The following is a 60,948-nucleotide window of genomic DNA, read 5'->3' as shown; positions in this document are numbered from 1 at the left end:
AGTGAGAAGCCCGCGCACCGCAACAAAGTGTAGCCCCCGCTCGCCGCAACTAGAGAAAGCCCGCGCACAGCAACAAAGACCCAACGCAGCCAAAAATAAAATAAATAAATTTATTTTTAAAAAAAAGAGAGTTAAAATTAAGGATTTTCCTAAATCTCAGGAAGCCAGGTAAAAAATTTTTACATAATTTAGGATTTTATTTGGTACTTATTCTTCTGGACTAGATCTTTACCACCTAGTTCAGTGAATTGTTAATCCTTCAGCTGGAGAAAAATATTTAAAAGCAGCAGGGTAAGAAAGGAAAATTTTAAATAAGTCAGCTGTGTAAAATGGAAAAAAAAGTGTTTTTAGGGGGGCAAGAAAAAAAACAGAAAATACAGTACAAAAGGCAATTCCAGAAGCCTTTCTTTTAAAGATACAGTGGACAAAAATTCAAAATTATAAGTTAAAAATGAAAACAGACTTCAGGAAACTTTCAAAGAGCATTCTGGAGTAAACCCAACAGTAGTATTAACCCACTGCCTGGCAAGGAGCAGGTGTTCATTAAATATTTGTTGAATATAGAATAAATAAATGGATGAAGAAAGTAAACTTTTTGATGACCCATTGTTATCCGTGCCTTAGTCCAAAAGAATGGAAACCTCTGAATTGGGATGTGACCCTCCATCATTAGTTGGTGTGAATCAGGCTGGAATTACTGTCCCTACTTGTGGAGACCCTACCCCATGTGGATCTGTCTCCCCACTGCCGTCCACTCCACACCCCCCACTGATGTGATCACCGTAATGGTCTATAAGTCATCTCGATGATTCCTAAGGAGTTTATAACTAAGAAACATGTAGACACGCAGCCTCACAGAGTACATTAGATTGCTGGTCTCTCTTGGTGGGAAAGGAAAATCTGCCCAAACCCAGTCCTTGTTTTAATTATTTCCTTTGAGGCAAAGCCAGGAATCTGAGAGTGAGCGCTTGCTAAGGGTGGGACAGGGGTTCTGCCTGGTGTGCCTCTGGCATGTTCAGAGCTAGCAATAGTAATGGACAAGTCTCCAGGGCAACCAGGACCACTTCCAAGCATTCCCACCGTGGGCCGCTGCAGGGGCCCTCTATTCTTTGGGGAGCCCTGATGCCTGATGCCCAGGACTGGGCTCATGTCCCGGTGCCTCCTGACTGCAAGCTCAGTCCTAGCATGAGGGCTTTCTTCCCTGGCCCGGGTTTCACCTTCTTGTATCAGGTGGCAGACCAGCTGGTTCCAGTCCCGAATCAGATCTTCTGACTCCTCCCAGAAACCAACCAACTTCTGAGCAGGAAACCCTGCCCCTCCCCAAAGAGTGGGAAACCACAGAGGAAGAGAGAGATGAAACAGAAGGGAAGGCAGAGGAGGAGGGAGAGGGAGAAAAGAAGCAAAAGGAAAAACGAGATCAATAAAAAGAAGGCAAATCTGGTTGAAACCCCAAGGTAAGACTTTTTTAAATCACAATAATATGTAATAGCATCACCATTTGTGTCAGGGCCTAGTCCATAGTAGGTCCTCAAAAAACCGCTATTGAAATAATGCATCTATTTGGAATAAACTGGAGGGCTGGGCTGAAAGAGATTTCAATGTCAAATGCTGGTCAAAACAAGAAACAAAAAGAAATGTCCCGATGAGCTTCGCATTCTTTTTTTTTTTTTTTTTTTTTTGGAGCTTTGCATTCTGTAGGAGGGAAGATGTGATAAAACACAGATGGAACCAGATGTCTGTTACCGGCACTGAGCACATTCTGATCATTTTGGGACAGAAAGTTAAGTTGAAACAAAAAATTGCAAAATTAGTTTTAAAAGGGTCTGCATGTTCTTTTGAAATCATACAAAGATTGCAGGTCTTAAGCATTTTTATAAAGCGGCTTTAAAGTAATGACAGAGCACAAACACTATGCTGTATCTTGGGAATTGCTTAAAGTGCAGATATCTGTCTTTTGCATCCAATCATCAGCTAGTTTCATATTTTTAATATTGAGATCTAGAGCTTTGAAGAAGGCACGTTTTATCTCAAGGAGTCTTATTCAAAGGACCAAGGGAGACCTAAAGTTGTCATTCAAAATTCTTCCTGTGCTGTTCATCTATTCCTTAATCCCAATCCAGCCTGCTGCTCGGGATACTGACATTCTGAGCCTTAGAAGGGTCTAATCAGATTTCAAAGCCCCTGGTTTCAGGTCCATTAGAGGAAACCTAACAGGAGCAAGAAATAGCATTCCCCACTCTCCACACCCCCATTTACCCAAACCCTCCCTTGCCATCGATAGCTAGTACCATCCAGAAGGTTGCAGTTTACTGATCCAGTCACTTGGGGGAATTAAAATAGTTAAACTCACACTTTGGAAAATGCCTATAGACCATGATGGTGTGTTTTCACAACACTTGGCTTTGAAGAGTCCTGCTCTCCCAACTTTTCCAACAGAGCTTACCAATTCAAAGGGACACACTTGAAGTGTTTATTTTTCCTTTAGTGCCAGTATTTTCCTTTGGGTTTTCTGTGAGTGCATCACAGGCGGAAGCTGAAAGGAAGGCGGGAGAGGTAAGGAGAGATGGAAGAATCTCACTTCTGCTTGCTTGCCAAAATTTGAAAGGAATTGCCTTTCCCTCTTATGTATGATATGAAAATAAAATCCAAAAATCCTAGCTCTTTCTTGATACTAATTTCAGTACAGCTAAAAAGCTCCATGCATCCAATTTCTGAGCTGGAACAAATCTTAAAGGTAATCTAATTACTCTTGTTTGCCAGGTGAGGGAATTGAAGCCAAGACAGGGGCAGGGTCTTGCCCAAGGTCACATATATGTCAGTGGAGGAAGGGAGACTGGAACTCAATTATCTCGGTCCCACCCAGGGGCCTTGCAAGAAACTTTATACAAAAGTGCCCCAGATACCCAAGAACACATAAACATGGCAACTCCTGATTAAATAAAATAAAATATTCAGTTAAAGATGCTCAACTAATCCTTACTTGGCAGAAATGGAAAGTGGGAAAAGATTTTCCTAATAGTTAAGCTTTTCTAGATCCGTTTTGTAACTGTTAGGAAACTGGAGAGAGTAGAAGGATTCAAGACAGATTTGTCATGAAAGAGCCAGAATATTTTACATTCCTACCATTGATCCAGCATTTTACTTATCTTATCTCTTTATATAATCGCATAGTATCCTCCTTTTACAAGTAATATTTTTTTTAATTTGCTCAAATTCACAGAGAGAATAAGATGTTATTATTTCTACATCTTTCATTAGTAGGCCCAGCATCATGCTGTGGACTAACGTGAATATTTATAGTTCAGTGGCTGTTACATTCTTACTCAGGCCATTCCCCAACATGGACCCCTGCTCCAGCCACTTCAAACTAGTTGAGGTCACTCTGACGTATCAAGCTATTTCTAGACTCCTTACCTAAACACATATAGCTCCCTCTGCTTGATATGGCCTTCCCCCAATTTCTTCATCTCCATAACTTGTACTTATTCTTCAAAACTTAGCCCCAGGGTCACCTCCTCCCTGAAGGCTTTCCCACTGCCCTGGGATGACTTGGCTGCCCTACTCTGTACTCCGTTAGCACCCTATGCACATTATTATTACACTATTGTGAGCTTTGATTTACTTGCCTACCCTCCTTATAGTTAACTAGAATCTCCTTGAAGGAAAACATCAGATATTGATCAGCTTTTACAATATATTCCTGGCACCAAGCACAGTTTCGGACATTTATTAGTGCTCAATAAACATTTGGGGGAAATGGATGAATGAACAAATGAAAGATTTCCCCTCCTTTTCTTCCATTTAAATGATTTAATAAAAAGCCTCACTCCCACACTCTTGACTTTTGGGTATCTTGGGAGGAATAGAAGATGGCACTACTATAGGCTTCTTCTCCTTTCAAACCTGACAGGCTGCTCAAAAGCGCTCTCTAGGGTTATTATGCATGCCAGTTGAACAAACATTCATTTCTGCTCCCTTACAAAATGCACTGATCACAGTACAGTAGAAGAATGTGCATGCTATGAATCACAAGTACAGAGAACCAGAATGGAGGCAACAACAGATGAGAAATGTCAATACTCTTTCAGAAGATGGAAAGTGGATGGACGCGGGATAAGTGACTTAGCAAACTGGAGTCTGCTGAAGCCCAACAGCCCACGGAGGCCAAAAAGAAGCCACAAAGCCCAGGAGAGTCCCAGGGATCAGGCCGCCAGAAACCTCAACTCAGAGGGAGAGGTGGGAGCAAAAATAGGAAGAGACGCTCCAAATCCCCTTTCTTTCCCTCCAAGAAGAAGGAAAGTTTATTTTCTGGAGAAATCGGCCAAAGAGATGCCAGGCTCAGGGGACATCAGGCACAGCAAAGGGTGGCCTTAGGCAGGGAGCTAGAAACAGAGAATTAGAGGAAAACGCCATCCTGAAAGATGAGATTCCCCAGCCCCTATCCTGACTCAGATTCCAGAACACGCACAGCCCTCTGCATTCTCCTTATTCCAGACCACCCCAGGCAGAAGAATGAAGCATTCCTCCTTGTAGAGAGTATACAACTAAAGAAAAAATGATTACAGACACTGATATTTGGGGGTCCCCCAATGATACTGCCAACTTCCTTCTGGGTTATCCTGCAGTGTATTCCCGTAGTTGACAAGCCCTGCCCTCACACACAAAGCTTCCAACAGCCAAGGAATTGACTCCAAAGATCACCAAGCATAAAATGAAAGCCCCTGACATTGCCGATGGAGACCCCAACATAGGTAGTCCAGGGAGCAGAAGAAATCATTAACAACAGCCCTGGCAACGTCAATACCCCCCCAGAGATAAAGGAAGACAAAGATGTCAATGAAGATCAGGAAGTCAGTGTTTTTCAAAATAGTGGAGAACAGAAAGGAGCTTATTAAAATAAAAATACAACTAGAAATTTAAAAATTAAAAAGAAGTACTGGAAGATAAAATTGACAAAATCTCCCAGAAAGTAGGACAGATAGGTTAAGAGATGAAAAATAGGACAAAAACGATAAGAAACTTACAGGATCCATCCAGGATCTCTGACATCTTCTAATAAGAATTCCAAAAAAGAGAGCACAGAGAAAATGGAGGGGAATACATTAACCAAAAAGATAATTTCTCCAAAATTTTCCATACTGAATATTTGAATTTCCATATTGAAAGGATCCAGTGGGTGCCCAACACAATGAACAAAAAAAAAAAAAAACCTCTCCCCAAAGCACATAATTAGGAACATTAGAACACCAGGGAAAAAAGGATCCCAAAAGTTCTAGAGAGAAGAAAAACAGTTCACAAACCAAGGATCAGGAGTCCAGACAGAAATTGAACTTCTCAGTATCAATACTGGAAGCTAGAAACCGAAAGGCAATACAACAATGTCTTCCAATTCCAGGAGAAGATAATCTCCAATCTTGAAATCCTTACCCAGCCAAACAATTAATCAGGGAGAGGGTAAAGTAAGGACAAGCAGGCAGGGCTGACACACGGGGCTGTATGTGGCCAGGGTCTGACGGACTAAAGCCCATGTAAAGATGTTCAATGTAAAATAGCACTGCTGCATCCAAGGTCTCAAAAAAAGTTCCCTACCATCATGAAGAACTAAACCAAGAAAAAGTCGGGGTTGCCAGGTGGATGGCAAAGGGAGGTCCCATCTACCAGCCTATCAAGCTCCTAGTCCAGATTGGAACAGGAAGACCGGCGCTCCAAGATGGATGTCTCCAAGGGAAAAAATAGATAGCTTATCCAATTAATTTGACCAATTTATTTGAGTTGTATTGCTCTTACCGGAGGATTTGGAGAACATGACAACTGAGTAAGCAAACAAACAAAAATGAGGTGATTATTGACTCCCGGGTGGGGGCTGGGGAATAGAAGAAAAGAAATGTAATCATAGTACATTATATTGCTGAGCTGCAAAAAAACAGTCATAATAATATGAACACTGACTATTTAATGAAAATTGTAATTTAATAGTGTTAGGAATCTAGAAGGAAGGGAATGAGTATCTGTGTGTGCTGTTAAAAAAAAAAAGGAAAAGTCCTAATATTCCTTAGTGGAAAATCAATAAATAATCTCTAAAACTGCAAAATCAAGAAATAGCAGTAAATGTTTTTAAATATGCAGTTAATTCCCAGAGGAAAGAAATAAGATTTTAAAACGTGGTTGCCTCTGAATGGGACTAGGGCATGGGGAAGGGAGAAGCAAGGATTGCTGTTATCATCATAAGCCTTTTGATATCATGTGCCTTTGTAAAGCCTTTCATGCGTTATATTAATAAATACAAAAAGAAAGAAAGAAAGAAAGAAAGAAAGAAAGAAAGAAAGAAAGAGAAGAAAGAAAGAAAGAAAGAAAGAAAGAGAGGGAGGGAGGGAGGGAAGAAGAAAGAAAGAAAAGAAAGAGAGGAAATGGCTCAGTTATAACAGCATTCATGGATTACATTCTACCTACCACTCAACATGTTGATGGCTGGAGCCATTAAATTCAGTCTCAAACAAGCTATATTTAAAGTATTTACCTAATTACCCAGAAGAGTTCCCCAGTCTGTCTACCTAAAGGTTACTTCAGAATCACCTGGGGAGCTTTGCAAAAATACAGATTGCTGGGTCCCACCCTTGATGGTTCCGATTCAACAGGCCTTGGTGGGGCTTGGGGATCTGCCCTTAGTTCCCCCAGATGATTCAATTGCACAGCAAGTTTTAGGAATCACTGGACTAAAGCAGAAATTGTGAGTGTGTGTAGGGAGGAGTGAGGGAGGGGGGGTTTATGTGATTTGTGTGTGTGTAACTTTCTGTGTATATGTCGGTGTATTGCGAGTCTGTCTTCCTCCCTCCTTCCCTCTTTCATCTTCTTTTATCTTAACCCATAAACCCCTGTGGACTGCTGAAAACAATACCAGAAACAAAGACCCCATCCCCATGATTTTAAACCCCAGCAGTCTGTGCTTTCTCTCTCAGCCCTGGGGCTCCCTCTTCTGGCAGAAACCTGTTAAAACTCGTAGCATCCTAAACCTAGAAATTCTCCCTCCGTTCTTATAAAGCCATTTTCCCAGGTGGTTTCCAAGCCCTCAAACTTCGTGAACCTCCCATCAGACAGAAAAGGAAAAATTCAACCACCCTGGGAAAGACTTTCCTGCCTTACAGGTGTGAATGCACAAAGATCAGGAACGGCGCGGGATGAGGCAGATATGAGAATATTAGTTACATACTGTGGCCAAATCCAAGGAAAAGGAGACCTTAAGGAGTTCAACTCCCCACCTGCTTCCTCTCCCTCCTCCAACAGAGATGGACAGATGGGGAAGCCTTAGCCATCTGCCTCTCAAAAATCGAAGGAAGGAAACACGCTAGGCTAAAAAGCTCACGGAATTTAGAAGCAGACCACAGGAGTTCAATAGCCACCCTCACCTTCCTTCCTTGAGTCTCCTTTTCTGGAGCCACGTGCCAGATCGTCGGACCCTGTAAATCTTGCCTCTCCAGCGATTCCGTCTATGGACGCTGTTGGATCATTCCCATATGCTGAAAATCTGCTCAGCCCAGCACAGTGTCTGGCACAGAGAAAATGCTCAAAAACATTTGAATGAAACCTTAACTCACCGCTATCCTAAAAATCAGAACCCTCCTTCAGATCTGCGTGCCTCCCAAGCTCCTCGAATGTCCCCCTCCTCCACACTCACACTAAACATGTTCTTTCCTTCTGTACATCACTCCTCAACCCATAGCATCCTGGCTTTAGTGCCTTCACGACTCTGACAGGCCTCCAGCGATTCCTATTTCCAGACCCAATGTATTTCGGTCACTTCTCATCCTCCTTGACCTCTCAGAAGCTGTGACCTCTCACCTCTCGTAGAGACCACCCTCCGCCCACCCCCACCCTTCCTCCCCCAGGTTACCTGTTGCCTCAGGTCCTCCTGCTGCCTGTTTCTCCTTTGCTCCTCTCCACCAGTTCTCGTCTTCTGTGATATCCCACTGTGCCCTTCACCTTCTCCTTGGGGGTGTCATCTGTCTGCTTTTAACTTTAACTTATATGATTTCATTCTCCCAAATCAGTATCTCTAGCCTAGAGATTTCTCCTGACCTTCAAATACCTAGCAGACATATTTATTTGTATGTATAAGAGTCTGTTTCCATTAAGCACTCAGAAAATGATTTCTAGCACTTGCATCGTGTGCAAGCACCGTGCTAAGCACGGGAGATACACTGGTGAGACAGATCAAGCCTCTGTCCTCTCAGACCTGTGTGTAATGGGAAAAACAGACAAATGGGCAACTGTGAGTACAAAGCGATGGGAGCTATGATCAGAGAAATACCCAGTGTTTGGGGATACCTTACATGTCCAAGGGAGGGCAGGGAGGGTGACTTCAATGGATAGAACCTGAAGGATAAGAAGGAATGGGGGTAGAGTGGTGAGAGGTTCCTGGGAAAGTATTTCAAAGCTTATAAAGAGCTTGTTAAAGCTAAATAATGTGTTTGGACTTTCTTCTAAGAACAATAAGGAGTCATTGAAGAAGAATTGGGTGCACTGAAGCCCACAGGGCACTTCCAAACTGTTGACAACAGTCAGGTCTTAAGATGGTTGGTAGACCAGTAAGGCTTTTGCTTCATTCTCATGCCTCCTAAATTATTCATGGCTTCATCTATTGTTTTGTGCATATCAAATGTTTCACAATCTTTTTTTTTTTTTTTTAATTTAAGACAATCTTTATAGTATTTGGTTTGTAGTTGCTGATGAAAATGATACTTTTTTTTTGTTTTGTTTTGTTTTTACGTTTATTTATTTATTTATTTATTTATGGCTGTGTTAGGTCTTCGTTTCTGTGCGAGGGCTTTCTCTAATTGTGGCAAGTGGGGTCCACTCTTCATCACGGTGCGCGGGCCTCTCACTATCGCGGCCTCTCTTGTTGCGGAGCACAGGCTCCAGATGCGCTGGCTCAGTAGTTGTGGCTCACGGGCTTAGTTGCTCCGCGGCATGTGGGATCTTCCCAGACCAGGGCTCGAACCCGTGTCCCCTGCATTGGCAGGCAGATTCTCAACCACTGCGCCACCAGGGAAGTCCAATCTTTTTTTAAAAAATAAATCAATGAAATAAATAAAGCACACCTAGTATAATGTAATTTTTAAAAAATAAATAAATAAATAAATAAATGGATTGGAGAAGGTGGGATAGGCAGAGAGAAGAGTGATGAGGCTACTAAAGCAGAAAACAGCAGTGGCCTGAGTGAGGATAGTCATAGCGAGGGTGAGGATTGGGGCATGGCTCTAGAGATATCTAGGAGGTAGAATTGCCTGGGCTTAGTAAGTAATGGAAGGTGCGGAGATGGAGAAGGAGTAAAGAAGGACTTCCAAGGTTCTGGAGCTTTAACTGGATGGATGGTAAAGCCCTTGATTGAAATAAATCACAAAGTCATTGGAGAACAGTTTAGCAGTTTCTTTAAAAGTTAAATATAAATTTACCTCACAACCCTGCAATGCCACACAAAGACTTTCACACCAATGTCCATAGAAGCACTATTTGTAATAGACAAAAAGTGGGAAATTCTAAATGTTTGTGAATTAGTGAATTGATAAACAAAATGTAGTATATCCATACAACAGACTATGATTTGGCAATAAAAAGGAACAAATTACTGATACTTGCTACAATATGGATGAACCTCAATAACGTGATAAGTCAAAGAAATCAGGCTCAGAAGATCACATATTATGTGATGCCACTAAAATGAGAGACAGAAACTAGATTATTGGTTGCCCAAGCCTGGGGATGGGGACAGGGAGTAACTGTAAATGGGTAAGATGAATCTTTGAGGGGTGACGGAAATGTAAAATTGGATGGTGGTGATGGTTTCCCAACTCCACAAATTTATTAAAAACCATTGAACTGTACACTTACCACGAGATACTTTTCTGGTATAAAAACGGTGCTTCACAAAAGCTGTTAAAAAAAATAATCAGGGCAGTTTCAGCATGTTGAGTTTGAGGTGTTTAGGAGGCATTAAGAGGGAGAGGTGGAGTAAACAGCTGGTTATGCCGCCTGAAATTTAGGATACAATGCGGCACAGGAGATAGAGATTTTTTAATACTCATCAACTTAAAGATAGCAACTGGAACCATGAGAATGAGGGAAATCGCCCAGAGAAGATAGAAAGGAGGAAAGAGGGAGGACAGAATCTAAAGAACAGCAAGAGGGAGGAGTCTGAGGAGTAGGAAGAAAGCGCAGAGACTATATACAGACAGAATCCAAGGGAAGAAGGTGCTTGGGAGCAGGGGAGAGAGGCAAGAGCAGATAGGGCTCCTGAGACATCAGATAAGTAGACAGAACCAAAAAGCGGAAGACGTGGTAGGAAAATCTACCTGCGTATGGGTTGGGGAGCCCAGGAACATGGCTCAGCAAAGCTCCAGAGCTGCAAGCTGCCAGAGGACGAGGCCAGGCCCAGCGTGGCACTGGGGGAGTGAAGTGTTGATGGAGGGAGGGGGGCTGGATTGATGAGCCCGAGGTGGGCAGGGGATCCAGAATTTTCAGCATAAGGCTGTGAGGGATGCAAAAGGCCAGTGAACAGGCAGAGTTCTGGGAAGGGATGAGGGTGCAGAGGCTTCACGTCTGGCAGTAAATGCCAGAACAACAGATTCCAGCAGTAAATGTGTACGGCCCTCAAGGATGTGGTTCCTGCTCACTTCTCCTGGCTGATTTCACCCCACGTAACCCCACCCCTTGAAATTCAGTGATCCTGCCATGTGGAATTGTTTGCAGTTTCCCAAACACTCCATTCTCTTCCACACCTCCTTCTATTTTCTCACACAGCTTCCTCTGCATGGAATGTTCTACAAAGCAACCCTCCTCTCTCTCCCACACACTTCTGGAACCCTAGCAATGCTCCCTCCTACCCTTCTTCGTTTGCCTGGAGTATTCCTGCTCTTGCCCCAATATGGACCAGGGCTGACCTCTCCTCTGAAGCCTGCCCTACTTGCCCATCCCCCACTTTGAAAGGGCTATTTCCTTCTTTACTCCCCACTGTAGACTTCCATCACAGCACTGACAATACTTTACACATTTCGTTTATTGCCATGTCTAGCGCCTTCTAGGACTTGGAAGGCACTTGTTTTTTCATAGGTCATAGGATCTGATCGGTAGTACAACCTAAATAAATGAAGTCACTCAGCCAACATGTGGCACGTACTCTTTTCCTCCTTTGCTACTTATAGCCCTTTGGGAGCTGTCTGTGGCCAGGCAGCTGGATTCCATTGCAGGGAAGGTACACAAGGTGTTCTTGCCTCTGCTATCAGTAGCCATGGTCAAGGATGCTTTGTCCACACCTCAGGTACAATTTCCCAGCGTTCCCAAAGTTCTGTGCCAATTCCAGGGTTGCCAGATAAAACTCAGGGCACCCAGTTAAATCTGAATTGCAGATAAACAATGAATAATGTTTTAGTATTCGTATAATCCCATGCAATAGTTGAGATTATATAAATCCTCAAAAAGCATTTGTTGTTTATCTGCAATTCAAATTTAACTGGGTGTCCTGTCTTTCTATTTGCTGAATGTGGCAACCCTACTTCGCCCCAAAGGGAAGTGGCCTCCCTCTAATGCTGTAGTCACTGGCACCCTAAGAATCCCACCTGGCGGAGGCTGCTATGCCAACCTGATGTGCTTCCTGAAAGCTGGGCTGAACAACCAAGAAAAAGCACTGGGTGGCCGAAGCCGTGCGGTGGCTTTGCCAGAGTCAGTCCTCTCCCCCCCGCTGTGTGGGCCTCTCCCATGGAGCCCTGGTGCTGCTCCTGTTTCACCAGACTTTCTGGGGAGTAACTTTACAGTTACTGTGCATGGCTACTCGGAGCTCCAGGGCAAGTTCATGTGCCATAGACCAGAGGAAAATCTTGAAAAACTGCACGCAAGTACATATTTAGAATTGTCTCTGCCCTACCCACACTGAGGGGGCAGGGGTCGCACCAAACTCTGGGCCTCATTAGGGTACTTGCTCTTTCCCAGGAGGCTCTCGGCTCTCCCAGGCAAACAGATTCCAGGTAGTCTGCCTCACCAGTCCCGCTGCCAAGGACTACACGTGACTGGTAGGGACAGGACGGCAGACACAGGGCAGGTTATCCCGTCTCTAGTGCATTTTCCTGCATCTGAGTTTCCATTAGTTGGAAAAAATGAGTAAATCTGTGCATTAGGAGTAGGGTCCTACAGAAGGGTTGACAAATAGAACTTCCCCTCTTGTTAGGTATACAGGGGAGGGAGAAGAAGGGGATGGGGTAGGGGAGGCAGGGAATCCATGTTATTAGACAAAATGACATAAAATGGTAGTTGTGTCGACAAAAAATGAATCCGTTGATCTAAGAAAGAAAAGGAAAATTTTATTTGAGTCAAATTTGAGGATTACAACCCAGGAAGAGCATCTCAGAAAGTTCTGAGAATTGTTCTGCCCGTTAGAAGTCAAGCCACAGTTATATAAGTTTTTTGAGACAGAGGGCTGTATTATCGACGTATAATGACGGATTCCTGACAATTTACATAATCCACATCTAAGCACCATGAAGGACTGTTATCTTTTTTTTTTTTTTTAACTTTGGGTTTATTTATTTATTTATTTATGGCTATGTTGGGTCTTCGTTTCTGTGCGAGGGCTTTCTCTAGTTGCGGCAAGTGGGGGCCACTCTTCATCGCAGTGCGCGGGCCTCTCATCATCGCGGCCTCTCTTGTTGCGGAGCACAGGCTCCAGACGTGCAGGCTCAGTAGTTGTGGCTCACGGGCCTAGTTGCTCCGCGGCATGTGGGATCCTCCCAGACCAGGGCTCGAACCCGTGTCCCCTGCATTGGCAGGCAGATGCTCAACCACTGCGCCACCAGGGAAGCCCCGAAGGACTGTTATATTGAAGGAATTGTCTTATTGATGCTAGGAGAACATCGCTCTTATGGTTGAGCAGGTATTTCTGTCAATGTGGAAGGTTTGGGCCATGCATAATACAGATATACAATGCACAGTGGGAGGAGAAAGGAGGCCGAAGGGCAGAGAAGATTTTTTGTTTAAATTTTTCTTGTCTTGCCATAGAATGAATTTCATGAATTTCATTTTACAGCTGTTTCCATGGCTAGAAACAGATTTTGGCAGCCATGGCACAGACTGAGGAGTTCTTTAAAAAAATCGGACCAGAGGAACTGGATTGGGGTGGGGAACAGGGTGGGAGGATTGAGGAAAGGGGAGAATTTTATGCGTTCTAACATTATGCTAAGATCCTTTCCTGTCTCAACCTGTTGGTGCTATTTTCCCAGAGAAGGCAGAATCTCGGAACAGAGAGGGTTCACCCACCTTTTACTCCAAGGTCTGCCCGCTGTTCCACTGGCAGGATTAGTTTTCACAAGGAAGAGACCGCTTTCCTAACAAAGCTACCAAACAGTCCCAGAAGGCACTCCAGATGCTGCTGCCTCAGAAATGACAGGTGCTCCTTGCATGATCTACATTTTATGCCAAATGCACAGGAATTCCCCTGTGGCTGCTCCCCCCCACGAGTCTGCCACTTCCTGTGAGTCCTCCCAGATCTGGCCCGGCCCTCCGAGGCCCTTTCCCATTCAACAACCCCCGCACATCTTCTCACCGTCTCGCTTTTCTTGACCCTGTTTATTTAGGTGGGGCTGATCAAATCGGAGAGAATTCCTGGCTGGGCTCAGCCATGCACGTCCAGCTGAGAGTGACCCATGCTACGTGGGTTTTTGAAAATGACCAGGTCATGTTGAGGGCATTTCACTGAAACCCTGCTCGGAAATGTAGGTGGTCAATGCCTTACAAAGAAGGAGCCGCGTGAAGGAATGAACAGCTCAGTTCGTTGCTATGGCAGTGAAAGAAACTTTACTTGATTGGTGAAAATTTGTCCAAACAAATGCTAGGTGAAGTGTTCATATTTCCTTTGTCTTTTTTTCTTTGTTTTTTTTTTTTTCAATTTGTTGAGCACCACCAGAAGAGGATTAGGGGGCGGGGGTTGATCAGCTCTGGCCAGAATGCTAAATCTCAGTGACTTCCCCGGATTAAATCAGGCTCCAGAAAGACAGCAATTTTCTCATCGCTGCAGTGCCTCGGAAACACTAAAACAGCAAAGGTTCACTGAATGCCTATTTTGGAGCAAAGCTAGAGGGAGATGGAGAGAGATAAAGATGAAAAAGACATAGTCCGTGTCCGAGTCGACAAGCTAATGAGAGAACCAGACATGTAACTATAGACATACAGTGGATCCATGTGTATTACATAATGTGGTCCAGGTGTGGTCCCCTGGGTCCCTGAGACCCTCTTGGGAGTTTGAAAAGTCAAAACTGCTTTCATAATCATACTAAAACATTATTTGTCCTTTTTCCTTCTCCTTCTCTCATGAGTTTCCCCAGCCTACAGGATGTGTAATAATACAAAGCTTAATACATGGATGCTTATGTATTCTTGAGTTAAAAAAGAAATTCTCAGTCAATTTCTAATACATACATGTCAATAGGTAAAACCACATATGCAAAAATTCTTTGAGATCCTCGATGATTTTTAAGATTGTTAAAGGGATCCTGAGACCAAAACTTCTGAGAACCTCTAAGATTGAATGTCATCAACCATCACACAGTGTCCTCATTCTCATTGATGCATTTTATTGATTAAAAATTATGTCATCAGGGACTTCCCTGGCGGTCCAGTGTTTAAGACTCCGCACTTCCACCACAGGGTGCACCGATTCGGGTTCGATCCCTAGTCGGGGAACTAAGATCCCTCATGCCACGCAGCCAAAAAAAAAAAGATATAAAAAAAATTATTTCGGGCTTCCCTGGTGGTGCAGTGGTTGAGAATCTGCCTGCCAATGCAGGGGACACGGGTTCGAGCCCTGGTCTGGGAAGATCCCCCATGCCGCGGAGCGACTAGGCCCGTGAGCCACAACTACTGAGCCTGCGCATCTGGAGCCTGTGCTCCGCAAGAAGAGAGGCCGCGATAGTGAGAGGCCCGCGCATCGCGATGAAGAGTGGCCCCCCGCTTGCCGCAACTAGAGAAAGCCCTCACACAGAAACAAAGACCCAACACAGCCAAAAATTTCTTAAAAATAATAAATTAATTAAAAAAAAAAAAACAGACTGCTAGTTAGAGTATATATTTTTTTTAAATTATTTCATCAAAGTCCATGAAAATTATTTTCTTGGATGCTCTCTCTATACCCCTATTTTCCAACATGATGGCTCTTTGGCCATCTAACTATTAATCTGTTTGCAGGTTTTTTTATGTGTCTGCATTTAAATGTGTCTTTGGGGGCAGCACAACATTGGACTTCATTTTTTAATTCAGCCAACAATGAGCAATAGTTGTGTTTGTTTTATGTTCTGTCACCTACAGTTCCTCCTGCTCATTGTTATTTTTGCTTTCTTTAAATTTATATTTTCTGTAGTGCACTTTAAAATTCTTTTTTTGTGTGTGTCAGGCAATAAACTTCCCTAATCTGTTCATCTTTCTATCATTTTAGCATCATCAGATTTGAAAGTCATTTTTCATTGTTTCCTATATTTTTGCTATTAATAGTATAGTATTAAGAAAATAAAACTTAAATTCCTTTTCCTGTAGAGGTGAAAATGGAGTCTAGTGTATAACATATCTTGGTGGCATAAAGTCCTTTATAAAACTATGCATATAGATCTTGTAGTTCTGACACTATGTAATGTAATTTTCCACTTGATTTTTAAAAAGCATGTTTTCTATTTTGTCCTCCATGAACCTTGAGCTCTATCTAGCCCTCAACTGTTCTCAAATCTGCATTGTTTTCTGGAAGTGAACTTCACAGCTGTGGGCCTTTGTTGACAAATTATTTCATCTCCTCTGGGTCTTAACTTATTTTCCCTTGCTCTGAAGTGAAAATTCAGTGAGTGTTTCCAGATCCTGTACTTAGGGTCATAATTCAATTTCTCTTAATCTTGTGTGAATTCTCCAACCACCGCCCTCAACCCACATTCCTCCTCCAAAGCACAGGTACCTATTCTTATTGCTATATTTAAATGAGTTTCTTGGCTACACTGGTAACTTGCAGAATTCTGGATTTGCTCTGTGATAGGATAATGTGTATGGTTTGGTTAGTTGTTTTTAAGTTGAAAAACTTAACAATACTATATCTTAAATTCTTTCTTTGAAGATTGATCCTTAATGAATTCTTGCTACAGACATACCAAGGTGGTTATTTCTATATTTCTGTGATAAATTCTAAATTAGTAGGGGTTTCTCCCCCCTGGTCCTTTTACTGTTACTGGATCAATTTTTGGCTGGATGTGGGCTTTTCAGGCTAGCTTTGCTTCAACGATGCTCATTCTTTTTTCTTCTACATCAGATCCCCTCTTCCTACCATCCTCTTCACATTCTTGGTCCTCTGTCGCATTTATAAGACCTACTTTAACAGCTTAATGCCTTTTTTTCTTGGCACTCATTATTTCTTCTTTATTTGCTGTTAAAGTAATAAGTGTTCATTCCATTGCACTTGCCTGAGAGTCTTGACCGGTCAGGGGTTTCCCGCCATCTGGGTTCTGGCTGGCTTGCATTCCCCTTTGATGTTGTAATATTGTTCATTGAACTTAAGTGTGGGATTTATAAGGCTTCTTTGCTTTTTTTTTTCCTCCAAAATGTGCACTTTTTTTTTTTTAAACTAAGCTTATTTTTCTGTTTTGTGCTGTTGTTTTTAATTGCTTCTGACTAGGAGGTGGGGCTGAGAATGAGACTTGCTTGACTTTGGCTCTCTTTGCTATTACTCACACTTCCCCAGAAGCCCCGTGCACACTTTCTCTCTGCCTTTGATATATCACTTTTGAAAGTCCGTTGATTCCTGGAGTAAATGGCATTAAGAGGAAGACGAGCTCAGGGTAGGGATGCTCAGGAATCCAGTCCTGTACAATCATGAGCTTGGCCATCTGGAAGTCTCTTCTTGCTCAATGAAATGGAGTAAACATTGTCCATTATGAAATCCACCACACCGGCTGCCAGGGACAAATGGGATCCCACCCAAAGCCAATCGCTGCTCTGACAGGGAAATTGGCTAGGACTGCCTGAGACTAAACCAGCCTCCCCCATCCCTGATGTCACAATCCAGAGGCCGCTGCCTGCCTAGGAAGTTGTAGAAAGCTCTGTAGGTTCTCTCTGTGTGTCCTACAGGGCTCCTCGGGACAGGTCCCTGTCTGATGGCTTTTATGAAAAAATATCTCCTCCCCATTCTGGGGATCTTCTTGGCCTACTACTACTATTCTGCGAAGGAGGAATTCAGACCAGGTAAGTACCAATGTGTCTAATTTTGGAGGAATAGATTTAAAAACCCAGGGATGGCTAGAGTGTTTCTGAGGATAAAAAGGAGTTCTTGATCCCCAAAGTTGCTGGACAAGAGGGGACCCTGAGGTGAGACTGTGTTTCTACGTCTTCCAGCCACAGGCTGGGTAATAGGGGTGTAGGGAGGGGTAATCATGGCGTTAAAAGATTACCAAATAGTCCATGTTTTATTTGGCATCTTTGATCAAAAGCAGTTTCAGATCTCTTACCAAAAAAATGAGGGTAATTCCAAAATTCACAACTTAGCCAGATAATTGGGCTCTGTGGAGAGATGGATAAGTGGGAAACAAGAAAGAATTCTGGAGTTGATGACTAAATAGAAGTGAGAGAAAATATCTGGAATTTCTCTGAGCACATGTGTTTTGATGACTCTTTGAATTTTATTTCAATTGAGCAACTGGATGAATCCAGAAATGTCTGGAACTCCAGTGTTCTAGCTGAATCTCTTTCCATAGGGCTTTTCAAAAAAGGACAGCAGGAAGGCTTGGTTTTGAGCAACCAAAGCAAACTCCCATTTCAGAGAATGTTTACGGAAGAGTTGATCTGTTCCTTCATTGATTTATGCAATTTGAGATGAGTTGATCTGGGCTCATAACCTTTAGACACTGCGATAAGGCTGTCCACCTCTAAAGTGGGAGGAGGAATGTTGCTTCCAACTACGGTCCTCATTTTCTTTTGGGGTTTCCCAGAGATGCTTCGAGGAAAAAGAGTGATTGTCACAGGGGCCAGCAAGGGGATTGGAAGAGAGATGGCCTATCATCTGGCGAGAATGGGAGCCCATGTGGTAGTGACAGCGAGGTCAGAAGAAGCTCTAAAGAAGGTGAGGGTCCTGTGCCCACAGCCATAGGTACCCTCACGTGCCCAGATGTATTCCTATGTATGCTCACATATACATGCCAACACACAGAACTGGCACACTCAGACATAGATGCATATACACACACACACACGGAGGTTTCAAACACCCAAACATCCACAGGGATATAAAAATAGGCATTTAAGTATTCATTCTCATGCATACATATCTAGACACAAAGTTCTTGGACTCTGTCTCTATCTATGAGATAGACATGCCTATTCACACACATTGACACATGGAGTCACAGACATACATATATGTGCTCAGATACCAACATTCCAGTACCTACTCATGAATTCATACTCTGGTACCCATGCAGACACACGCTCTCTTATATACTCAGACTCACAAACCCAAGGATACACAAATAAATATTCACAAACCTAGGGCTACCCACACAGGAACTAGCATCCCTACCAATAATGTGTTCAGAGACATCTGTTTACAGAAACTCATGAGCACAGACTTAAACTCCAGCACAGTGATTTATCCATTTATACCCTATCTTGTTCCAGACAGTACTTCAAACAGGGGACTAATAGTGTGTCAGTTGCATTTAACAACACACACACACACACCCCTACCAAAACAGGGCTGTGAGCAACCTCTCATTTAAACCCCCATTATGTCAGAGACTGCCCCCCCAAAAGTCTGCAGCCAAGATTGACACCATGGCCGCTGTGCCTCTGCAGGTGGTATCCCACTGCCTGGAGCTCGGTGCATCCTCGGCGCACTACGTTGCTGGCACCATGGAGAACATGACCTTCGCAGAGGAATTTGTTGCCAAAGCTGGAAAACTCATGGGTGAGACAGCTTCTCCTCTCTCCTCTTCTGGACTTTGCCCTAGGGATCACCAGGGAGCTTTTGAGACGGGGAGGAGGGGGAGAAGGTATCAACCTCAGATGGCTTCCCTCAACACAGCCGTCTCTTACAGGGGGACTAGACATGCTCATTCTCAACCACATCACCAACACCAACAATCCTATGACTGTATTTATTGATGACATTGACCAAGTGCGCAAAAACATGGAGGTCAACTTCCTGAGTTATGTGGTCCTGAGCGGGGCCGCCATGCCCATGCTGAAGCAGAGCAATGGGAGCATTGTGGTTGTCTCCTCAATAGCTGGTGAGTGGGGCAGGGGCCAGTGTGGAAGGCGGGAGTGGCAGAAGTGCCGGGGATGGTGTTGGGGGCTCTGCAGTGAACATGCATTTCATCAGTTTCCATCCTGAGAAGTAACACAATAGAAACTGGAAGTTGAAATGCTCACAGTGATATTAAAGAAAAGCTGATTAACAGCTTGCCCATAGGCGTGGACAGGCAGATGTACGAATAAGAGCCTTGGGTATGGAAACTCACCGAGAAGCATGCATGCTGAGTAAAAGACACAGTGTTAGGAACAAGTGAGACCATAAAAATGAGGGCTTGTTCAGGGTGGATCTACTACAAGATTCCTGGAAGTAGCGGAGGAAGAGCAGCAGTTCAGAGTGCTTCCCTGAACTCGCCTGGTTGTTTGTGATCAACAAATGGGAGTCCAAAGGGTCATCGAGAGGCTGCTGGAGGGACAGCCTGTCCTGAGTTTCAGGGAGAGACCTGGTCATCATAGATAAACAAGATTTTGCTTCTTCCATGACAAAGAGCTGTAGCTTGGTAACGTTAGTTGATACAAAGGTAGAACTGAGAGGTGAAATGTTTTAACAACATACAGTTGTCTGATAAGTGGGTTGAGCCAAGGCAAAATGAAATGAACAACAAAAACAAACACACCATATTATAACAGACCTGCCTATATTGGGGTGTTCTCCAAAATCTGAACTTGCTACATCAAAAGTCCATTTTAATCCACCAACAGGGTAGGAAGAGAGTGTGTACAGAGAAATATTCATAAAGAGAACTCTGAGTGATCAAGAGAAGTCCCCTATGCTTTGGATGGTGACAGCATTCGAAGTTATCACCAGTGAAAAGCCAGAGAGTTTCCAGCTTGGGGAATTCCTAGGCCCATTTCATTATGGGGCCAGTAGAGAAGTTCCACACGTATTTGTCGATTAGTCAGTTAGAAGGATGTGCATGGAAGATGCAAACACCGGGATCAAAATTAGCCATCTACATGTGTTTCCTAGCAATGTAAAAGCAAATAACCTAGAAGACTTTGTAATTTCTTAAGTACTTCACAAACATTGGTTATTACTGTAACTCAGAACACCATCTATGTTGTAAAGAGTTCTACTTCCAGGACGGGAAAGGCCTGCATAGTGATCAGCGATCGGATAAAAGGGCAGTGTGTCTGTTCTACCCGCCAAACAGGGTGATTGATATGCATCCCTGTGCTTCCTGGACAACACAGACTCCCCCACGCCTCCCCAGACACAGCCTCTCTCTGGGCTGAAAGGAAGGGAGAGCTTCTGGATGCATACTGAGTGAGAGGGTGCTGGGCACATCCCCAAACCATCCTAGGGCATTGGCCAAAACCCTCACATCAGTCATGGTGTAGGTGGCTTTAATGATCTCAGTTGAATAAGTAATATATCCACTCTAGGCAAAGGGGGTTTTACAGCCTTACAACATTACAGCCTAAATGTCCTCAGAAGGAACAGAGTTACTATAGAAATCCAAGGGTGTGATGAAATTCTGATAACCTGTTTCCACACATCTTCTCCACCTACCAAATGTCACCTCATAATTTCTATGGACTCTGGGAGGTAGAAATCTAGCTGGACTACTAACCTTCCTGTCTGTTGTTTGTATAGCCAAAAGTTCAGCCTTTTTGCTTTGAAGCATGTCTGTGAATTGGCAAAGTACAAACACTTTGCTTTCTCTCCCTAACTGAAGAATTTCTCTGCTCTAGGCTCTATTCTTTTTTAAATTGAAGCATAGTTGATTTACATAAGCTATGTTCTTTTAGACAGTCAGCAAATATGTTCCTTAATCCTTCCTCCGTAAAATCTGAATTCCACAAACATGGGACGCTAAACCGCAGATTGATCCTAAGGTCAGCCAAAGAGTATTGGGATGGCTTTTTAATAATTATTTCCAGGGACCGCATTAAGTGGTTTATTGAATTGCAGTAATCAGCAATTGTTTTTATCCCCAGTGCATTTCTAGGTATTGTGTTACATGGAAATCCCATACTTTTAATACGTTCTTTAAAGCCTCAGCTATTTCTTTAGCATCATCAAAGACAGTATGGCTGCCTCTGGGAATTTCCTTACGGTCCACATCCATCCACCACTCAACACTGTTTCTGGCACCTACTGCTCAACTTTCTATGTATATGTTACATCAGTTAGTCTCCCCTCCTTCCTCCACATGCTAGTTTGGATATATTTTGAGCTACTATCACAAAAACCTAAATTTACAATGACTTAAACAAATAGAAATTAATTTTTCTATCATGAAACAGCCTGGGGTAAGCAGTTTAGAGCTGCAATGGGAGTTCTGCCCCATGAATCGTCTAGGAACCTTCTATCACAAAACACCATCCCTGGGTGTTATCCTCACCTGTATGTCCAAGGTGGCTCATTATCATGTCAGAATTCTAGCTAGAGAAAATGGAGAAAGAAGAATACAACTTGAATGTCATATACTTCTGCTACAGCTCATTGCAGTTGTGGACTTTATTCAAGGTGAACGTGTGTCCAGCTGAAAATCAGGGGTTCTATTTCTATAAAAGACACTGATGTTGACAATTAACAGTCGCCCCCATATCACCCATGCATATAAGACCAGAGGCAGTATTCCCTCTAGGCCACCCCCACATGTGTACCTCACACCATACACACACATCCCAGACCCAATCTCTCTCACATTCAAGGTCCATCATGAAAGCAAAACCCCTTGCACTGATGCAGGGGACAGTGGGGCAGGAGAAAGAATGGGAAGAAAATACCTAGATGGTATTTGTGAAACAAACTGAGACAGAGAGATTAATACTCCAATTTGCCTGAAAAAAAAAATCACTGGATTGGGCAGAGAACATTTGACAACATCTGGAAAAAGTTTATTTGCCATGAGTCAAAAAGGTTGTCTTAGGTTCAATTTTAGAAAAGGAAAAGTCATTCCATTTTTGAATTCCCTGGTTCTGTGAACCCCATAACTATGGTAGTTACACACATGACAGTTGGACCCAGCATCTAATACTGCTTCTCTGCCCCTTCTTTACTCCCCCTCAGGAGGAGTAAACAGGGACCAACCTGTCAACCCCACCAACAGCCCCACCTTTTTTCCTCTAAGGATCCATTTAACCTCACCTCCTTTGAAGACTTTTTCAGTCCTCACCAGATTCATTTATACGTTTCCTCTTACCTACTACATTTTCCTAAGTTACCTTAGAAACCCTACTTCCTCTCTATTTCTCTTTTTCGGCTTCATTGGTGATACAAATACTAGCAACAACAATTATAGTACAAATGCCAACCACACTGGGCTGGTACAAGTGTAAGGACGGTGATTCGTCTGTATGAAGAAAAGTCCAAGTCCTATTTTGAAGTGAAGCTAAACATAATAAAACACTGGGTTTCTTTAAATATTCAAAGTGAAAAACACATCAAAAGGAGTAAAAGAACCTTGCCAATAACCTCTAAATGCTCAGACCTCTCTTTGGAAGCTCCATTAAATGTCTCCAGTTACCTATTCATTTTTCTCCAAGTAAATCTTCTCTTAAAAAGATCAACTTTATATATATATATAATATATATATATTTATAGTTTATAGTTTATATTTTATAAATTATAGTTTACATTTATATATATATTTATATATAGTTTATATATATATAAACTTCATATATACTTTATATATAAAGAATATATAAATATATATAAACTTTATATATACTTTATATATATATATAGTTTAAGTCTTATTCAAATGTATTCCTTTCCTGGTTTACTCATTCCCAGCATTGTTTCATACTATTTTTTTATACAAATGTGTAGTATTTCAGGCTCATTATAAGCTGACTAGCCAGAGGAAAATACCTTGTAAGACAATGCTTTTGTGGGAAAACTCAAACCAATGCATGAAGTCACTTGTTGGACCTTAAACTGTTTGTCGGTTGAGGGGTGGCTGTGCAGTCCAAACCTATTTCAAGAATTCTACATTACAAAGAGGAAAAAAGAAACAGATTTCTCAACTACACAGATCAACTAACAGGATTTGGAATATGCAAAATGCTGCTCTGCATAAAGACAAGAATGTACAGGTGGGGCTTCCTGGTGGCACAGTGGTTGAGAATCTGCCTGCCAATGCAGGGGACACGGGTTCAAGCCCTGGTCTGGGAAGATCCCACATGCCGCGGAGCAACTAGGCCCGTGAGCCACAACTACTGAGCCTGCGCGTCTGGAACCTGTGCTCTGCAACAAGAGAGGCCGTGATAGGGAAAGGCCCGCGCACCGCGACGAAGAGTGGCCCCCGCTCGCCACAACTAGAGAAAGCCCTCGCACAGAAACGAAGACCCAACACAGCCAAAAATAAATAAATAATTAATAAATAAATAATTTTTTTTAAAAAGTCAAAAAGTGCTAGAGCAGGTCTCTGGGTCCTGCTAACAGAGTCACAGATTAAAAAAGAAAAAAAAGAATGTACAGGTGTTAATCTCATCCCCCACCTACACCTCTGGCACCCACTTTTTCCTAAAAGATAGACCAATGCTTAGTGTATGGAAATAACCTGAGTGGGGGAGAGAGGGTGGCAACCAAGGTCTAGGATGCAAAGGAGACTAAGAAATATAGTAGAATGGGGTAGTTTATCCCTCACCCAATTGTCCTAATATTTCTAAGAAAGATAAATCTTTACCCTTAAACCTGATTACCTCAGAAATAATTTTCAGGGACCACAATTTCCAAGGTAAGTGGAAGTGTATGCTTGTCGATACAGGTATTTACGTGATGGGGGAGTGCTGCAGATTTGGACTGTGTGGAGGGGCATGGGGAGAAACACAGGGAGATGAGGCATGTGTGTGTATAGATTTGGATTGAGATTACTATGTTTTGGTACATTCATTAATGGATGTTAATATATGTATTGCTGTATAAAAACACTCATTGCTATGGGAAAATATCTGTAATAGAAAAATCACGCTACAAAACAGTGTGCTATACTTTTATAAACAAAATATTTATGTATATAAAAAAAACTGGAAGGCAACTGGAGTTAAATGTATATTGGGTGATGGAATTATACAAATTTTCCTTTCTTAAAAATATTTTCCAAGTTGTCTGTACTAAGTATGTAATTAGAAACAAATCTAATAAAAAATGTTAAAACATAAAAAAAAAAAAAAAAGAAGATCAGAGTAAGAATCAACAGCCTGGACATAAAAATTTCAGGAGTCGTTATTACCTAAATTCAAGAGGCTGGGCTCAGGCAGAATCTGGAGGATTGAAACAACTTGATGCACTCGACATTGGAGTTCAGTGTTGTATCTGCCCCCCAGGAGGGGTGACTGGAGATTTTAAAGGGGAAAAGAAGACTCCCTGCTGATGACAGTGACAATTTAGTGCAGGTTGAGAACACTGTAATGCTATCCATGTGACCATTACTCCGTTTACTCCCTTGAAAGGGGTGGGTGGGAAGAGCTTAAGTAGTCATGGCTCCTTAACCCTGCTCGACGATTATTTTTGTTCAAGTACTTTTCTTGACAAAAATATCAGGGTTCTACCATCATCCATGCCTTTACGTTCACTCACCAAGGAGTTTCAAAGGCTTACAAAAAATACACTCTATTTGGAAACACCCAAATAAAAAACTAGGTCTTAAGAAAAGAATATAAAAACACCAAAATTAAACTCAACATAGAAGCTGTGCTTAAGTTTCTAATTTGGCTCTTGAGTTTCTTAACAAAAAGGAAAAAAAAATAGTATCAGTATATAGACAAGATTATATTCAAAAGAAGGAAGCACTGCAGGAAGCAAATAATTTCTGAAATAAACCTCTCATAAAAGATTATAAATTGAAGGCACAAAATAATGGAACTAGCAAGGCCCCTAACAACTTTTTAAAAATGTTTCTGTGATTATAAAAGCTACACATACACACACATTATGAAAATTGGAAAAATGAAGAGAAACACAAAGCTGAAAATAAAGATCATCCATATTCATGCCAATATTTTGGAGAATTTCCTTCTAGGTACATATAGATACAGAACAATTATTTTCCTACTGCCAGATATTTAGGTTACGTTACTGAACCAAACTCAGGTCTGCTCACCTGTCTCACAGCAAAGCCAATCTACTGACACCAGGTTGTGGTGAAGGAATGTACAGCGTTTACTGCAGGTCACCCATGCAAGGAGAACAGGCAGTCCGTGCTCAAAAGACTCAAACTCTTCACTGGCTTTTTTTTTTTTTTTGGCCAGCATGCAGGATCTTAGTTCCCCAACCAGGGATCAAACGTGTTCTTCATTGGCTTTTAGACAAGGGTTTTTAAAGACAGTGTTGGGGAGAGGGTCATAGGATCAGCTTCTTCTGATTGGTTGATTGTGAGGTAACAGGGTGATGTTTCTGAGATCTCAATCATCAGCCTTCTGGTTCCAACAGTCTGGGGTCCAGGAACTTGTGGTCAGCGTGTAGTCATCATCCTCCACCAGAGTGAGGGGCTTAGTTCCTGCAGAACAACTCAAAGATATGCATCAGATTGTTACTTATATCCCTTCAGGAGGAAATAGGAGTCCTGTGACTCTTGTCCTAATCATTAATGGCTTGAGTCTGCACTTTGGAACCTGGGGAAGGCCTAGGAGGTGAAAACCTTTTTTCCTACAAACAAGAAATGGGGGACACGGAAGGCCCCAGGAATGCCCCTCAGGGTCATTCTTGGTTTCAATCCCTCCTTTTCTTTGATGCTCCTCAATCTTGAGGGGAACAAGGGTGGGACAAGAAAGGGAATAAAGTTTTGGATAGAAAGATTGTTAACTCAGCAGGGGAACTCAGTTTAAGGGGGACTTGGTTTCAGTTACTCTCAATGTATTTTAAAAATTCTAAACAAGTATCTTGAACATAAATCTGTGGCCTGTTTGATGATTATTTCCTTGATAAGTTCTTAGTACTAGATTTACTGCGTGAAATGATGGAACCAATTCTAAGGTTGTTGGTACATATTTCTGAATTGCTTTATATAAAATGAAAAATAAAGGACCTGACTTTTAAAATATATAAAAATAAAAACCAGTTTAAATGAATATGAGCATCATGTCCCATTCCCACCCTGAGTATACATATGAGTGTTCATCTCACACCTGCTTTTCAGAGTTAACAAAGTTTTCAGCAATTGACAATTTTGTAAGTAAAGGAGAAAGGTGTTCAGTGGTTATAATTTGAATTTCTTTGTTTACTTATGAAATGGAATGTGAGGTCCCTGTCCCCTTGAGAGCAGTAGTGATCTCGGGTGGCCTCGTCCTGCAGCATCTTGAAGCAGGGTTTTGGTTCCCGGCCAATGATTGAGGTTGGGTCTCAGCGGTGAGAGCACTGATTCCTAGCCACTAGACCCGTGATCAGTGACAAGGCCCTGGCCCTACAGCTTTGCAGAAAAAGAATTCCCACAAAGACAGAAAGTAGTGAAACAAGTAAAGTATTTATTAAGAGGAAAAAAGAGTACGTGTGGATAGACACACGGGCAGGCTCAGAGAGAGAGTCATGCAGTTTGAATCACTTTTATGGGGCATTTATTCCAGTTTTCCTTTGGCCAGTCATTCTGATTTGCCTGGTTCAAAGTCCGTATTTGGTATAGCTCAGGATTTTCCCATGTGTGCACGCACATCTCTTAGCCAAGATGGATTCTACTGAAGAGGCCTATGGGTAGTGAGCATTAGTTGGCATCACTGCCTTTTTGCCCTCCAAGGAGCCTTTCTGCACATGTGTAGTCAGGGAGGTCTTCTGACTTCGAGAATGATGAATATGTGGTCTCATCTTCTATCTGGGCAGGTGCCAGCCTCCTCTCTCAATTTTCCTGTTATTCCCATCTCGGAGTATTTGTCCACAAGGAACGAACTCAAACCGTTTGCCCTGGGGGCCCATCTGTCTCTTGCCTTAGTAGTATTCTATTTTTGGTTATACTTATTTCCTTATTTCCTACAACAGCACCTGGCACGTGGTGGATATTTCATAAAAGTCAGGTAATTAATGAATGAATGAATTTTCATGTGTTTATAGGTTATTTATATTTTCTGTTCTGTGAGTTGTTTTTCTATGTCCTTGCCCATTGAGATGTTAGCAAAACTTTTCTAACAATAAGTACAGCAAATCAATGTCACATGCAGCTTCTTGTTGCAAACTTTGACAAAGGTATATTGTTGAGACACAGCTAAATTTAAAGTTAATAAAGTGAAAAGTGAATTTGACATGGTGTGACTATATAGCTTTAGGTGGTTGAGCTTGACCCAAGGACGATTCCTCTTGAAATAAGCATTGATTTCAATGAGGAGAAATCCACTTAAGCTACTTCAAAATGAGGACAGGGGATTTCCCCGGCGGTCCAGTGGTTAAGACTCCGCACTTCCACTGCAGGGGGTGTGGGTTCGATCCCTGGTTGGGGGACTAAGATCCCACATGCCACACAGCACAGCCAAAAAATAAAATAAATAATAATAAACATTAAAAAATAAAACCATCTAAAATGTTTAAAAATCTTTTTTAAAAAATGAGGACAGGCTGGGGAGAGAGAGCATCACTTTACACCTGAGAAATATATCCTACAGATAAACTTGCACAAATATTCCCCAAATACGTTCATTCATTTATTCAAAAGATATGAATGGAGGGTCCACTCTGAGCCAGGCACAGTTCCAGATGCCGGCGCTGTGACAAGGCAAGCCCCTGTCACCTTGGAGCCCACATTCCAGTGCAAACCGATTGCCACTGAAGTGTTCGTGGTCATAAAAACACTAAAAACAACCTACATATCCACCACTAGGGACAGGTTTCTAAATGGTTGTGAAATATTACATAAATTTTTATGCATACTGACTATAAAAATCATAAGTTCAAGGAAAAATAATTTAGAGAACAGTATATATAGTATGAGCTCAACTGTGTCTAAAGGAAGGGGCTTTTACCTTTCATTTTATACACTTTGGAACTGCTTATTGTACAACAATCTTGGTATGAATTTTGTTAGAATAACTTTGTTAAAGAAAAGTAAGAGATCAGGTTCTGTATGGTAACCAAAAGCAAAATATTTCACCTCTCAGGATGACTGACTTCAGGACGACAGAGATTGTACTCCATCTCACAAGTAAACAAATAAATTCAAATGACTGAAACTACTAAAACACCAAATTCAAACTATTAAATACCATGGAGCGGGTGGAGGTATTGTTTTTTCTTGTTTGGTTTGGTCTTTTGTTTGCCTACAACATTGTAAATTGTTGCAAACTTTGTTAACCCCACAAAGTAGGTGTGAGATGGTGGGAAAGGGTATAGTTCTTTTATTCATTTTAAGTGGTTTCACTATTGATTTTTAAAAGTCTAGTCCTTCATTTTTCATCTTACCTAAAGCAATCTAGCAATATGCATTCTATATGTAGAATATGAATATTCTATATTCAATATGTAGCCTTAAGTGTTCCCATCATTTTGTTACTGAACTCAGGTTCAGCTGCTCTCCACTCAAAAGCCAATAATTCAAGAGGCAAGTGTCAGTAGAAAGGAAAGTCACTTTACTCAGAAAAGCCAGCAATCTGGGGAGAAGGTGGACTCATGTCCTGAGACCAACTCCAAAGATTCTGCTCAGCCATGACAGTTTTTAAAGGGAAAAAGGGGAGGGGAAGAATCCCAGTGAATCATCGAGGCAGAAGGTTGGGTTCTGCATCATTCTCCATTGCGTGCATGCAGGCTGGCTGACTCTTCAGATGTTATCTTGCCCTCATCATCTGCCTGCAGGATTGCTAAGGGGGTTATTGGGGGTAGAGAGCTAGTCACTCTTTAACCACTTAATTCTCCATTCTTAATTCTTTTAATCTAGGAAAAGAATCAACAGCTTAGGCAAGGCATGGTGTGCATTCAGGAGCACATAAGTCAGAAGATAGTTTAAATTGTCTAGTGATCTCATTCTCATAATTAGGTTCTTTCAAGGTTAGAGGGGAACAGAAATGGGCAAACAGGAAAGAGGCAAAAGAGCTGCTTTCAATTCCCCACTGTGCAACATCATTCCATTTCTATGGGATTAGGAGCAAAGGTCCATCTTCTGTAACTTCTTCATGCTGACATAGGGTGCCGTATTTGCAGAGTTGAAGATGTCAGCATGGGTCTGTAGCATCTCTTTGCTGACAATTTTAATTGCCCACTTACATATACAGCCAGGGCAAGCTATAATTATTTTGATGACCACAAAGATATAGATCATTATAAACAGTAATGTTAATCCCATTCTCTTGGGGCCAGTTCTTGGAATTGTATTAGTCATAGATTTAGTACTGATCAAGATGGAGCAGCTTATGTCATGTCCTCTGGTGGCAGTTATAGTATCTGAAAAACAGCTCAGGAATGTGCATCAGACACTGAATCTGTGACTCTATTGTCCTAATCTTTGACTGCTCGAGCCTGTTCTTTTGTGACTGTAGGAGGCCTGGGAGACTTCAGGTTTCCTACAAACAAGAGGCAGGGGACATAGAGGGGCTCTTGTACTTGGGGTAGTGTGGAGTCTGCAGGGTTCTGCTCGGTTCCAACGTCACCCAGCAAATATAATGTTAAGAATCTGTCAAGGAATAATCATCAATCCAGTCATAGATATATGCACAAAAACATTTGTTGTAGGATTTTTTCCAATGTGTCTATGCACCTACAAGCAAAGCTACCGATGCTGAAAATAGGCTATGGACATGTGCCTGAAGTCAGATTCCAATTAACGTATGGCAGAGTTGAGTTGATTATATGGGTTTTAAATTATTTAACATTTTTCCATGAAGTTGTCTGGTTCAGGAACTTCCATGTAATAAGTGTATATAATAAATCCTTTACTTCTAGCGTTAGAAAATTAGTCTTTCCGTGTACTCACTAAATAATTAAATGTGAACAATGTTTAAAGAATATTATTTGAAGGGCTGCCAAATTACTGGCCCACACCTGTCTGTCTGTCCCTGGGGAGACAACTGGCCTTGGGGGAACTGCAGCTGGGATATCCCAGAGGTAGCATGGTTAGGTCATACCAGCTTCCCTCAGCACATCTGCTCCTCTTCCTTCTCTCCCTATTAAGCTCTGCTTCATTTGGGACAGAGTTCAATCTGGCTGTTACAGTCCTTTCTCAGCATGAGAGTTCTCAGTGCACTCTTGACTTCAACCCCATTGCCAACATTCTTGGTCTCTCAATTTTCCAACTCTAAACTTCCCCCCAAAGAAGGAGTGTCTAACTGGCTCAGCTGAATTTTATAAGTCAACCCCCCAAATTATTTATGAAGACCAGCCTAGAGAGGTACAGTCATTGACTCAGGTCTAATCAGCAAAGCCACGCTGAGGGAAGGCAGAGTTAGGCTAGAAGCAAGGTAGGCAATGGTAGATATGTCTGAGTTGCTTGCATAGCCTTTGGATAATCTGGCATGGGGTGTCAGAACTAAGAGAAGCAAAGAGGGTATGTGCAAGGGGGCTGCAATGGGGCAGCCCAATGTGGAGTGAAGAGGGCATCTGTGTAGCCTGGCATGGGGGTGTCAGAGCCCAGGTACACTGGAGAAGGCATCCACATAGAGGGCACAGAAGCAACTGAAGAATACTCACATACAGGATCATTAATCAAATAAGTAGTATATATTGAGGATAACAGAAGCTGGTTTCTCACTTTTGGAGTTATAAATATGAAAATAAGAAAATTAGAATGAATCCTGTGATGTTGGATTGGCATTGGAGGTGTTGGTATGAATCAATAGTTTTTAATATACATGGATAGATATGGAAATATAGATATATGTGTCTATATATGAGTGCATATATTCCCTAGTTCTGTCATCTGAGAGGCCCTGGGCCTCTTAGCACCGAGCACTTAGCACCCAGATCTTAGTTTCTAAATACCATTCTCCACTAAAAGAAACCAAGACTTTCTGGAGAAAAGGTTGATTCCAGGACAATGGCCAGAAAGATGAACCTGAAAATCTCGTTGTGGCTGTAAGTAAAAAAAAAAAGGTCATGAAGAACCTAGTGGTAAGACGGGAATAAAGACACAGACCTATTAGAGAATGGACTTGAGGATATGGGGAGGGGGAAGGGTAAGCTGTGACAAAGTGAGAGAGTGGCATGGACATATATACACTACCAAACGTAAAATAGATAGCTAGTGGGAAGCAATCGCATAGCACTGGGAGATCAGCTCGGTGCTTTGTGATCACCCAGAGGGGTGGGATAGGGAGGGTGGGAGGGAGGGAGATGCAAGAGGGAAGAGATATGGGAACATATGTATATGTATAACTGATTCACTTTGTTATAAAGCAGAAACTAACACACCATTGTAAAGCAATTATACTCCAATAAAAATGTTAAAAAAAAAAAAAAAAAGAACTGCTCAAAGAAAAAGAGGGACACGTTACTAGAACACAGAAACTTCTCATGGGCTCCCACTAGCCAAATCTGGGACCACTGGGACATTCAAATAAATAGTAAAGATAATAACAGATTATAAACCATTACATACAATAAGAATCCATAATGATATAAATAAATACATGACTAAATAAATGGGGAGAGAAGAAGGTTTTCCCATATAATAAAAAGCCAAGTGATAAATATAGAAGGAATAATGAAATTAGTAAAATCACCATATTATAACTGTCATAGTAATAATTTATCCAGGAAGCATAAATCGATGCTAAACCTAGTGGGTAAAAGTTTAATAAGAAACATAGTATTTACATACTCTCAAAGTACCACCCTACCCAACAACAAAAAAACAACCTGATTGGAAAATGGGCAAAGGACTTGAATAGGCACTTCTCCAGAGAAGACATACAAATGACCAACAGGTATATGAAAAATGCTCAACATCACTAATTATTGAAACCACAAGAAGATATCACCTCACAACTGTTAGGATGGCCTATATCAAAAACACAAACAAAAAATAACAACTGTTGACAAGGATGTGAAGAAATTGGAACTCTTGTGCACTGTTGGTGGGAATGTAGAATGGTGCAGCTGCTGCGGAAAATAGATGGAGGTTCCTCCAAAAATTAAAAATAGAATTGCCATATGATCCAGAAATTCCACTCCTGGGTATATACTCAAAAGAATTGAAAGCAGAGTCTTTTATTCTTTTTTCCTTCTTTTTTTAAGTTGAAGTATAGTTGCTTTACAATGTTATATTAGTTTCAGGTGTACAACACAGTGATTCAATATGTTTAGAAGCAGTCTTGAAGAGATATTTGTACCCATACATTCATGGCAGCATTATTCACAATAGCTAAAACATGGAAGCAACCCATTGTCCATCAACAGATAATAGATAAGCAAATTGAATTGTGGTACATATATACAATTCAGCCTTAAAAAGAAAGGAAATTTTGATATATGCTACAACATGGATAAACCCTGAGAACATTATTCTAAGTGAAGTCAGTCACAAAAAGACAAATACTGCATGATTAAACTTATATGAGGTACTGAGAGTAGTCAAGATCATGGAGAGAAAGTAAAATGGTGGTTGCCAGAGACTCAGGGGAGGGGGGAATGGGGAGTTATTGTTTAATAGGTACAGAGTTTCCGTTTTGCAAGATGAAAAGAGCTCTGGAGATAAAAAGTGGTGATAGTTGCACAACAATGTGAATGTCCTTAATGCCACTGAACTGTAGACTTAAAAATGGTTAAAATATTTTTTAAAAAACAAAAAAAAGTACCATCCTACAAAATACTTATTGATTACAGAAGAACAAAAGAGTAATTTTACAGTGGAGAGACCTGACAGACACCACCTGAATCAAATGATCAATGTTACTTAACATCGCCAGTAATGGAATAAATCGAAATCATGTATCATTTTATGGGATACAGTGTGAAAAGAAGATAATTATTTGTATGGTTCTGCCAAAAATATATGCCTGAATCAAATCATAGGAAACAGGGGAATCCAAACTGAGGGACATTCATCTGCAGTGAGCTGGTAAATGTTTACCAACTCGCTCTTTAGAAGAGGAACATTAAGAACTCTGCTTTGTAGCATTTCCATGGTGTAAATAATCTCTTGATAGCCATATCAAGATCAACCTGCTTGCAAAACTCATGAAAATTGCACAACCAGCTCTCATGATCCAGGATAAACCAACTCCAGTACAAAATGACTGGCATACTCTTCGACAGTGTCAAAAAGTCATGAAAGTCAAGGAAATACTAGAGAATGTTCCAGCTTGAAGGAAGCTAAAGAGTCATGACAACTATATGCAACATGTGATCCTCGATTGAATCCTTTGCTATAAAGAATATCATTGGGACATGTGACAAACTTGAATGGGGTCTTTGGACTAGATGAAATGGATACATCAATGTTGATGGAGTAGGTTGAATGGTGGCCTTCAGAAGATATGTCTACATCCAAACTCCCTGAACTTGTGTAGATGACCTTATTTGGAAAAAAAGCCCTTTGCAGGTGTGACTAAGTTAAGGATCTTGCAATATATCATCCAAGATTATCTGGGTGGACCCTAAAACCAATGACATGTGTCCTTATAAGAGACAGAGGAGAAGACAAAGACAGAAGGAAACAAGGAGAGGTCCACGTGAAGGTAGAGATAGAGTTTGTAGCTGTAAGGAATGCTGACAGCATTAGAAGCTGGAAGAGGCAAAGGAAGATTCTCCCTCCCCTAGAGCCTTTGGAAAGAGTGCAGCCTTGCCAACACCTTGATTTCAGACTTCTGGTCTTCAGAACTGTGAGAAAATACATTTCTGTTATCTTAAGTCATCCAGCTTATTGTAATGTATTACAGCAGTTCTAAGAAACTAATAAATTACTTTCTTCATTTGGATGGTTATGTAGGAGAATGTAGGGACATGTAGGAAATGCATGCTAACATATTCAGGAGCGATGGGATAGCAGGTCAGCAACTACCTAAATTATAGCAATTACTCTCAAATAGCTCAGGAAGAGGGATGGGTCATTTGTACTATTCTTGCAACTCCTCCATAGATCTGAAATTATTTCAAAAGGAAAAAAATCCCCATCTTAGGGCTCTATTGACTTGGAGGACATGAGGGTGGATTCTGTGGGGCTTTATCTTGGGTTCCTCAGAGATCCCCTGCAGGAGACCCCCTTGGCATGAACAGTGGTCCCTCTAGCTCACTCCTTTAAGTGTCCTCCTCAGCTCCAGGGCTACAATAAATCCAGCCTTCTTGACCCAGTCTACCCACCATCCCTGAGTAGGTGACCCCAAGCCAGTCCCCCTTCACCCTTCCCAGGTCTCTGGGAAGCCTGCTGTGTGTGGATATATTTGATCCCACAATGCACTCAGATTTAGTCTCAAGCTAGAGCAGTTCCAGCCCTGCCTCTTGCCTTTAGATGTCCAGGTGTGTGTCAAATACCAATCCCCAAACTCCAGGGAAACTTGTAAAGGTCTCCAAAAAATCCTCTTGAAGCCCCTCTCATGCTGATTAAGATGAAGGCAATGCAAATGCCTCCCCTGACCCTTGGTGGATGAACCTGACCCTTAGTGGATGAACTGACCTCTGGTAGATGAACACATAGGACACTGACAACTCTCCTCTCTCTAAGCACAACTATCTAGGCTGCATGTGGGAGATGTGGTGATGCTGGTGGAACTGGTTTTGGTCCACCCTTCAACTATGGGGGTTCTTAAAATCTATTCTTTTATTCTTGCCTTGGGAGATGTGCTAAGGCTCTAAGGAGGAGCTACATTTCCCAGGTCCCGTACCTGCACAGAAATGCTCTTGCCAAAGTTGCCTTGTGAAATTTTACAGGTTTTATCTCACCTCTGCAGGATTTTGTGCTGATTCTACACCATACACTCCCTTGTCTTCAGCCAAAATCCTTCCCTGGGTTTCCTCTAGCTGCTCTGACTGCCTGTCTCAGTTCTCTCTTGTTGGTTTCCTCAGGATTCTTTCCATTGTAAGCCCTTGTGTCTCTTTTCACCCGACATACTCTCCCTGGACAATCCCATCCATTCCCATTATTTCAATTATTATTGGATAATTGTGGGTTGTCTCAATACCTATGACGACACCTCAGGCTACCAAAGCTTGGAGTAAAGAGATGGATTTATCTTTAGCACCCAACTCAACCCAAACAACTAAAGAGTTTAGACCATGAGGGTCCTAGCTGAGAAAAAATATTCTAGGAAGAGCTAGAAAAAAATGGGCAGGACCCAGCCTTTGAGGCCTGATGAACCTCAAGCTGGGGCTTGCTCAATATAGGATGTGGCACATTTTCCTGGGGTCACTCTGAAAGTCTAAGGGCATGCAGGAATGAAGCTTTTCAATCCTGTGCACTTTCTTCTGAGTTCTCAATTAAAGTAGTTTAAAATCTGCCTTTGAAATGGAAATAATTTCAAGATCTCAGCAAAGCAGTTGGGGATGGAGGGTGTGGAGTGGATGAACAAAAGCACCGAGGCCTGCTTTTGACCTCTTCTGCTCAGCTAACAAGCTCCAGCGCACAGCTGATCTGCCAGCTCTCTGGCTCTTGCTGTTTCTACAGTGGCTAAGTCCCTGCGTTTCTGGGACAGAGCTAATTGCAGTCTGTCCCATTTATCACCAAGTCTGCACTCTTTCTTGTCAGATTCCATGTCCCATATTTTGCTTCAGAAAATACGGTCACCATAGCTCTGGTTCTTTGTGGTCTAAAACTTCCCAGAAGATAAATCTCACTGCGGGCTCCATTCTCCCTACATAAACCAAAACTTAACCCTGAGCAAAAGCACTCAGGCTTCTAATCCCTTCACTTGCATGACTGAGTCATGCATATTAGAACAGTTTATTTATTTGTTTGTTTTATTTATTCATTCATTCATTTATTCATTTGATTTAATTAGGTTCATATTCTGGCATATGTTTTTATGAGCAATGGTTGAACAGTGGATCTCATAAGGTGCAATCAGAAAACAAACTTATTCTTTCCTTCAGACCTGTTCTATGGGTGAGTTCTTCTCTGAACCTGGATGTGATTGAGGGCAGATGGCAACACTCTAGGATAATAAAAGATTCTCCAGCTGCTTCCAGTCTCAGGAAAGATCTCACTTCAGTAATTAAAATGTCCATTCATTTGTAACTTAAGTAAAGCTTCTCCCCTCATCAAGCTTGAACCTGTTGTCATAGGAGACCTGGGATAGGAAAGAGACACGTGTTCAACTTTTCCTCCTGTTCCCCATCTCCCTACTCATCAGGCTCCCTCTAGCCTCTCCTATAAAAGGAAAGGGAGAATGCAGGGAAGAAAAGTTCGGGGTAGGAAAGATCTTCCTTGGCTGGTACCCAGCTATTACAGAATCAGTCTCCTCTGGACACAGTGCATGTTGAAAGCTCATGTTCTCTGAACTGGGAGGATGACCACACCTGACTCTTCCACTGGGTGCTTTCATGGGTTCTTTGGAGGTCCTTGCTGGGATATTGACAGTTCTTCCTGTGAGCTGGGCAGCAGTTGCTTATGTTATTTCCCTCAGACTCTGAGAATACAGTGGGAGTACAGGCGAATACACTTATCACATAGGGCTGTCCTTTTGGGCAGGACTGGAAATGACTCTAGGAGAGAAGGGATGAGCCCTGGGACAAGACCCGCAGGTTGGCAAGCAGGTGTGGGCTGGATTTCAGGCCCCCCACAGGGAGAGTTCCCTTACATACGACACAATTTGCACTAGCTCTGCAGTGGCCTTGCCCGTAACCAGTGCCTCTCAGGTTGGGTCAAACCCCAGCCCTTAGTGCCCCTCAAATTCCTGGGGACAAGTTCTCCACGAGGTGCCCTTGAAGCTCCTCTCACAAGGATTAACCCCTTCTTCTTGGAAGCTCACTGAGACGCTGTTCTTTTCCTCTCCCTAACGCCTGTCCTTTCCAACCTCTTCACCTTCGGCCCTTTTTATTCCCTTGGGATGGTTAAGGGTCTACGTGTTGCAAACTAGATTTTATTTTTAGGGTTTTGGGGGGGTTTGTTTGTGTTACCACATCCCACATAAGGTGTACAGGTAGCCTGGAACCTCCCTTCAGAATATGGAGGCTTTTGCCGTTTACTACGTTCTCAGTCTTTGAACCTCAGCTGAAATTAGAGCAGGAAAACTCGTATTTTAACATCCTGTTACATATTATTTATTCCATTTTGACCAGGGCCTCTTAGCTCAAAGATCATTTTTGAAAAACAGAAGTCTGTGTTTTTAGAGGGGTTTTGCCCTTTTCAGCTCTCTGAAACTTCGAAATATATTTTACCTAGAGCAGAATGCAAAGGTTTCCTCACACAAGCTAATTAGCATTATGTGGGGAGATGATTAAGAATAGTGCTGTGAAGAGAAAACAGACTTTAACGAAATGCACCAAGATTGTTTGGAATCGTGAGAACCTAGGAGGTTTTTTCCTCTTTCCTCTTTTTTCTATTTTTTGATATATTTCAGCTTTCCTTTAGCGAGCCTAGACTGGTTTACAATCCTTTATCTGCAATTTCAAAATCCAAAAAGCTGTGTGGGGTAAAAGAAAAAACAAAAAACTCTGAAAACCAAGGATTTTTTAAAAATAATTAATTCTATATGCAAGTAAATCCCCTACATACGAACCTTCAAGTTGCAAACTTTCAAAGATGCGAACATGCATTCAAATGTCCAATCACATAAGTTAGTTCACGTGTCTGATGTACATTGCTACGTACATGCATCCTCTACAAGTGGTTGTGCTTTTGTGTACTTTACTGTACAGTACTGTTTATGTGCAACACGAGGAGCTTACTAATGAGGACCTGATGGTATTGAAGGTCCAGAAAAAGGACAAAGAGAGACAAGAGGAAGAAGTAACTGAAGAACCAAAGAGATTCACGATGCAGGAAATGGCAAGGGAGTTTTCCTTATTTGAGGAGGCACTGTTAGTTTTTGAGGCACAGGACCCGAATGTAGAACGGTACTCGAAGGTTGCAGCAGCTGTTCAGAATGCAATCCAGTGCTACTGTGTAATCTATGATGAGAAAAAAAAGAGCTACTACCCAGACATCACTGGATCATTTTTTCAAGGGGGTAGATAGAACTGAATCCACCAAGGAACCAGAACTTGTGCCATCAATGTCAGGCGTGAGTGAAATTGCAACTTGCCCTCCATCTCCTATTGCTGACGATCCTTCAGCTCTACCATCTCTCACCTCCTCTCCCTCTTCCAGTCAATAACTCTTCTTGCCTGTTCACTTGATGCCAGCCCTTGTATGCCAGCTGTTGTATTGTACTACTGTACCATTCAAGGTACTATACTGTAAGATTAAAAATGTTTTCTTTGTTTTTTTGTGTTTGTTTGTTTTTTATGTATTATTTGTGTGAAAAGTATTATAAACCTATTACAGTACAGTACTATATAGCCGATTGTGTTAGTTGGGTACATAGGCTAATTTCGTTGGACTTACGAACAAAGTGGACTTACGAATGTGCTCTCGGAGCAGAACTCGTTTGTATGTAGGGGACTTACTGTAATTAATTTAACTTGAACTAAAGTGAGGCTACTTAAAGCCTTTATCTCTGTGTGAACTTTCAAATATCTTAGTGCAGAAATAATAATGTGTTTCCTAACAGGATGCCTCCCCAGGCCCTACTGGGAGTGTTATGTAATACACTGTATAAGCCTCACACCATCTTCTAAATTCCAAAAATAATTCCATAGCACATCAGGCCCTAAGGGCTTTGGATAAGTGCTTATAAGCCTATACTTCTACAGAGGAGAAAATATAATAAACTTTGTTGTTATTTTTCTTGTTCCATTGGCTTTTCATTGTAACTAACTCATTCCCACCTCTAGTCTTTGTACACCCCGTTCCCCCACCAACTTGGCCCTTCCTGCACTTTCTTTCATCAAAGTAGAGTTCAGAACTTACCTCCTGCAGGTGAAGTTTCCTGGTTAGTCCAATACGTTTCTTCACCTGAATATCCACTTTAGATTTGGGACAGATATTTTCCCTGATCATACTAGTATGAGCTTTAAAGAGATCCAACAACTCATAATTTACTGACGGCTCATCCAGTTATCATTGTGAGAGACTTCAGCCCCTTCCAAAGACCTTCCCCCTCCATTTCTCCTGTAAGTTCCTAGATCAGGTTCAGTAAGCTTATGTCACCATACCTTTCCTGCTCCCATATCCACCCTTAAAACCACCCTAGATATGGTTTATGACCCTTTTTCCTACTGAACCCTTCAGCACAGCCTCTACCCCAAAACACCAACTAGAAGAATCTGAGGAGGAGGTGGGCTCAAAACTGCCTGTTCTTGACACATGGTGCTTACAGGAATTAAATATGAGAACTACTGGTTTAAAGGTTTGCAGGTCAGTGGCAGGTCACAAAATTTAAGAAATGAAATATGGTTGTAATGAATGTCAGTGACAGCTGCAGCCTTCAGCTGAAAAACTGACAGTTCCCATAGGTAGTTAGGTTAAAATGTACCTCATGCATAATTTTCATAATAAAGATGAAAAACTTTCAGTAGTCTGTTCAATATTGACCCTTGTCTAATAGTTCAGTATTTTGTGTGTGTGTGTGTGTGTGTGTGTGTGTGTTTGTTAGTTTCAGGTGTACAGCAAAGTGATTCAATTATACATAATATACCTATTCTTTTTCAGATTCTTTTCCATTATAAGTTATTACAAAATATTGAGTATTGTTCCCTGTATTACAGTAGGTCTTTGTTGTTTATCTATTTTATATATAGTAGTGTGTATATGTTAATCCCAAACTCCTAATTTATCCCTCCCCACCTTTCTCCTTTGGTAACCGTAAGTTTTCTATGTTTGTGTGTCTATTTCTGCTTTGTAAATTAGTTCATCTGCATTTTTTCTTTTTAGATTCCACATATAGGCAATATCATATGATATTTATCTTTGTCTGACTTACTTCACTTAGTATGATAATCTCAAGGTCCATGCGTGTTGCTGCAAATCACATTATTTCATTCTTTTTATGGCTGAGTAATATTTCATTATATGTATATATATTTCATTTTACATATATCTATATATATATACACACACACACACACACACACACACACACACGTACCACACCTTTATCCATTCATCTCTCAATGGACATTTAAGGTGATTCCATGTCTTGGCTATTGTAAATAGTGCAAATAGTGCTGCAATGAACATTGGGGTGTGTGTATCTTTTCAAATTAGAGTTTTCTCTGGATATATGCCCAGGAGTGGGATTGCAGGATCACATGGTAACTCTATTTTTAGTTTTTAAGGAACCTCCATACTGTTCTCCGTGGTGGCTGTACCAATTTACATTTCCACCAATAGGGTAGGAGGGTTCCCTTTTCTCCACACCCTCTCCAGCATTTATTATTTGTAGACTTTTTAATGATGGCCATTCTGACCAGTGTGAAGTGATGCCTCATTGTAGTTTTGATTTGCATTTCTCTAATAATTAGCAATGTTGAGCATTTTTTCATGTGCCTGTTGGCCATCTCTATGTCAATTCAGTATTTCTCTTCACCACTTAAAACGTTTTTTGAAACCATACAGCTATCTGATGAATTTTTCAAAAACTCTTCTGCCATGGCTCCTTCCGTACCCCTCTCCTTTCTTCCTCTTTCCCTTTCTCTCTTTTCTCATCTTCCTCTCAGGAACAACAACAATAAAAACAAATCTGTCTCTTTTCTCCTGCAAAATAACTTAGAATCCTTTTTAGTATTTTGAGCATTACCTAAGTCATAATCAAGAATAGAAAAACGGAATACACTAAGCTCCATTAGTGGGACAAAAATCACTGCTATGGGAATGCAGGCTATGGGTTCACATGGTCCCTTGCTTCTGCATTTTTGTTGCTACCTGAACATATACATTATGAAATGCCATAGTCAATATCTTTATCATCATCTAAAGGGTATGTATAATGGGCTGAAGGGTGACCCCCCCCCCAAGCATATGTCCACCTGGAATCTGTGAATGTGAGTTTATATGGAAAAGGGTCTTTGCAGATGTAATTAAGGATCTCAAGATGAGGTCATCTCAGATTATCTAGGTGAGCCTACATCCAATGAAAAGTGTCTTAATAAGAAGAGCAGGACTTCCTGGGTGGCTCAGTGGTTAAGAATCTGCCTACCAATGCAGGGGACACGGGTTCGAGCCCTGGTCCAGGAAGATCCATATGCTGCGGAGCAGCTAAGCCCAAGTGCCACAACTACTGAGCCTGTACTCTAGAGCCTGCATGTCGCAACTACTGAGCTCACGTGCTACAACTACTGAAGCCCGTGCACCTAGAGCCCATGCTCCGCAACAAGAGAAGCCACCACAGTGAGAAGCCTGCGCACCCCAACGAAGAGTAGCCCCTGCTCGCCGCAACTAGAGGAAGCCCATACACAGCAACGAAGACCCAACGCAGCCAAAAATAAATTCAAAAAAATTTTTTTAAAAAAGAGCCACACATTTTACAAAAAATAAAAATAGGGCTTCCCTGGTGGCGCAGTGGTTAAGAATCTGCCTGCCAGTGCAGGGACACGGGTTCGTGCCCCGCTCCGGGAGGATCCCACATGCCGCGGAGCAGCTAGGCCCGTGAGCCACAACTGCTGAGCCTGCGTGTCTGGAGCCTGTGCTCCGCAACAAGAGAGGCCGCGACAGTGAGAGGCCCGCGCACCGCGATGAAGAGTGGCCCCCGCTCGCCACAACTGGAGAAAGCCCTCGCACAGAAACAAAGACTCACCACAGCCTAAATAAATAAATAAATAAATAAATAAATTTTTAAAAAAAATTTAAAAAAATTAAAAAAATAAAATAAAATAAAAATAAAAGAGCTATAGACACACACAAAATTTTGAAGGTGAAGGCAGAGATTGATGTATCTACGAGCCAAGGAACACCAAAGATGAGGAGCAGATATTAGAAGCTTGAAGACAAGAAAGATTTCTCCACTAAAGTCTTTAGAGGGAATGTGGCCCTGCTGATACTTTGGTTTGGGACGTCTAACCTCCAGAACTATGAGAGAATAAATTTCTCTTCTCTCAGCCTCCAAGTTTGTGGAAATTTGTTATGGCAGCCCCAGGAAACTACTACAAAGGGACTAGGAGTAACTAGCCCTATCTTTTTACGGGTACCCTCATCTGTCAGCTTAAAAGTGAAAATATTGGGACTTCCCTGGTGTGCAGTGGTTAAGAATCTGCCTGCCAATGCAGAGGACATGGGTTCGAGCCCTGCTCCGGGAAGATCCCACATGCTGCAGAGCAACTAAGCCCGTGCCCCACAACTACTGAGCCTGCACTCTAGAGCCCACGAGCCACAACTACTGAGTCCGTGTGCCACAACTACTGAAGCCTGCACGCCTAGAGCCCGGGCTCCACAACAAGAGAAGCCGCCACAATGAGAAGCCTGCACACTGCAACAAAAGTAGCCCCCGCTCGCCACAAGTAGAGAAAGCCCGCGCACAGCAACAAAGACCCAACGCAGCTAAATAAATAAATTAAATAAGTAAATTTTTTTTAAGTGAAAATATTTCTGCTTTTCATAAATTTTGCCTATTTGGGGCTTTTAGCTGTCGAGTAGAGAGAATCTTCACCCACTCAGGAATGGCTGGATTTGACACATGGCTCCTGAGAAACACTCATATAAAGAACGATGACTTATGTAGAGGAAATACCACCTTATGCTTGAAAGTGTGGGCCACTAGAGTCAAGTTTGAATTCTAATTTGAACCCTAGTTCTCCAACTCATTAACCATGAAACCTTAGGCAATTATTTAGCCTTTAGACTTTAAACTAGTATATAAGAGCTAAATATATGTTAGTAAATGTTAGCTGTTATTTAGCTCCAATCTTTATGATTATTTTGTTTGTCTGCTCCATGTGGCCGCTTATTTTGTCTGTCTGTTTACTTATCCTTTTCTATGACTGGAAATGGCTACCCCAGTCCCAATCTTACATGATGTTTTAGTTCAAAATCCACAGGGGCTAATTAGAACCCTGCTGTTGCTTATTTCAGTTTCTTGAGAGAGAGACCATGATATGTGTTCAAGCCATGGTGCATATTAACTACCACTGACCTGACCTTCTGTAGATGGAAAGACAAAACCTTTTTGAAGGGGATGTGTGTAGGAGGGCAATGGCGAGCATTTCTAGTACACTGAAGCTTTTTAAATCTCATATATTCAAACCTCTTTATTTCTTCCTTTATAGCATATGCTTTTGAGTTCATGCTTTAAAAAGTATCTCTTACCTTGAGGTTATATATTCACACATATTTTATTATTTTATTTTCCACATATATTCTCTAATATAATTTGAATTTATTTATTAGAATGGCATTTTTCTTTTCTCCAAATAGCTAGCTATTTGTTCCAACGTGATTTTTTGAACAGCTCATGCTTTTCTCACCAATTTGAAATACTAATACTACTAATGATAACATTTACTAAGTGTTTTCTAAGTGTCAGTTTGTGCTAAGTCTATTGCATGGATTACTTCAGCTTAGTAATATTATTATCCACATATTACAGCTAAGAAATGGTATACTTGGGATTTCACACCCAGGTCATCTAACTCGAGAACTCATAGTTTTGACAATTATGCTATTCTTATAAACAATTTGGATCTATTTTTGACTTAAACCACAAGGAAAATTATTGACATAACTGGAAGTCCAGATGCAGGGCAGGCAACTGACTTGGCTCAAGCTCAGTGTGTCCGTGACTCTCTTGGCTCTGCTCTCTTCCATGTGTGGCTTCATCCTCAGGCTGACAGTGAGATAGATGTAGCAATTTCAGCCCCCATATCCATACACAGAAATGTCCAGCAGAAGAGAAACAGGATTTCTACTTTAAGAAACTCTCCCATAAGGACAAAGCACTTTCCCAGACACTCCAACAAGATTCTGCTGAAGTCTCATTGGTCCAAACTGGGCCCCATGCCCATTCCTGTAACAATCAGGGGCAAGGAAGATGGTATTAAATAAATCATGCAAGCCACCCCTAAAGTTAGAGATGGTATCAGCTTTCCTTTGGCACATGAGCTACATAAAAGTGAGGGAGACTCTCGACATGGATTAGATGCAGCTCTCTGACACAGAAAACCTAAAACAACAGTGGATGTAACAAGTTAAAAGGCAAATCAAGTCTGGAGGTAAGCAGTATAGGGCTAGGATGGCAGCTCCATGGTAACCCACGTTCCTTCCTTTTCTCTAAATGCTCTGCCATTCTCAACATACGGCTTCTACTTCAAGGTCCATGATAGTTCTGGGGTCAACCTTCAGGAACCAAGAAGGAGGAAGGATTGAGAAGGGAGAGACTGATTTCTTCCTTTAAGGACATATCCCAGAAATCACATGACACACTTCTGTGTACAACTTATTGGACGGCACTTAGTCATTTGGCACCATCTGGCTGAAAGAAGCTGAGAAATGTGGACTTTATTCCAGATAACCAAGCCCAGCTACAAATCCGGGATTCTACTGCTAAGGAAGAGGGGCAGAAGACATTTGGAGAGAATACTGCAGTCTCTGCAACAGGTGGAAACATGAATTCAGTTGGGGTTCTGATACAGAGGAAGAAAAGGGAACTAATTTCTTGTTAAGCAACAACAATGTATCTTGATGCCCTGCTTGGGTCTTTGGTCCAGCCTTAGACTAGTCAGTAACCCAGTGGTATCAGAAACTCTGATTGGACATCCTATGTTACACACCCATTCCTGGAACTTGACTGCAGAGTTATCTCAAGCCAAAACTCATGATTGAGGATTGAAGATGGAGTGGTTCCCTACAGAGATTTGTTTGTATTTTTTGAATTTTTAAGGGTTCTTTATATATTAAAGATTGATGATATTAAGCTTTTGTCTGACTAATATGTTGAAAATGATTTTCTAGTTTATCATTTACCCTTTACCTTTATAGTGAAATTATTATAGTTACCATTTTGACTTATAGAAATTTAACATTTTGTATAATAAAATATTCTTTGCCTTTACATGTTTTTCTACTTTTATGTTAGAATGATTTTTCATAAACAAGAATCTGGTAAGTGTTTGCCTATATTATCCTCTTTCTATGATTGAATTTTTTAATCAGTCAGGAGATTCATTCTGCTGCAAATGTAACAAAAACTCCACTTAAAATGGCTTAACACTAAATAGGGTTTCCTTTTCTCAGGTAGTAAGTTCAGGGCTGGTTTGATGGACTTACTATATCTTCAAGAATCTAAGCTCATTCCACATTTTTGTTCTATAATCCTTAATTATATAATTAATATACAGCTTTCCCTCAAGTTCATAAATGACTACTGCAATTTTAGGCATCACGTCTGTAGTCTACTTAGAAAGAAAGAGAAAGGGCAAAATGTAAAAGCTGCATGTCACCTGAATCTGTCTATTTTATCAGGTAATCAATATCTTTCCTGGAGACCCCATCTGCTAGATTTCTCATTGGCCAGATTTAGATCACATGACTACCCAAAAGAGCAAGGGAATCTTGAAGAAGTAAATATTTTTATCTGAATACATTACTATCCTGAACAAAATTAGATTCGTTTATTAAAGAAAGGGAAATGGATATTGGGTAGACAACACCACCTGCCATAATTTTCCATGTATCATTTTCTGATATATGACATAAAACAAGGAGCTAACAATTTTTTCCAATTAGTTAACCAACTTTCCCAGCATCTTTACTGAATAAATCATTCTTCCTTCATTGATTTGGAATGAAACTTCATTATATTTTAAAAACTCACAGAGGTTCCAATTCCAATAATGGCAGGGTAATACCTAATAGACCAACCTTCTCCAGATAACAAACTTGGGCAAAATACAGAAAACAACCATTGAAAGCACTGAAGAGAAGAATCAAAAGAAGAAACTGGAGAGTTGTTGGCACTTGAGAGAGGGAAATGACACTAGATGAGTTTCCCAATTTTGTAGCTTGTGCTCAAGGGCAGACCCCAATCAGTGTCATTTTTAGGATTGAAATCTGCCATCTTACTACCTTGTAAAAGCAGAAGGAAGAGTTTGGGGTTTCTGTAGCAGCTGGAAAGTGAAGGGAGACATCCCAGAAAGGAAAGAGCCACAGTTCAAGAGCACCAAATTCTGTATGTAAACCCTTCACAAATCTCTATTTGTCCCCTGAAATACTCACAGGGCAGTGTAGATACCAAGAAGCCCAGTTAAGATTCAAGTAATTAAACAGAGATTTCATCTGGTACCTACTGCAAGAGACACAGAGTTTCAGCCAAGTTAACTGCTCACCAAAAAATAAAAAATAAAAATGAATACTCTTTGGAGGAATATGACAGAATCCAGAGACTCTTTCAATATCAAGGATACAATGAAAAATTACTGCACATACAAGAATAGGAATATGGGACCCATACTCAGGAGGGAAAGGCAATCAATGGATATCAGTCCTAAAATGACCCAGATTTTAGAATTAGCAGACAAGGATTTTAAAGTAGCTGTTATAATAATGCTGAGCAAAGAGTCTAAGGTCTCAGGACACCACTACTCTCTCCTCTTGGAAAGGGTATAATGAATAGGTTATGCTATCAGGCATATGTCCACATATCCTCCAAAAAACTGAGTGAGAATTAACCAGGCTGATGAAAGTAAGAAAAGTGATATGGAGTAGAAAACAAAGACAGGAGTTTTCATTCCCCTTGCATAGAAAGTAAATCAGTGATAGGCCTCTGTGTAGAGAGCCCTTGCCAAACCCTTGGATTCCAGCGCTCTTGGGTCAGAGGTGGAAAAGTTAGCAGCTGTGGAATTACATGGCTCTTTCATAATCCACTTATTTACCATCTTTACTAAAAATTTAACTAATCCCTCTTCAATGAAGGCTTTCCTGCAGCCCACTCCACACTGCATCCCAGTCTCATCAAGGGGAGTTTCTTTGATACCTTAATGTTTTTTCTCTTTCAGAAATTCAACACAGCATAATAATCTCTTTGGGGAGTAGAGAGAAATGAAGACTCAAAGGGTAAAAGGACTTCACAGGGGTTACAAAGCCTGCTACTGATAAAACACAGATCAGCTCTGTCAGAGTTGAAATAGGTCCCCGTGTTAACCCATCTCTATATCATTTAGGGAAAACAGCTAATCCACTTATTGCTGCCTATTCTGCAAGCAAGTTTGCTCTGGATGGGTTCTTCTCCTCTGTCAGGGTGGAATATGCAGTGACCAATGTCAATGTGTCGATCACCCTCTGTATCCTTGGCCTCATAGACACAGGTAAGGTCAAGAGATTGGAATAAATGGCCTGTAGATGGATTGTCTTTCTTACCATTGTGGGTAAAGAGGGTGCTGAACTCCCTGATATCGTCGTGTGTCATGCAATGAAAACCAGTGACAGCGCTAGTCCCCCTTTAATGAAGGGGCTCCACTGTCATTAGTGGAGCCTCTGACTGCTCTTTGACCCTTCTTTCCATTCTGACCACCAAGTGTGCTGAGTGACACCACACTCATCATATGACCCAATTCTGAACACCTTAATGTCCTCATGAAAACTCAATGGCCATTATTTTCCTATGTGAGACTTATCAAATGTGAGTTTGTTTTCCTTAATAATACACCAGTAATAAGACATAGATATCATGGGCCCTTTGATATGATACACTGAGAAGGACACAGTATCATTTTGGGGGTATTCTTACCAAAAATTCATAACCTTATTCTAATTATAAGAACAGTGGACAAACCCAAATTGAGGGGCATTACACAAATCAATTGAACAGTACTCTTCAACAGCATCAAGACCATGAGAGACAAGGAAAGACTGAGGAACTGTCAGAGATAAGAGGGAAAATAAGAAGAAATTACTATTAAGTGAAATCCTGGATAAGATCCTGGAATATATAAAGGATATTAGTGAAAAAATAAAGTCTGCAGTTTAATTAGTAAGGTTGTTCCAATTCTATCGTATCTATTGTTGATAATTGTACAATGGTTATGTTGTTGTGATTGAAGAATATAAGGAAAAACTTTGCACAATTTTTACAACTTTTCTGTAAGTCCAAATGCAAGTTTATCTAAAACATGTGGCAAGTATGATAAGAAAACTTTATTTAAGGGACTTCCCTGCAGTCCAGTGGTTAAGACTCTGCACTTCCACTGCAGGGGGCACGGGTTCTGTCCCTGGCTGGGGAACTAAGATCCCGCATGCCGCGCAGACAAATAAATAAATTAAAATTAAAAATTTTTTTAAATAGAAAAGTTTAAGAGTAGTTGAGTAAATTGAGTAGTAGTTACAGAACGAGAGAGAGAGAGAAACAAAGAAACACAGTGAAACAAGGATGGAGAGAGAGAGAGAAGCTGGGCAAGAAGGACACGAATACCTGGAGGAAGAGAGCAGGTAACAATAGTTTCCTTCTAAGTGAAAGTGGTTGGTGTTGACAAGGGAGCAAAGGCCTGGATTCTCGTCCGTCATTTCCTTTTATAAATCAGTAGTCGTTATCATACCTCACTCTGGTTTTGCCCACTGACACTTCCCATCATATGACCTCTATCCTCATTCTGCTCCCCCATATTACTCCCTCACTCCAGCCAAAACACCCAAGAGAGGAGTATGATTCAAATCTCCCAACAAGTAACCTCCAGCTGCCTCCACAAATCTTCATCCAGTTAGATGGGGCCCGTATGAACACTAAGCCTCCCTTTGCCCAATAGGCCCTAAACATACCCAGTCTTCTCCACGTATTCCTGCCAGGGCCCGTGGACCTTGCGGAGCAAGCACTGGCCAACAGCCCCTAAAAGCTAAGCTGTTGGTGTCTGCAGGCCTTCTATCGTGTAGACTCTACTAGTCTTAGATAACCCCACTCTTCTCTTGTCGTTCTACAGAAACAGCCATGACAGGAACTGCTGGAATATACAATGCAGAAGCATCTCCAAAGGAAGAATGTGCCCTGGAGATTATCAAAGGGGGAGCTCTGCGCCAAAAGGAAGTGTATTATGACAGTTCGGTCTTGACCCCTTTCCTGCTGGGAAATCCAGGGAGAAAGATCTTGGAATTTCTCTCCTTACGAAATTATAATATGGAAATATTTATAAACAACTAGGCACTTCCCTAGGGCTAGGCATGATAAGGGAGCTTGGAACAATTCTGCCTGATATTTACATGAGCTCCATCACGAAGGTATCTCCCCAGAGAGATATGAGTGTCCCCAGGGGGTAGCAAGTCACATATCACATCTCACAATTTAAAGAAGTTCCTCTAACACTTATACAGTAGAAAGTGTATGAATGTCATGAACCAGCAATTGTGAAACTGATAGTAACAATAGATATAATTACAAGATAGTTATATCAAATTTATCTCATATGTAATAATGTTATAATGCTTAGTCAATATTAATTATAATAAAGGTCACATAAACTTTATAAATTCATACCTCATGGCTGTAACTTCAGTTCATTCAGTACGGCTCCATTAAAACTATAACCTATACATGTGAAATTTTTCAGTGCACATTTCTTATTTTGTGATATGAACCTTTTATCTCTTTTTGAGTTGAAGAAATCATCCTGCTCTTCATTTAGTGAACATCGTGTCTTTACCATTTTGTATATTTCAGATACTCTATATTATTTCATACTGCTCCTTTGGGAAGGAGGACATCTGGGTATGAACAACCAGGGCAAATCCAAAGAAGTGGAGGTTCCTGGAAACTGGAGCCACAGAGCCTACACTTGTTTATTGTACTCAGAGTGCATCAAGCATCTGTACACTACATGTGAACACTCAGTAGTATATTAGAAGTTTGTAGAGGAGGGGTTGGAGTTCAAATCCTGTCAGTCACACATTTAGTCATTCATTCATTCAACAAATACCTATCAAACACTTGCCAGGCATCACTTGACTACAGCAAAAGAGGAAACAAAACATTAGCAACTCAATAAAGCCCTATATTGGCCAGGTCCCCCAACAGGTAAGAGTGGCAAACTTGATAATTTTAGTAGAGGTTAATGAAAAGGAGCTTTTTTTTTTTTTTAATTTTTGGCTGTGTTGGGTCTTCGTTTCTGTGCGAGGGCTTTCTCTAGTTGTGGCAAGCGGGGGCCACTCTTCATCGTGGTGCGCGGGCCTCTCACTGTCGCGGCCTCTCTTGTTGCGGAGCACAGGCTCCAGACGCGCAGGCTCAGTAGCTGTGGCTCACGGGCCTAGTTGCTCCGCGGCATGTGGGATCCTCCCAGACCCGGGCTCGAACCCATGTCCCCTGCATTGGCAGGCAGATTCTCAACCACTGCGCCACCAGGGAAGCCCCGAAAAGGAGATTTTTTACAAAAGTGTGGGCAAGGTTATAGGGAAATCACAGAGGTAATGTAGCATCTCAGGGTTAGTTGCAGCTATTTCCAACCCTAGGCCCACCATTGGGAAAAGAGGTGAGAACTGTTATAAAAGCCCAGATAGAAAGAAGTGTTTGCAGAGTGCCACATGACAGGAGCTATGACATTCAGTTAAAGGATGCCACCAGCCCATCAAGGACCACAGGGAAGGGATCTGGGGAAATAAATATACCAGCCTCATTCACTTCCCTCCCTCTGATTTCTTGCTGGTATTTTCTATTAGGTGAACAAAGGGGCAAAGTGTAGATTGATATAAACAATACAGGTCAGCATACCCATACACAGAGCAGGGTGGAAAAGGATGGAGAGTGTTTGGAGGGATAGATGGTGTATATCTAGCACAAACCCAACACTCCCAAATGTAGAGTTTCCATGGGAAGTAATGCTGAGACACAAGACATGGGTCTGGAAGTGTAGGGTAAATTTCCTTTTCTCGCTTCTTAATTTAAATGGCTGGTCAGCAGAACAAATTGGAGTCCATTGAGCTGCCAGCCCCATGGACAAGGAGCTGGATCTGGGAGTGTGAATATGGCTGGACTTTCCTTAGTCCATAACATGGACCTTCCCAGGTTATGTCCAGGGCAAGGGAGCAGGAGAGACCTGACTGAACCTGTGTGTGAGAAAATGGACCAAAATCCTGAAGTCTGGTTTCTGACTATACAGCATAATATACACACACATACACATGTAAAATGAGATCTAGTAGATGTCTTGTTTTCTGACCAGTCAGATTAACACTCCTCAGTCTCCTGTAGAAATGAGGCTCCCTCTTCACAGACTTTGCTGATGACATAGAGTGCAATAATTCCTTAACTGAAGGGTGGGGACAATATTAAAAGCGACTTAGAATTTGCTTGGGTAGAGGTTAAATGTCTTACTACATGAGGTTTTCCCCCAGAATCCAAAGGGGATGATCTCAGAAATTAGGTCTGAGAACCAATACCACTGACACCCTCATCATTTGCTGTCTTCACTAACCTGGACATTACAATCCCCTTGTCTTCAGCAGCATGACTTTACTCTTCCAAGCAGGTTCAGGGCTGCCGGACTTCTTACATGGTGGCTCCGGGCCCCAAAGGCACATGTCCTGAGAGACAGAGCCAGGCAGAAGCTGTATTGCCCATTACGACCAACCATATGTTATTAGTGAAGCAAGTTTATGAAGATCCACCCCATTTCAAGGACAGGACATACAGACGCCACCTCTTGGTAGAGGGTTGTCATGTCACATCGTAAGAAGAGCATGCGGTGTGCTCATAAGGAAGATCATAAGGTGTATGGATGCAAGTAAGAAACTGCTGTTCCAGACCCAGAATCGGGGGCTTCTGTGGGTGGCACAACTGGGGCAAGAAGCCAGGTTTGCAAGAGCTGAGGCCCTGTAGATTGTCAACAGGATGGGGGCAGGAGGCTGATGAGGTGGAAAGGAGACAAATGCCGAGACTGGGGCTTGACTGGATGACAAGTTTACAGCCAGAGTCAGATTAAAATTAGTTTTGCCTTCAGGCTGAACTTTTAGGGTTCACCTTAGGCCCAAAGACATAATAGGACTTCAGCCTGGGACTTCCCTGGTGATCCAGTGGTTCAGAATCCGCTTTCCAATGCAGAGGATGTGGGTTGGATCCTTCGTTGGGGAACTAAGATCCCACATGCCTCGGGGCAACTAAACCCATGCCTAGAGCCCTGCACAACAAAAGACCCTGCATGCCACAACTAAGACCAATAAATAAATACATAAATAAATAAATAAATAAATAAATAAATAAAATTCAAGGATCTTTAAAAATAAATACATAAAAGACTTCAGCCTGAGTTCAGTAGAAATCAGCTGCTTCTTGATTCTGCTCACTTATAACTTATTAGGCAGCATGGGGAAAGCAGAGAAGCTATAAAACAATATTAAGGTAGTTAGCAAACTAAACTTGTGGTCTTTCCAAGGGTGTGTTGGTAAATGCTTAACAACTGGCTCTCCCGAAAAGAAAAAAAAAGAAAAAAGCCCTGATGTGTAATATTTGCCTACTTCCATGATACAAATACTCTCACCATGGTCAATTTGAAGCCACCAGTTGCCACCACTGAATTTGTATTAGCAGAGCTAAGCACTGTCAGTTCGCTCAAACCTGCACAGCCGGCTCCAGCACTCAGCCTGACTTTCACTTTCCACATTCTTAACAGAATTAGTTATTCTTAAAGGGCCAGCTCAATGCCTCGCTCCTCTTCCAAGGACTTGCAAGTAACAGGACAGCTTGTTTCCATCATTGCTGGAGAAGAAGAAGGAACAAGGGCTCCCTGAGACAGGGGACGGTCACATTCTTCAACTCTAAGGACGTCAGCATCTTGCATGAAGTCATGGCCTTAACCCAAGTGTCTGCAAGCCCTGAGTCCACCTTCATGTTCGCTAGCACTGCATTCCCCTGGGAGCAACAGAAAAACCCCTGCAATGGCTGAATCAAATAGAGATTTCTTTTCCTTCCATAACAAAAAATCTGGGAAGAGCAGACCAGCACCTTTGGCAGCCAGGCTCCTTCTATATTTCCAATTATCCATCCTCCTACTTGTCACGGTGGGGTCACAAGACAGCTGCCCCACCTTCAGGATCATGCCAAAAAAAAAAGAGAAATGTGAAGGGCCAAATGTGTGCACCAGCTGATTCTGACCCCTAATAAACAGCCAACAGGAAAGCCCCAGCCAGGACTTCAGCTTACATCCCATGGGCTAGAGTCACATCTTGGGTCCCTACAAGAGAGGTTGAGAAATGGAATTTTCAGCTGAGCACATGTCCACCCCAAACAAAAATGGGGTTCCGTTAGGCAACCACAAGTGTTTGTCACAAACGTAAATCACCTCAGAAACAAGTCTGAGATAGAGTCAGAGCAGAAGGACACAGTCCCTAAGATGCCAGGCTCCTAACCATGGTGACAGGACCCCCTCCCACTGACCATCTGCACAGTCCTAATCAGCCACAGCTCCCCCCATGCTGGAGAACATCCTAGGCCTGCCACCTCTTCAAATTTCCTTTTGAGAAACTAGGAAACCTCTCCTCAGCAAAGAATGTAATAAAAGGCCCTAAGATATCAGGTAGCAGGGGACCCTGAGGTGACCTCAGAGGCTGAGACTCACATGGGCATGGGGGACAGTCATCCAGCTGCTGTCTCTGGAGAGCTCCCTCTCAAGGACAACTAAGTCCCACCTCGTCGCCAAGTCTGTCCACACAGGCTGGGCCTTTCTCCTCAGCTGGGCCACCCTGGGCCAGCATCACAGGCCTCCGCTAGAGTCCATGGCAAGCTCCAAAGATTCTCCAGAGCAGTGATCTCTGAAACTTTGGATCCCACACTTCATCATTAAAAAATGATTAGGCATATGTATTTCTGATAGATATATAGCTACTATTTATATAATATATGCATGTAATATTTACTAGCACAAAACATATGCAAAACTAGAAATCTTAAAAAGACAAGATAAAAAAATAAAGAGAAATTCTAATATTTTTCTCCCTACACCCCAGTAGTCCCTGCAACACATCCCCTTTGGAGACTAAGGCTCTAAAGTTGTGTGAGAGGAAGAAGTCAGCATATGTTATGCTACTAACCAGTCCTTTGGGACCTTAGTTGCAGGCCTAACCTTCCCTTGGCTCAGAGTGTGCTCTTGTTCCCCTCTGAGGATGCTACATGTTGGGTAGAACCCTTACCCCTTCTGGCATTGCCTGCTGTCCAGGGAATTTGCCAAGAACCCACATTCTTCTTCATTAGTGCCCATCCCAGAGCACGGGGACACATATGCTAATCAAGTCCCCTAAGCATCCCTTAATTTCTCAAGGGAGGTATGAGAACCAAACTAACTTGCAGCATTAAGGGAAAAGAAAAACACATAAGTACCCATGCTGTCTCACAATGTCTCCAGCAAGTCTGCCTCAGTGTCAGCCTCTCAGCACCCCTAGATCACCAGCCCACCCCAGAGGGTCGCCAGTTCATGAAGGATGCCAAGAAAAGTCAGGATACCCCTTACTTGCTATATCCTCCCCCGCTAGTTGTTAGACTTTAACTTCTTTAACTTCTCTAGTTGTTAGACTCACAAGTTTTCTAGTTAGACTTCGAATATGTCTAAATTCTCTAGTTTTTAAAGGTGGGGGAATGGGAGACAGGGACGAAGACAGGGCAAATGTGAAAAGAAAAGGCAGACAAGAAAAGAGAGAACTTTTAAAAAGGTAAAATAGCACTTAGAACTACAACGCCCAGAGGCAAAAAAGCCAGGAGAAGCAGAATTAAGTCTGCACAGATCCCGAGCACACAGGGTGAGGACACAGCCTCACAGCGAACAGCAATGCCACAGGAAAAAGGAGAGGGGGAAATGGATTCCTAAAAAAGAAAAGTACCAGATGAGCACCTGCTGAATGGGGAGGCTTTGGAGATGGGAGTTGCTGGGAAGGAAAATAAGGAAACAGAAGCCAAAGGGGAGGGTGTATTGGCTCACTGCATGACCTGGAACCAAAGGGTGGAAAAACTGGGGACAAGTCAAAAAACACACACCAGCCAGGGGTGAGGCCTGAAGGACCCGAAAAATGGCAGTGTTGGCTTATCTGGGACTGTTGGGTCGGTGTGCTTCCAGACCTCCCTCACACTGTCCTTGACCAGTCCTGTGGCCCCCGAACTCCAGGTAACAGAATGGATGCAAAAGTTACCCCATCCCAAAGCAGCAAAGCAGTCCTATCCAGAGACTTACCCTTTTCACAGGCCTCCCTTTCTGCGGTCAGTGGTGGCAGCGCCACCCAGTGGCTGACGACGGTGGTGTGGTGGACCGCACTTCACCACAATTCCTTCCCCCAGCCTGCCCAGGTTCTGCTCAAGGGCTACCAACACCTCCTCACTGCGTGCCTACTTGTGAGTCACCTCTCAGGACGGATGAACAGACCCAGAGGAGGCGGGGCACACTCAAGCATCTGGTAGGGCCGCTGGGAGCTAGCAGCCTAGGACACCACCATTGGCCTTTAGCTGTGGGCAGCCAGATCTGTTCAATAGCGACAGCTAGTGGTCAAAAGCAAGGTGCTCTGAGCCTCCAGGGGAAAGAAATTTCAAGGTATGGGGAAATCAAGACAGAGTCTTGGCTGCAAGTGGAGGCTAGCATATACCCAAAGCCATCCTTGGGTAAAATGGTACATAGAAAACCTAAACTCTTTACAGTGATGTGCAAGGACCCCGGCCACCTCCCCAGACACACCTCAGGTCACCTGCCATGCTTTGGATTCCCTGAGGACACAGAACCACTGGTCCTCTGAAGGCGCCCTGCTATTCCCACTGTACCTCTACCCAGGCCACCTCTTCTGCCCAGACACTCTTCACTCTCCCCATAGTCTGCTTAACTCCTGCTCATCCTTTAAGACTCAGCTCAACCACTACCCCCTCTAGGAAAACTTCCCCCCTTCCGCCAGGGCCCACCCCTCAAGGCTGGGATGGGTGCTCTCCCACCCCTCTCCCGTGCCTCTATAAATTTCTGTATTTGCCTATCACTTGAGTTTACCAACTCTAAATTTACCTTTTAAATTGTCTTACATAACTACATCAAGGGACTTACTGTATTTTACTCATTGTTGCAACCCTAGTACCAAACACAGATCTTGGCATGTATAAGGTATTTAATTAACATTTCAGAACTAGAGGACTCTTAGAGCCTAATACTGGGAAAGGCTTTAGGGGAAACTGAGACCCACAGAGACAAAACAACTTTGCATTTCAGGAGAGAGGCGTAGATGGATGTAAAAGTCATTTCTCCAGATTCCAGACCATTACTCTTTTCACCACACCACCCTGGTTTTGCCTCCTTGCCAACACCCAGCAGCACTGAACTATCATGCTGGTAGGAGGACCCTCACCTCTCTGCAGCTCTCCTGACTTTGCCATCTCCAGCAGTGCCCTATACCTTAGCTCTACTCCTTCCGGCCCACTTCCTGCAAAATTTCTGATCAGAAGGAAACCACGTCTTCATGAAACTGCTCCAGCAAACCCTCTCCTGAGATTTTCATCCTCAAGGATATTTATTTTTTTTTTTTGTTAATAAATTTATTTATTTATTTTTGTCTGTGTTGGGTCTTCGTTTCTGTGCGAGGGCTTTCTCTAGTTGCGGCAAGCGGGGGCCACTCTTCATTGCAGTGCACGGGCCTCTCACTATCGTGGCCTCTCTTGTTGTGGAGCACAGGCTCCAGACGCACAGGCTCAGTAGTTGTGGCACACGGGCTTAGTTGCTCCGCGGCATGTGGGATCTTCCCAGACCAGGGCTCGAACCCGTGTCCCCTGCATTGGCAGGCAGATTCTCAACTACTGCACCACCAGGGAAGCCCAAGGATATATTTTAAAAGAAGAAAACACATAACTGCATGCATGAAGATGCTTACTGGCAGCACTGTAGTAAAAGCTAAAAATTAGAAATGACCAAAATCTCCATATAAATAAAATTAAGTTCCTCCATATAATCTCCATATAAATCAAATTATCAATCACATAATGCAAAAGCTAAAAGGAGTATCAACACATTGGGATGATTTTTTAACTTCATTTATTAGCCAATATTTCCATATACTCACTATGTTCAGACATTATTCTACTGTATGAATATTAACTCATTTAATGCTCAAAATGGCCCTATGAGGTAGGTGCTATTATGATTCCCATTATTTATGTCAGAACACATTTGATTTGGTCCAATAAAAAATAGAAGTTAAGAAGTACCAGACACTTATTTGGGCGGAGCTCTGTGAGGCACGTCAAATATTTTTCTTCCACAGAGTAGTGTAACACATATTCTTAAAAGAACCTGGTCCGTTGAGTGAGTTTTAAAAGTTACATATTTTATTAAACACAAAAAATATAATAATAATAAAAATATTTAGATTATCAAAAAATTACATATTTTAACTTTTGCCATCATCTCATGGATGGAGAGGTTCCACATGTTTATTGATCTTTTGAAGTGATAACTTTAAATATTTTTATCCTATAGATATACTTGTGAAATTATACCGGACAAAAACTCACTGAAACCACTCCTTCATATTCATACAACTGCAGATCCAAGTGAGGATCCATTACCTCCACCACTAGTAGGTCACAAGGGCTAAAATAATAGTGACAGCTAACATGTACTGAGTACTATATAAGTGTTAGATCATGTACTCTTTAAATAATCCCATAGGGTAGGGATTATCATTACAGTCATTTTACAGAGGAAGAAACTGAGATGTAAAGAGGTTCAATAATTGACTAAACTGAAACAGGCAGTAAAGGTGAAGCCAGGCTTCCAACACAGGCAGCCCTACTTCGGAGCACCCTTGCTGCTCTATTGCCCTGGGCTGCCACTCAGGGCAAAACCCTTCAGAGTGAGCAGCAGGAGGTATCAGATACGATACATAAAGTAATCTTGTTCCGAAGTTGAACGTTATCCCAGCTCTGAATTTATCATTGCAATTACAGAAAATTATAATATTATAACTCATAGTTATTTTTATGTCTATTAAATGGTATTAACCAGGGGTTAATCATTATCCTGAGCAATGCTAGGGAGCCATGGCTGCCATTCAATAATAAGGAAATTATTAAACAGATCGCAGCACACTCACATTATGAAAGATGGTGACAACCCTAAAAAGTAAAAATATGAAAAAAGGTAAAAACATGAAAACTATTTATAATACAGTATCAAGTGGAAAAAAAAACACTTAATTGTAGATTCACAACACAAAATCTATATTTAAAAAAAAAAAAAAGATGTGTGCATAGAGGCAAAAACTAGAAAGGAATGTAAAAATTATGAAACTAATTTGTGTTTGGGCGGTAAGATGAGGTCTTTCTTTTTCTATTTTAAAAATTCTTTTAAGGGTATCAAATTACCCCTTTTTAGAACTGAAAAAAAGAAAATGAAAGAAAAATCTGAAGGCTTTCTGACCCATTTCTCCACCAAGCTGCTTTCATTATTAGTCTTCAGAGCCCTGGAATGCTCTCTGCAGAGCAGGCTGACAGCCGTCTAACATGTCAGCGCTCTGGTGAGATCAGTCTGGGTTCATTTTACTGCATCAATTCAGATATTCTCTGTTACGGATAATAGATTGTGCTGAGTATAAAACAGATCTGAAAGGTAAGGGTAGAAATGTAGATGTAAGATGTATTGAAAAGGCTCTGGAGGATATTACAGTTTGGGAATGTGAGGCCATCTGTGAAATAATTGGTATTGTTTAACTGAAGCTGTGGCCAAAAAACGACAATTTAAACTAGGAAGGAAAATTGTCAGTTTCAGAAAGAGGATAACACTATCAAATAACCTAATTTTACCAGAGACCAAACGTCTCTGGAATTACAGTGTTAGTGAGTATGGTTACTATTGTTGAGGCTCTTAGAATTCTTGGCTTAAGACAAAGGTACTGGTTCTGACGACCCAGGCTCTCATGAAAAAACAATATGGAAGTGAAGTAAAGTAAGTGAAAGCATGTTTTAAAGAACAGAAGCTTCATATTTTTAATTTTTTCTTAAATGACTTTTGGTAGCTGAGTAATTTATGTAAGTATATTGTTTTTAATAAATAAGGTGGCTTTTTAGTGATAAACTAGAAGTTCTCAGAGTCCTGCTATTGGACAACTCACCCTGGGGAGAGGAGGGCAGTGCTTTAATTGAACCCTAAAAAGCAGTAATTTTTAAAGTTCAGAAAGGGGTATGGCATACCTAGGGGATAACTCATGATGATATTTGATTCGGAGATAAGCCTTATTTTATATTCTGACAGGCCCAAGGGGACACAGTCCGAAACAAAGTCTAAGGGGAGAAACTAAGTTGCTCTGAAGACTAACACCCAGTTTTTCCTTTTAGTCCAAACAGAGATTGGTGTCTGGGAGGCCCTCCTTTTCTGGCCTACCTTCTTCTTCGCTTTTCTATCTGTCCATTCTAACACACACACACACACACACACACACACACACACACACACACCTTCCACCTCAACCCCAGGCTTAAAGTTGCATCCTGTCTGGGCCCTTCCAGGTCAAAGCCAGTGAGATGGTCCTTCTCAGGAGCCTCGGATGAAAAGTAACTTGTTCCTTGCTCAGTGCTGATACCCACAGGAATGGATCCACAGTTAGTCGTGCATTGGGGTTAAGCCTTTCAGATTCTTAGCATCTATACCATAGATGAATCTCATGCCAATATTGATCATCTCTCACAGCGTAACTTGGAGGTTTTAGTACAGTAAAAGGTCCTCTATCAACAATGATGACACAAAGCAACAAAAGAGAAGAGGACTGAGAATTCTGTCCTGCCATGAATGTGAAGTTGTAACTCCACTGTTAGAGAAGCAAACTTGCAAATGGACAAGTTAAGAAGATATTTATCTTCTCCTAATGAGTTTAGACTGTATCACCTCTGAGAATGAATATTTGTCCTAGGGATGTTTGTATGGACATCTGATTAAACAGTTACCAGCTAGACACTTGGAAGACTAAAGAGGAAAGTCTGCAAGTCTGCACTGGGGAAAACTTGAATGGGAGCAGACTTAAGTATGCCCACCCTGAGCTGCTCTGCGGGACTTGGAGTTCCAAGCTCCCCTCACCACACACCCCTGGTACCTTCTGCAAAATGTGGGTTGCCAAGGCCCCTAGGTACTATTCTGTTGAATGTCTGTGACCTTATTCTAAAGTGAATAACTTAGAATTCAGGAAGGCATTGCTGAGAAAATATTGGAGGGACAACTTCTTTTGAGCAAGGTTGCCATTTCCCAAAAAATGAATAAGGAGTCATCCAGTAGAGTGGAAAGGAGGAACAAGATTAGAACTAGTAGCACCCATAGGGGGCCCTCCATGGGTTAACTAGGGGTTAACTTCATAGTGTTATTTCTTGGAGTATAGGAAAAGTCATGTTAGCATACAGTTTAAAATTTTTTCTTTCATAATTGAGATTCCCGGTCATTACCCCAACCCTACCATAAAATCTGATAATCCTATACCTCCTTGTGTGATGTTGTGAAGGGTAAAGCAACAGGGATCTAAAGCATAGTGTTTCTTATCCTATATTTACCCCTTCATAGGAGCTCATAGAGGGCTCAGTATCTATCAAGGAGACCATATCCCAAAGTTCAGGATATGGCCATCAACAAAGGGACCTGGAAATAGTGAGGAGAGGCACAGAATGCTGGCCAGTAAATGCCAGGTGGTCAACTCAACAGGGGCCTGATCTAAATCCTTCTCTTTAATATCCCACACTAGAGGAAGGGGACCCTCAGGTAGAGGTAGTCAGATGATTAGACTATCTATCTCTACCTGAGTCTAATTTGGTAAAGCGGAGTTTCTTAAATCCATCTTATCCAGATTTTCAAAACACTAGCATAATTACACAAATAACTCTAAATTTATTTTAGTTTCCATTGAATTATA

The 60,948-nt window shown here is 41.8% G+C and overlaps 1 protein-coding gene across 2 annotated transcripts; it reads left to right on the top strand.

The window, feature by feature from the left end:
* The first annotated feature begins 1,369 nt into the window (after nucleotides 1–1,369).
* Nucleotides 1,370–49,583, top strand: HSD11B1 (hydroxysteroid 11-beta dehydrogenase 1). Of its 2 annotated transcripts, none has more exons than XM_059904419.1 (7): nucleotides 1,370–1,454; nucleotides 17,137–17,250; nucleotides 17,994–18,124; nucleotides 18,856–18,967; nucleotides 19,098–19,289; nucleotides 47,295–47,438; nucleotides 49,044–49,583. In XM_059904419.1, exons 2-7 carry the CDS (start codon nucleotides 17,163–17,165, stop codon nucleotides 49,259–49,261), a joined length of 885 nt encoding a protein of 294 aa, XP_059760402.1. In that variant the 5' UTR covers nucleotides 1,370–1,454; nucleotides 17,137–17,162; the 3' UTR covers nucleotides 49,262–49,583. The 2 variants fall into 2 exon arrangements, with proteins under 2 accessions (XP_059760402.1, XP_059760412.1); XM_059904429.1 differs by having other exon boundaries at nucleotides 1,371–1,454; nucleotides 17,115–17,250.
* Nucleotides 49,584–60,948: the final 11,365 nt, after the last annotated feature.

Source organism: Balaenoptera ricei, chromosome 1, assembly GCF_028023285.1.
Source record: "Balaenoptera ricei isolate mBalRic1 chromosome 1, mBalRic1.hap2, whole genome shotgun sequence".
In the NCBI taxonomy this organism is placed as follows: domain Eukaryota; kingdom Metazoa; phylum Chordata; class Mammalia; order Artiodactyla; family Balaenopteridae; genus Balaenoptera; species Balaenoptera ricei.
Note: the sequence above shows the minus strand (reverse complement) of the source record. Positions and strands in the feature narration are given on the sequence as shown.

Coding starts and splice junctions, on each gene's coding strand:
- HSD11B1 (XM_059904419.1), top strand. CDS start 17,163: ATGGCTTTTATGAAAAAATATCTCCTCCCCATTCTGGGGATCTTCTTG. Junction 19,290..47,294: donor GGTTGTCTCCTCAATAGCTG/GTGAGTGGGGCA, acceptor TATATCATTTAG/GGAAAACAGCTAATCCACTT. Junction 47,439..49,043: donor CCTTGGCCTCATAGACACAG/GTAAGGTCAAGA, acceptor GTCGTTCTACAG/AAACAGCCATGACAGGAACT.